Genomic DNA, 71,850 nt, shown 5'->3' on the forward strand with positions numbered 1-71,850 from the left:
AATCTCACAGCAAAGGATACTATTCAACTCAGCCACTTAAAAATACACTAATGCAAAGAAAATCATCCTGGCTTGGAAGCTCGACATGCTACACAATCATGTCCACTTGTTTTTACTTGTTTACTGCATTTACAGGGTAAGTCTTTACTTCTGTTATTTATAACATTCATTATTTCTCAGCTGGAGTAAATTACTGCGATAAGTCTAGTCCTCTTCAGTTTTTTAAGAAACTCCAGTTAGACCAGGATTTAGGAAACTGCTAACACATCAGACTCACTGTGTGGCCTGCCACAAATCATGCAACCCAGTTCAGTGTTTTAATCCTTACCTTTGAGATGGCTCATGGTCTGATCCAAGTTATCGAAGAGACATAGGCAATACTTCACAACTTCACTCTTCTGGTACAGGTCTACATAATGACACTTTAAAGGACAAACCCACCAGATAGCTCACCACCCCGAGCTCAAGGGGCAAAGAGTGTTTCTTGGATCTTAGATTTAATCTGGTGTGACTGTTTACATGGAAATGGGTATATTTTTATAAAACAGAAATTACTGAAGAAGCTACTGAATGTTATTTTGCCTGAACTGGTGAGAAAACAGACAACCAGGGATAAACATATAACTATCTGGCACAGGCACTGCAAGATGAATCAGAATAGGATAGGACAGGACAGGACAGAACTGGAATCAGATGAGGACCAAAAAGCTAACTGGCTTCCCAGCCGCACAGCCTTCTTCATCTTACATCCATTAATCCTTCACTAACCTCAAAAAACTGAGTTTATTAAACCAGGCTGAAGTCAAACCACCCATGGATTTTCAGCATGCTTGTGATTCAGTTCAGCCTTTTCACACAGCTATGAAAAATGTAAAAATCCCACAATGTCTGTGCAGAAAAGTTGGGAAGAACTAGCATTTGCCACTCCCTTGAAAACATAAAATTAATTTCATACAAATCAAGGGTCAGCATTTCAGTCTGCTCAAGGTGGAATGATGGACTTCTATAATTTAAAAAAAAAACACTTAAACTAGGTTGGCTGATTGGCTTTCAAGGACTTGAGGCCAAATTTGTCATTGTTTCAATACTAAATATTCATTTAAACTCATGAGCAAAATTCCCACTGGATTTGTACTTGGTTATTGATACAATTCTTATCAATGCTAGGACACTGCAGGAGTTAGCCTTTCCTGACTTATTTATGTACTCTAAATATAGCAGTCATACATCAAATTAGAAGTACATTTATAAATAATGTATAAAGGATGAATAATGGATTCTTAGATGTCTTAATAAATAGCTAATCAATTGTTATAGAATCCGGCAGGTCAGAGGTTACTTCTAAACATGGCAAATAAACCACATGAATAATAAGCTGTCTAGAAACTATCATCCTGGAAGGTACTTGTAACTATGCAGACGACCATTCATATCAATAATATTCATATAACTAGGCTTGGTGAATAATACAATAAAAAACGAGATTCAAAACGGAGACATTCATTGTGTATGCTCCTACAAACATTTCATCTTATTTTTCAGTGAATTCTAAAGCTGGCAAAAACAGTCAGAGCTTCAAAATTCTAAATGAAAATAGGAATACAGGTCTCCTCAAAAGCATATTCCTATTTTTCAACTGACTTATGGAAGACACTAATAATTTACCAATCCTTGACAAGCTATTTCTCGGTATTTGATCAGTATGACAAGTGATACAGGTTATTTTTGCACAGTTATTATTCAGGATTCCTTCAGAGACCTATATCCTTATGTAAATAAGGAAGTACAATTTGCTTGTCAGCAATTTCTCGCACTATACGGAGGTTACTCCAGGATATATGGTTGGTTTATGCACACAGGTAGCACTGATGATCAGCATGAAAGACCATAGAGCACCAAAAACATCTGGTAAAGAGCACTATAGGATTGCAGTCTGATCCTAGATTTTATGACACCTAACTTTTTGAGTATCTGAGCAATACCCTACACTCCCACCCTACAGAAATGTATGGTCTTCAATGTGTCCCTGTTGGGGGGTGGAACAGCATGGCCTGTGGTGCTGCAGGGAAATGGACCAATAATACACTCTTCGGTGACCTTCAAAGGCCTGGATAGCAGGTCATGTGTACTGCACTGTGTTCAGTAACCATTCTTAAAGATCTCAAAAGACCAAAATAATGAAAAATAGACATAGGCAGCAGCCTACATGGTTTTCAAGAAACTGAAAAGTCCCAAACAGCTTCAAAATTAGGGTTGGTTGATCATTTTTCTGCCGCAAAACTAAAGCATCTATAAGAACCAATGACTTTCATCATGTTCTTTAATATGATGGGGGGAACTAATTCATTGTACTTTTTTGTTTCATTATTCTTAAACCCTGAACAGTTTCTGAGAGCCTTTAAAAGTTGAGAAATCTTTAAGAGTGTTTCAGCACATTAAATACTCAGAAGAAAAAAACCTGAAAGACAACTGAATGTGTCAGCTAAACAGTTTAAGCTCTCCAGCTTCAGTCTCTATAGGCAGCAATTACATTTCGAAGGAAAATGTTTTACAATTGTAATTACACATAATAGGAGGAATGTATTTTTTCCCTTTATCCTACTCCCATGGTGAGTCAATTTAATTTTTAAATACAAGAGACATAATTGATTTTAGCCCTAGATTAGTACTGAAAATGATCTATATGTGCTCTCACTAATGGAACAAGAGAATTGGCATTCCTCGGGGACTTTAGCCCAACCCCGTTCATGGCAACAATTATTAGACCCTGACAGGTTAGCTACTAGGAAGAGGGGGGCATAGAATACCCTGCTGATTAACAATCTAGTAAAATAATTAATGTTATGCTCTTCTCATTTAATTATGGATTATTCACAAATATATTTTTATTAGAGTCCACAAAGGGAAGTGGCTGTGCAGAGTTTTGACTTCATCTACGCTGCTCAGAAGACCTTTTGTAAAGGGTTTAGAAAAATCTCTCTCTTGACTTGTTTCTGAGCATTTTTTAAACAAATGGAGAGCTTTAACAATTTCATTAGGGCCTGGTTCAACAGCCCCAGAAACAGAAAGATTTACATTTACTTCAGTAGCATTATATCAGGCTCAATTACATAAAACTATATCGCAATATTAGAGCTACATTTTCACTAGAGTAATGAGTGAACAATAAAAAACAATGCACCTTGTTTGGTTTCTAACATGTTTTCCTTCTTCTGTGTCATAATAATTTACATCAATCAAAACATGTCGTTTTACAGGGTGCTATGAGAAACAGGAATAGAGAAAGGACTTTACACTTCATGGGTTTTTTTCTCCAGCTGGAATAACCCCAGTCATTTTAGATGTCAAATGGTTTATTTCAAACAAAGTGGAAGTGAAGTGAATGGGAAGATGTTTGTGGTATCTGGGAAATGCCAGCCCCTGTGGTTCACTGACCAGCCAGATTATTTATGGGTAATTTGACCAACCTTTAATTTTAAGTGACACACACATGGGCATATAGAATAAACCACCTCTCTTTAATAACGGAAATATGCTTAGCTCTGCTGAAAATTTGTCTGTTTGCTGGAAAATGGATTTTCCCAAATCTCACCTGAGTTGCAATTCTGCGTTAGCTTCCAGCTGGATAATTCTTGGACTTCACATTTATTTTATACTCTTCACACGGTTTGCACTAAGATTGAGATATGTCAGGACTAGTGAAAAAAAATAGCCCTGATTTTCAAGAATGGGAGTTGAGAGTCAGACTGATTGCTAATAAGACTCAGTATTTGTAGTGACATGTAATTATATTGTAGATCTTCAGCCCTTCCCACCCTCCAGAAAATAAGGCAGAAAAGGTATAAAGAAAGGGCACAAGAGCCTTCCCACTTCAGCTGCAAATTTAGGATGTTCTTGTCACTCATTTGTCTTCTCTTTGATGCTGCGTTGATTTTTGCATAGATGGATTCACGCAGAGTCCTGCTGGCTTCAGGCTAAACAGGGCATTAGCACTCTACTCCAAGTGAAACTCATAGGCTATATCCCAACTTCTTTCCCTCTACACTTCTTCCATTGTTTTTATACTTGCTGTCACTATTAGACATTTTAATGGAGAATATTGTTCTTACAGGCACTTGCTGAACAGTGCATGTGGCTGTAATGTTGCAAATCTTCCTTCTTTGAGACTGATGAAGTCTGTTCTTTCAGAAGGAGCATGCTGTTGACTACAGCAACTCTAGAGAGAGCAATCTCACATAAGCCTGCTGGTGACGCATGAGAACCAGTACATCTGGGAACAAACAAAGCAGTCAGTAAATCCTTCAGAGGCTTTCTGCATTGTCAGCATGTCATACACATACAAAGGAAGTGCAATATGCTGGTGGAGCGGTAAATGAAAGTCCTCTACACCAAAGACAGCATCTAAGATCTGATCATCTTTGCTTTGTCCTCAAGAGAAAATAACTCTGTAAGCACAGGAAGAGGCACTGCAAGCATGTGTGCAGCTACCTGGCAGTCAAAGGGCTATACATGGCATTTTCAGTCAGCAATATTTTGTACTTCTTCTAAGACTTTGCAATGCCAGTATTTGTGCAGTGTCTAGTAAAGCTCGCTCCCTGCTTTAGAGATTGTAAAGGGGGTCCTGTATTCCTTTGAGGCCTGACATGAAAAACATGCTCTGATCTAGTCTGGTCTGAAAAAAACTGTTTCAAGTCAAAAAAGCCAAAGCACTGTTCTGACATGTGGGCAGCAGCAGTTTGGGGATAAAAACAGCAGCACAAAGCTAGTCCCAATATAAAGATCTAAAATAGCTTAGACGAACTGCCCTCTTTGGTGTCTGTCCATATACTTTGTCTCTGAGTTGTCATTAACACCTCAGACTTACTACAGGACTAGAGCAGCTTTGCAGGTTTTGTGCTGGATTAGATCCTATCTGACATTCTTGGTGCACAGGTAAAATAGACACAGGCAAAAACCTCTTCTCCAAATGAGCGATCAGTGTAGACAGTGGACCCACAGATGTTTTATATCACTTTTCAAGGCTATGCAATACTGGCAAATGATAGCTCAATGGTGCAGTATTACAATTGCTCAGTATTTTGAAATCTGCTGTGGAATAGCCACTCATGACCTACCGTATTCAAACCTTGTCCTCTCAACATGCGTTTGCGTTTTAATTGGTGGCAAGCAGCTCCCCAGCATATGTAGCAGCCAACATGTTCAGCACAGCAGGAGGCTATAGACATAGCAAATGTTACTTGATAGCACTGTGTCAGCTATTGTTAAAACTCAGCATCAGTCAACTGTAGCCTGGTCACAAGTAACAGAAAGACAGTGTGTGCAATGGACATTTCCTGGTCTGAGCTGGAAAGAAGAGAAGAGGTAAGGTATGGAAACAACCCAGAGGAGAAATTTCCAAACATTCAAACATCACCTAAATGAATGTGGAAGTTTTTAAGTCAGCTGATTTCAAAGACTATATTCATATTAGGAAATGAGGAGAGGGATGAGATGTTTGTTTTTGATTTGCTTCCTCCCACCACCAATGCAGTTTCCATCTGCTGGTTATGTAAGCATGGAGGCAGGTTCCTCCTGCATCAGCTCTGCTGAGTCCTATGGGTTTCCCCAAAGAGTCGCTTACTAAATGTGGTTCTCCTTGTCACTCACTTGTTTGTGAACTTGGTGACTTTGTCTTGGATGGATGCAGTGCCATGCCTGAAGCGTTACACAGTGGAGCAATCTTTCTGTGGTCATGGGACATGGAGAACCTGCCTTTGCGGCTGGATTTACAGCTTCAGCCCCAAACCCTCTTAGTAAATTTTCTTTCTCCAGAAAAGCAAATGGATTACTAATACTATACCTAGGGAAGAACCAGTGCTGCTTACTCTATCCCACCTGTGTATTTGCACACATATCCTTACTGCCTTGCCCTCTAAGGAAAGGCAAGTTTCCTGTGGCATGTCAAAGCTGACCAGCAGAGTGCAGCAACCATTTGAGAAGACGCACTTGCACATTACTTTTCCTACCCCTTGCCTGGACAAAGAGGGGGCCCTGAAGGCAGATTTCAAGCTCAGATGCACACATATGCCAGTTACTAGGACTAGAAATCTCTTAGTGAAGCACTTCCAAAATGTTGCAATAGCAAAGAAATGTAGTGCTCTTCATATCTAATTGTGTGTTAAGCAATCTAAAAGAGAGAAAAGGTAATCAGCTGATTGTGCAGAACCTGAGAAAATAGATAATGATTGTGCTTTTGTATATACAAATAACAATGAAATGACCTCTCTAACCATCTCATTGAGTAGCTGTGCACTGCCTGGGCATTTTTTTATCCACAGGTCCCAGAAAACCATTATTATTATTATTGTTATTATTATTACCAATGTCTTTTTATGATTATAATATGTAACAAGATGAAGGAGGCCAGGCTGCAGGGCTGATGGCAGGCGATAGCTGCTGGTTTAAGGCTGTGGCATACCAAGTCTGTTAGACACGCCAAGGGCAGAGGAAAGAGGCATTTGAAGTATAAAGTGATACTAGGCCATTGATTCCAGCTGATGTACTGTAAACAGCGAGGATGAAGTAACTTAAAAATAAGTGGGCTACTGACTCCTTTTTATGTACCTGAAAATGGCCCTGTAAATAATTTATCCAAGCTCACAAAGGCTATATTAAAAATGATAGCAGGCCTCATATTTTCTCTTTCCTCACCACAAAAGAAACCATCCTACCTTTTAAGAAATTGTCTTGTGCAGTTTCTAAGTGGAAGCACAAAGCTTAGCTGTGCCAAAGTGACTGGTTTAAAGGGTGATTCAGATGAACACACCCAAAATGATTTCCCAGAATGGCTGCATGCAGTGTGTGTGAAATGGGAGTCCCCCAGCTCACTTCCACAGTGTTACCTAGAGCATTCCCCACACTGGAGAGGGCACACAGTAACGTGGGCAGGACAAATAATTAAAAACACCATCTTCGCAAATGTTTGTTTAACAAGTGAATTTGATGCATGCTTAACAGCCAGGAGAAATATAGATTTGAGCCTTTCAACATATTATGACAAAGTTGAAGCAATTTAGGATTCCCCAGTGCATCCTATAAAACCACTCTGTGTGGAACTGGATGAGAGGGTGGAGAATATTCAGATCTTCCAGCTCTGAAAGTGCAGCCTCTAAAGTGCATAAAATAAGCATAGCTGTTTGGTATAAAAGGTCTAGTACCCTTTGTGGTGCCCAGGATATATCCCACCAAATGTAGATACTTACCATGGACAAAGTTAATGGAAAGATATAGAAGCCCCAAATCATGTATCTGCGGGAGTGAGAAAGAGGGCTCAAGTGTCTAGACTCTTCATCTCGAGCCCTTTTCATTAAACTAGGTTGCCTCTGTTTATTTAGTGGAGTAAATATCAGTTCTCCTTATGAACTAAATTTACAGCTGAATTTGGTCACAGCACATCTGGAGGTGTTCATGTTCCAAATCCAAATACTCAGATCTATGCTTATTCTCGTCCTGCTTTTGACCTACACTTTTTCTTCCTACTTCCACCCTGCTTGATCCTAGCTCTCCACTGGCGAGTTTCACAGGAGTCACTTCATGCTGTATTTTCTGGGAATTAACTGTTAGTTGAATAAAATGAGCAGCTGGATACAACTAATAGGTGAATGGTGGATTGATGTCCATGCTCCTTGCACACTACCAGGAACTGTTAAAGGGAAAGGGAAGCTACTGGGGTTTTTTGCCTCTTTTGTCTATTCTTTACACTCACTTGTTATATTATCAGATCTAGGCTTGCATTTTTTGAATGAATCATGGAAGGGAATGTTGCCACCTTCAGGCCAAAAAACTCAAAATTTGATCCACCATGGTAGTCAGGAACAGTGACTGTGAAAGCGTTTGATTTAGGCCAGTAGCACTGGCTATATGCTTAGGACACAAAAGCTTTTATCTAGGATTCTGCACAGTCCTACTGAATTGTAACCCATCAAGTAGGTTTAAATTATTCTCTACCTCGCACTATTGGAAATATTTTGTGGTCACATCACCTAACCTAGTGATTATCCATTCAGTTTATTGCTAAGTAGGACCACTTTCTGTTTGCCCATTGATGATTTTTAATTATAATCAGAAGTCTGTCACAAGCTCTAATCAATAAAGTGCCAGGAAACTTCAGAGGCTAAAAGAGGGAGAAATAATCATTAGATGTCATTAAAGTGATGGCCAATAGAAGCACAATTCTTTGTACAATGGCCAATGTTTCAAGTGCTTATTGATTTGCTTTTATAACAATTATACTGCACTCAGGAAAGCTGAGGAGAAAAAGGAAGGAGGAAAGTCAAAAGAAAAAGATACAGCAAATCTGCAGCCGCTATTCATGCCTCAGAAGGCAAAGGTGCAGAATATGCTCACTTAGATGATAATCTGTTCTTCTAGAGATTTAAAAGGGAGCCATGCTTTCTGAATATGTTTTGTTTAATCGTTCATGTTAAATATTTTATTTTAATACTCCCTTAATGCCTACTCCAACCATAGGCATAGGGAACATAATGCTGGCCATGCCATGATATTCCCATTCCATGCAAAGTGATAATTCTTCAGACAGCTTTGCTGTGGAAAAAAATGTTCCCCATGCATGATTTATAATAATTTTATAAGGTGAAGTAATTACATTATCAGATATCCCTGATGTGTTTGAGCAATAAGGCACCTTCATAATAACATACGACATCTTATAATTACCGCAAGGCAATTGCACTCCTGGGGAAAGGAGGAGGCCAAGATACATGTCTTGCCTATACAATGCCCCCAAGGATGCTATTATCAGGATATAAATAAATAAATACAATGAAAAGAAGGAGAAGAAGAGAAAAAAAAGCCGATACTGAATAATGTTGAGCTGCGTAATAATGTAATTCAAGATTTATAAGAAAGGGCAAAAGTGTACTTTCATGCTAGGATATGATGTGACAGTTCAGAATATCTAAACAGCAGTTTCAAATGAGCAGAGCTATTCACAGAAGTTAACCCAGCTCTTCAGAAATCTCTTTGGCCAATCAAAGCCATTTTGTAAAAAAATCAGACTGGACTGAGAAATGCATTAAAATTGTAACGTGCTTTTATTGCTCCAAATACTGTTGCAGTATACATTTCTAGGTGATTTAGCACATGCATGAATCTTATCTCAGGGTTTCTCCCTCCTTGCAAATGTTCTTATAGGCCTGTTACTGGAATCCTGAGCACCTGATAAACCTGCTACTGCTTTTTTTCCTAGAGAGAAACAGAAAATAAGGGTCACTTTCTACCATCAGCATCTAGCAAAATTGTGCGTCTCTGATTGACTAGTGTCAACTATATTTAGACAGATCTCTGACATCTCTATATTCAGGGTTTCCTTCCAAGCCTCTATTTTTAAGACCCTTTTTTTCATGTGAGACCTCCAAAAATTAAGCCCATGATTGAATTGAAGGGTAACTGGAGTATTGTGTCTAGTTTTGGGTTCCTCCACTCAAGAAGGATGCCAGAAACTAGAGAAGGTCCAGTGGAGAGCTACCAAGATGCTCAGGGGCCTGTGTTACATGACCTGCAAGAAGAGGCTGAGTACCTGGGCTTCTCAGGTTTGGGGAAGGGGAGGCTGAGAGGGGCTCCAGTAACAGCCTGTTTACAGGGAGTTACATAAATATTATCAGTATTTTTGGTAGTGACAGATGGAAAGACAAGGGACAATAGCCACAGGCTGTGATGCGGGAAGTCAGTGCAGCACTGGACCAGACCTATTTAAATGCTACAAGGATTCACTTTATTGCCCTCTTCTTCTATCCATCCCACTCGAAAGCATAGCACACGGAAATCAATTTTTGTGCCCTCTCTCACTTAAAAGTTATTTGGTGTTTTCTCTCAGCTCCAGTGAATTGTGTGTCTTATGTTTCTGTTTCCATTTTACAATTAAGCTCGAGTAGTTAATCAAAGAAAATCATGTTTCAGCAGGAAGCCAGAAGTGGGTAAATAGGCTGAAGGTGGGGAGGGAGAATCCACAGTGTTACCTAGCAGTGTATGTGGTTTGAAAATCACCCAGATAATCAGTAAATCAGAGAGGCTTGTCTGCTGCTGTGCATCAGGCAGACCAGGCCATTAACTTACTCACAATGATAAATGGAGAGAGATGGATTTCTGTTTCAGGTTTCATTCCTGAGGTACATTTCATGGCTCTCTCTGGAGCCTCAAAATGTGCTTTGTTTCCCATCAGAACTTTCTTGACAAACAGTGCTGGAGCTATTTGGACTTCAGAAATCTTAATGTGGAGGCAGTTTTGCCTAGTTCCTTCATGGCATCGGAGACATAACTTAATACATGACCAGTTATGGGTGCTACAGAAACCTCCTGGAGATTTGTATGAGAACACACAAAACCTGTATTTGTATGTCCAAGTGGAAAATTGAGTAATATGTATTTATTCATTTCTCCTTCCTTCTAGCTCCTTCTTTTGTCCTTCCCTTTTCCTTTGCTCTTTTTTTTCATTCCTCATCTTCTTTTCTCTTTCGGTGTTTCAATTCCATCCCTTTTATTTTTTTTATATTCCGTCCCTTGCCTCAAAAGGCATCCCTACACTTTTCCCTAAGCAAATGCCTTCCCCCAAACAAAGTTCTTTTTAGAAATGTCAGCAAAATCCACTCGATGGCTGCTGAGTGCAAACCACAGTATGAAAGCATATATTTCCTCTCTATTCTGATTTTAATTACTGGCCCCAGCCTGAGGGTAGGATTCAACTTGCTGGTAAAGGCACCTAAATTTAGACATCTGTACATAGATATCTAAATGTGATCTAAGTGCAAAAGCATAAGCTGCCAGGGGCATGAGGCAGTAGCATTAATGTAAGTGTTGAGCACCCTTTGACATGACCTAAGGCACCTGCATGGACTCCAGTTGGCCACAAGTCTCCTGCAGACATAGTGTTGCATCTGCCACAGATGATTTGGATCCCCAAGGCATTTCAAATGGCTGTAGGTGCTAAGTGTGGAGGAGAGAATCAAGCCACAAGATATTTCGTGGAGTCCAGAGAGCTGCTCAGCCCGCCCTGAGGTAGACACCTGCATTTGGTCAGCTGAATCACTCCAGGCTCTGCTGACCACACTGATTAGGTTTCCAATGACTACAGTGGGAATTGATACAAGTAGCATGTTTGTAAACACCAGGCATATGCTAAGCATTCATAACTATTTACTTATCAAACATTTTCCAAAACCTAGCCCTCTCTGTGCCTTTCATTTAATAGGTCCCTACTCAAGCCAAAACAAAATTAAAATAAAAGTTAAAATCTGTGTTTACCTTAAAACGCGTTCTTTTTTTGTCATTGTAGGGCCATAAGTTGGCATCTTAAAAGTAGCATCTGCTTTTTCAGCTTACCTGAAAGGTGATGGTCTTCCACATACACTTACACACTTGGTCTTAATTAGACCTGGAGTCTGTCCCCCATAAATTGTTATTTTTGAACTTGACACATATTGAATTAAAATAAATTTTGTTCTATTTTTATTTTTCTTCCTGATTTTTCTGCTTCAAATTATTAGTCCTAGTCCTCTTTCTCAAAATAAGTGGACCTCAACACGAGTTCAGTAAAATGTATTTCACATTAACTTCCAGTTTCCTGCAAATCACTACAAGAACACACATCAGTGGAAAGTATAATTCAATCATTGAGCCGAATACATCCATTAATGGGTTTATCTGAGAAAGCATTTAGTTCTTTCAAATGACAAAGGTTGGGGGAGGTAGAAATAGTTGATACAAAGACTGGTGATATAACAGAAGAAAAACTGCAAGGAAGCTCATCAGAATTAAAATGCTTCATCATTAAAGATAACAAATAGAGGTTCTCACAGTACACTCATAAAGAAGACAGATGCTGGATTCAATATATGGTCAAGGAGTTATTTATCAAATCAAAGCCAAGATCTTAACAGCTAAAATGTTCTCATTAAACTCTAATAAAAGTCTCAACACAATCATACTATAAAAATCCATGAGACTTTTTTTTATCCTACTATATCCTATGAGGAAGTTTTGTTAATAGTATCACATACCTTTCACTTAACTATTCCAAAAGGGGCCTGAAGTTTCCATGCTCTGCATCATATTTTTGTTAAAATTTATTTGTAGTATAAGAAAATAAGGTTACACAAATAAAATATCCAATAAAAAATCCTTTTAAGAATGTTATGTTACTATTAAACATTGCATAAAATTAGTATCAATTATATTCTATTAAGTTTAATAGGTTTTGAGTTATTGAGTTTAATTCAATTTCAATAAATTTCAATTAAGCCCAATTTGTTTCCATTTTTTATTAATTCCAGTCACTATCAATTATCTTCAATTAGTTTCATCTACTTGTGCTACATTTTCAGGTAATTCTCCATTACTTTCAATTAGTTTCTATTAATTTCAAGTGATTTCTGTGACTGTTAACTAATTTCATAAGAAACAAACGTCCTGCTTTAATGTGGGTCTGTACTGTCACACTTGCCCTCTTGCCACAAGCAGCTACTAATTCAGGGTCAGATCCTCATCTGATGCATATTGACATGGTCCCAATAGTGTCAGCACAGCACAATTGAGCGAGAGCAGCCAGAAATCACCAAAATCTGGGAGATGAACCAAGGCTGACTGAAGTCATTGGAGGTTCCATATTTTACATCAACAAGCTTTTGTAGAAGGTCCTGCAGCACTTGCAGTTGAGCATTTTGATGCTCATCTTTTCATGTTTATGGTAGCCCAATATGCTACTAGGAAGCAGAAACTCAAAAAGGCCTCCTCAAGGGCAGCGTGGCTGATTATATTATATAGACTCAGTAACACTTAGGCACGGAGGATTCCCTATTTATTCTGCCCAGAAACACAAGCCAAACAACAGCATCTGGAGCTAGGAAGAAATTTTTCTATGCTGGCATAAAATTACCTAGCTTTTTCATTACTGAAATCAGCTCTCACCTCCTCCAAAATTACCATCAGGTATAGATTTCTTGGTTTGGTGAACCACACCAAAACAGTTTAATCTGAATTTTTTTCATCTAGTAGCAGAGCCTACAAGGGATGCACTAATAGGTCTACCTTTTCAGCATCTAAAGATGAGAATGATAAAAGCACTTTTCTGAATTAAGATATTCAACTGAGATAATAAGATTTTTGTTTATGAAAATCACTGATGAAAATAAGTTACCCTATTTAGACCAGCTGAGGTAGATTTGGCTCAGTGCCTCCTTTCTGAAAACTATTCCTCTGGGAGGTTCAAATCTATGGTTATTTTGGGCTGCACAGGCCTAAGGATGGGACTAACAACAAAATAATTGTATATATTGGAAATTTGTCTTTCTTTCCAGATCATGTTATGACACTGGACTGATACTGAGAAATAGAGGAGTGAACTTGGAATCAATGGGAAGAATTCTACTTTCAAAGATGTTTCTGCCAAAAACGAAATAAACCAAACCGAACAAGTTTAGACAGAAATCCATTAAGCACGAAAATGAAAGGAGAAAAGATAGCATGTTATCCACTGCTATATCAGCTGACACTCAGGAAGCTAGTGCGTTTTATTGAATATACACTGGTTTGGAAAAACATGTATCCATTTACATTATAAAAGCCCATATACAAATGTACTTTGGGTTAAAACTCCCATATGTTGGCTGCAGGACTAATATTGGTTCAAGCAAATTATACCCTGGCTTCACTAAATGCACATATCCATTTCACTTGGACTGTTCTAATTTGGCAACAGATACTATATTATTTATTCTGTGGCATAGATCAGGTTATATAAAATTAATGGTTGAACTTCATTCATATGGACTGAATTAAAAAGCATTGGTCAGATGGAGAAGAGAGACAGGGAAAAAGAGAAAGACCTGGCTTTGATTATATTTATGTCTGTTCCAGTATCAGCACAGCACAGTGATGAACAAGTGCTGGCTGTAGTTAATACGGATTAATTCAAAAAAAAAAAAAAAAAAAAAAAGCATTGGCATATTTTTTCTCTTATGAAGGCTTTCATTTGCAACATATTGGTTTCTGTAGATACCGGTTTAAGTTCAATTTGTTTTAAAATGTCCAATAATATTTACGGCCTTTTAATATCACTGGTTTGCTCTGTTGCTAAGAATGCTGGATTCAGGGAAATACTCTGAATGACCTGGTCCTGACGTTCCTATTTTTACAAAATGGCCATGAAAGTCATGGGGAATTTTGTACTATGTCATCCTGTTCATGTCTGTAGTATAGAAACCTCCTGTAGAGCTGTACTAACAAGTACTATCTAGTAGTGAAGTTCTTTCCCTAAAGACATCCCAATCCACCCTCACCACCGCAGCAGAAAATGTACCAGCCAAAACTCTGGTAGGTTTGGAGGATAGAGAGGAAGATCTGAAGAAATTAGTTGTATTGCTGATAAGTGTTGTTTTCCTCTCCTTTCCTTTCAGATTACATCCAGGCAAACTTCTACCCTGGCCCTGCTTTCGGATCCATCTTGTCCCCCCTCTCTGTAAAGTGAGGAGTGTGAGATATCATGGACTAGGACACCAGAACTGCATGAGCAAGTCTTCCCTCTGGATCCCCTCATTCAAATATTACTATTCCCAGAATATACTCAAGCTATTCGGTCATTTGGCTTCAGAGCTGAAGGAAGAACAGTTTGTTCTGGCCAAAGCTGAAAAAAGTTGAGGCAATGCTCCCCTTCCAGTGGTGTCTCACTCCATTGAAAGTTGTTGCTATTATTCATGTGACTAAAGAGAAGGCACTTTCTCAGACTCCCCATATGCACTATGGGCATGCAAATCATCCTGCGTGCCTCAGACTCAACTAGGATCCCATTGCGCTCCATCTTGTGAGCTCTGTAGCTTCAGAGAGTGACACATCTGTTTACCCACCCCCACACCTCCTGGCTTTAGTGGCTATATCAAGCTGTAGTTAGGCAAGCAACTGCCAAGCTTAAAAAAACCCAAAAAACAAAAAACAAAACACACCCTCCAGCTGATTGAGAACACAACAGCCCATCTGCTGAACAAGCGGGCTGCTGAAAGCACACCGGTGTTCGAGCTGACATGGGTGGCTTCTCAGATAAAGTCAAGAATCTGCTCCTCAGCATCCAAGAATCCTGGTTCGATTTGTCCACGTTATCAGAGACACCTCACAGGGCAGCTACATTCCTCATGAATGACTGCTAGAGTGAAGCTCGTGAAAGCAGGAGACAGAGGTTTCTTGGCTACTGGTCCACGCTGAGACAGTTGCTTCTGGAACACATCAGAGTGACTGTAAACCTCAGCACTTTCAGAACAAAATGTAAAACATTCTTCCATTGACCTAGCTTTCCCACAATAACACCACATAAAATAACAGAACAAGAAAAAAAAATACAGAGAGCTTTATGAGTGCACTTTAATAAATCAATAGGGGGTTTAGATACCACAGTGGTAGCTGCTGTATAAATACCCAGACAGGAAGATCCTGTCCTGGAAAATTAGAATAGGCAATTCCTGAGCGTGTTATTGTCCAGTTTCACTTGAAGTAGGGGAAAGTCTGTATTATTTTTTCCCTACTGGCAAAGGAACGCCTGGTGTCTAATTTGCAACTGATATAAATAAATATATCTCTGTATCACTGGTGCTAGCATGACCTGAGACGCTTGCCTGTATGATCCAACCAAGCGAAGAGTCACGGCTTGCTTGTATTTCTGATTATAAACAGATTTAGAATGAGTACAGTTGCAGGGAAGAAGCTGAGTTTAAATTATCTTTCATGTCTGTATATAAGCAGAGAAAATAGAGAAAAATAGGCAGATGATGTGAAAGATAGCTAAGTTTCACAGAAACACTTGGACATATTTTTCACTGTTGATGGTTTCCTTTCTTTTAATGGTACTCTTAACACATTACAGTGATCTTCTTCATTATCCTCATCTGCAAGAATACTGTGCATATGGCTAAATTAACTGGTTATGGCCTAAGGGCTAAGGACTGAGTATCACGTGAAGTCTGTAGAACCCATCTCTTAAAGCATAACAAACATGCTGCATTTCTAATGCATCTGCTTAATGCCATATGATGCCCTCTTTTAACTTTGCAAAGGAGAGGTGAAATGAATGCCGTCTCTATATACAGATCCAGAAAAACAGCTTTTGCTTCAAAAGAAGGGTTAATAAAATAAGACTTGGTTAAGCTGAAGAGCGAGGATTCCAACAAGACAATATAGTAAGGAAGACAACAAATGGAGAGAGGGAAATGCAGAATGTGAAACCTGGAGCATAGGGAAGTGTGCATAAGATCAAGGTTACACGCTGGCAAGCCAGACAAGTATGGGAAGGTCAAAAGCCAACAACCAGAGTATCAAAGAGTAAGGGATAGAGTTCTTGCAACAAAGTGGGTGATAATTTCAGGAAGTTACTGTGAGAGGCTCACATTGGCAAAAAACAGCAATAATGGTATGCGGTTGGGAAAGGAAGCTGTGAAGAATCGAATGTAATTGAAAGTAGGAATAGAACTGCAATGAATGAAAGGGGGGAAGAGAAATGAAAAATAGACAGAAGATCTCTAGGAATGGATTAGCAAAAGTCCATCTTTGCAGGCTGAAAGATGAAAGGACAGAGAAAGCTAGTCTGGGACTTAATTGCCACTGTCACAGCTAATGAATTATTAACAAGTAAATTAAGAAATTGAGTAAATCCTTTCTCTTTCTCAGCCAGCTCCTGCTTCTGACAGTCACCAGTGTAATGTAAAGCTCTTTTTACAATTTCTTTCCACTCCCTTATGTAATGGCTGGCAGCATACTGTGGTTTGATGGTTTCCTTCAGATTTGTTAGGACCTGTCCCAGTGCTCTTTTTTGGGTGAAATTCTCCCACCACAAGCTTCCACACTATGGAAGACTCTTGATAAAGCTGTCCTAAAGACTTATAACTACAGCAGTCGCTCCAGTTCTTCCACATGCCAGCACAGGCTTAAAGATCGTATTATTGCCATTATATTTATCCAAAGCCAGTGCTCCCAAAGCCCAGCATAACGATGTCAAGAAGTGGGCACTACCCACAGACCACAAAGTTGAATTTCATTTCCTTACTTGGAGAACTTCCCATCCAGAACACTATGTGCTTTTCAAAACTTTCACCATGAGCTCACCTATAGCTGCCAAAATAATGGCAAACACAATACCCATTGTCAATACCCATTGTCAAGTCTTGAAACAGCTCTTCCAGGAGCTGTTGTCCTAATCTCAGCTATGGGCTATGGGCATCACCTGAAGCTCTGTCTTTTGAGTGACGCTTCTACATTGTTTTCCAGACAGATGAGACAAATATCCCTTTCCCTATACCCCAAAAAGGGGAAGTAGGTGGGCATTTGCAAGGGTGTGAGGGGAGGAGAGGGAAGGAGTTTGCAGTTTCCTTCTCACTTGTTGCTACCACACCATGAACAAACAAAGTCTCAGTCACACAACGTAAGAACTTCTACAAGACTGAGAAATCCTGTCCCATCTCCTGTTTCTCTACACACAGTTTAGCTATTGATCCTTCAGTAGATTCAGAAGGAGATTATTTGTTTTAAAAGGGGAAAGAGACATTAAAAAAACAAAACCAATCTTTTTAGAACTTTCAAAAAAAAGAACTTTTTAAAATCTAAAACAAAAAATGTTCAATCAAAATGAACATTTTTTTTTGTCTACTGGTCATTTTGATCAGAAACGGTTTTCATTGGTAGGAGTTTTCAACAAACATTTACTGATTAGTTTTGGCTTAGCTGTAGGGCTGTATATCCCTGCTAACATAAGTGCAGTGTATAGATTATTTGCTTGGCAAAAGTTCTGTGAAGAAAGAATGCACAGAAGACATCATTCAACTGGTCCATGAGGTAATGCAGAGAGTAAAGACAAATCTGTGGAGTCCACTACACAAAGGCAACTAGAATAGACCACAAAAAAGATGCACAGCCAGACTTAGAGAACGTGTTAAACATGAGAAAATTCTGGCTGATGCATAAATATGGGCATAATTAACCCAGAGTAAGATCAGCAGTCATGGATCAGCAAACACCAAAGGGAAAAATCAGAGAATCCTCTGCTGTTCTTTTCAGCCTGCTGGGATATGTTGCAGTTCATGAATGCTATATGTTTTCTTCAAAAGGGGAGAACAGAGCCCTGAAGCAGTCACTATCTTATTATGCTGACCAGAAACAAAGCATTGCTGTTACCAGCTCCAACTGTTTTATATTTTACTTTCCTCCTTGCCAGCTTTGCAAGCAGCTGTTGCTCTCTTCCCTGGTGTAAATCAGGAGTAGCTTCAGTCGACACAGTGCCACTTCTCTGTCCATCATGTGGTAAAGATCTAATACATTCTTGCTGCTGGGAGAGCAAAATGCAGCCAAGAGTATATGTTGGCCTTGTTTTCCTTGCTCTTACACCAGCGTGTGACTATTAGCATGAGTGAATTATTCTTTCTATGAGTAGCAATGCCCTTTTATATGAGAATAGAGAAGAATCAGCCCTGCTTGGTGCATCTTCTGTGTAAGCACAGTAATGTCAAAGTAATGGGAGAAATAGAGTAGGCAGACATGGATGTAGGAATTCAGCCATTTCTTAGGAATCAGTGAGAATATTCATATTGGTCATGGCTACGGGTGTTGGTTTACGCAAGGGCTGAGGAGGACAGTGCCTAGAGAAGAGAAGTGCATGACACTGCATGCAACCAGCATGAGCTCAGTGTTCCAACATGCAGAGCTGTCACATCCCCCATCACCAGACCAAAGCTGAATCCTGGAGGACCCCGCGAATGTCTCTACATTGTGTCTTACAGAGCTTGTGGTGAGGGCAGAACTCTGCTGAGTGCAGCGCTGAGTTGAGCTGACTGCATGCTCTCAGGCCATCCTGGAAATGAGCTGCTCAGTGGGATCTGCCAACAGCCAGCTCGAGCGCCTGCATTCTACAGCCCACGTAGCGCTCCCACAGATAGCTGACAGTTGTCTGCAGTTCTGGTATAAAGTTAGAGTCATATTAAGCACCTCTACATACTGCCATATAATGTGAAAATGTGTCTTCCGGCTGGAAGACTTGGAAAAAACTAAAGCTTCAAATTCATTCTCTCATCTGGTTTCTTATTGAGCTATAAATTTGAGCCTAAACTTTATTGGCTGGAAGACAGCAGAGCCTCAGAAACGTTGTAAGGATAAACAATTTCTGTCCAAGTTCATAACTCATTTACAGCAATGTGGGGGAGATAATGTTATCTCCCATCAATAACACTCACATTAAGCATATTTAAAATATATTCAACTAGTGGTAAGGTTATAGGACAAAAAGGTGGTCGTTGTCCCGTTCAGCACTGAGCTAACATCTCCACCATCCTTCCTAGAGCAGGAGTACCCGGCACACGCTGGCAGAACTAGCTGCAGTAGACAAAAAATTTCTTCTGCTCTATCACAAACGAAATAGCATATTCCCACGCCTATCCCTGCCGAGATGCGGCGAGAGCTCTGCATCCTGACAGGGAGCCATGCTATGTGTTGGCATCGCTATCGATCGGGTTCGCCCTGCGTCGGCATCGAGAGACATTGCTAAGCCTCGCTGGCCATTGTAGAGGACCCGTTCTCTACATGCGGTTTTGTCTCGACATTGCTGCTGCTGCTGCAAAGCCGCTGCTGCCAAGGCGTGTCAGGCAATGCCGCACCGGCGCCCCCGGGGGGGAGCCGTCTGTGAGGTAAAAAACCTCATGCTCCTGCACGAGGTAAAAAGGGCGCGAAAAGGGCAGAAGGTCATCTCCAGGGCACGAACCGCACGTAGTCATTTGCAATCTGTGCATGAGCAGGAGACCCCCAGATGCCCCAGCCCGTTTCTGGAAGGTTCCGAGAGGGCGGACTGCGCGTGACAGTTTATCTGCATGGGAAGCGAGGAAGCACCTCCCAGAGGTGGGGCAAGAACCTATAAAAACTGCAGACTGTGTGACTGGGGGGGGCTTGCTTGCGACGACTGAGGAACTCGAGCGGAGTCAGCGGAACCAGACGGGAGCTTCCCGCCGCTGCCCCCACCGCCACCGAGACTCCCAAGAGAAGAGGACCAACGGGACGCCGCTGGATCCACGGGTGGTGATATCTGTCTTTCTCTCTCTCTCTCTCTCTCTCTCTCTGTCTTCCCCTTTTCCTCTTTTTTTTTCCCCTAAACATGTGACGCGGGACGTGTCTAGTTAGTTGATTCCATTTTGCCTTAATAAATCTTAAAACTGGTTGGTGGGTGTCGTTTCACCTTAATTCAGTCCAAGGGCATCACAAACGTGGTCGTTTGGCCCCAAGGGGAGGGAGCTCGTCCTGAATGACTCCCTTTGGGCCACGACAGCTATCGCTGCCGAGATGCGGCGAGAGCTCTCAAAGCCCACGGGCCTCGCGAGCGATAGGGCTCTTGCTGTCGAGGGTGCTGTGTCTGGGGAGGCATGGATGGCGCTTGATTTGCCTAAGCTTGGGTAGGGGTGGATAGGGATGGGCACGGGGAAGTGTCGATGCCTCGCCATAGCCATGCCTCGCGATGCCTTTCGATAGCTGTGGATCTGGGCGGGCATTTTAGCTTTTGGGCTGGGGCCGCTGTTCTTCTTGTTGCGCATGGAAGGAGTGGTGACATCGCTAGGTCTCGAGAGCGAGGGCCGTGGATGCCTGTGCAATTCCCTACCTATCGATAGGCGTCGATATCGATCGTCACCCATAGATATCGATGCCGATCGATATCGACGCCTATCGATAGGCCTCGATAGGTGCGGTTCTGGCGAGGCATGCAGAGCTTTTAGTCTGTGCGCTGTGTTGGTGTTGGTAGGCCCCGGGGCCTGTCGACATTGACCGTTGTTGGTGTCGAGGGCCCTTCCCGAGGACGGATTTCCCTACGTGTCGCTGGGGAACGACATCCAGAGACTTGGAGCCCTCGGGGTGTGCCTGGATAGCTCTGCATCCTGACAGGGAGCCATGCTATGTGTTGGCATCGCTATCGATGGGGTTCGCCCTGCGTCGGCATCGAGAGACATCGCTAACTCTCGCTGGCCATCGCTGCCGAGATGCGGCGAGAGCTCTCAAAGCCCACGGGCCTCGCGAGCGATAGGGCTCTTGCTGTCGAGGGTGCTGTGTCTGGGGAGGCATGGATGCCGCTTGATTTGCCTAAGCTTGGGTAGGGGTGGATAGGGATGGGCACGGGGAAGTGTCGATGCCTCGCCATAGCCATGCCTCGCGATGCCTTTCGATAGCTGTGGATCTGGGTGGGCATTTTAGCTTTTGGGCTGGGGCCGCTGTTGTTCTTGTTGCGCATGGAAGGAGTGGTGACATCGCTAGGTCTCGAGAGCGAGGGCCGTGGATGCCTGTGCAATTCCCTACCTATCGATAGGCGTCGATATCGATTATCATCGATAGATATCGATGCCGATCGATATCGAGGCCTATCGATAGGCTTCGATAGGTGCGGTTCTGGCGAGGCATGCAGAGCTTTTAGTCTGTGCGCCGTGTTGGTGTTGGTAGGCCCCGGGGCCTGTCGACATTGACCGTTGTTGGTGTCGAGGGCCCTTCCCGAGGACGGATTTCCCTACGTGTCGCTGGGGAACGACATCCAGAGACTTGGAGCCCTCGGGGTGTGCCTGGATAGCTCTGCATCCTGACAGGGAGCCATGCTATGTGTTGGCATCGCTATCGATGGGGTTCGCCCTGCGTCGGCATCGAGAGACATGGCTAACTCTCGCTGGCCATCGCTGCTGAGATGCGGCGAGAGCTCTCAAAGCCCACGGGCCTCGCGAGCGATAGGGCTCTTGCTGTCGAGGGTGCTGTGTCTGGGGAGGCATGGATGGCGCTTGATTTGCCTAAGCTTGGGTAGGGGTGGATAGGGATGGGCACGGGGAAGTGTCGATGCCTCGCCATAGCCATGCCTCGCGATGCCTTTCGATAGCTGTGGATGTGGGCGGGCATTTTAGCTTTTGGGCTGGGGCCGCTGTTCTTCTTGTTGCGCATGGAAGGAGTGGTGACATCGCTAGGTCTCGAGAGCGAGGGCCGTGGATGCCTGTGCAATTCCCTACCTATCGATAGGCGTCGATATCGATTATCATCGATAGATATCGATGCCGATCGATATCGAGGCCTATCGATAGGCTTCGATAGGTGCGGTTCTGGCGAGGCATGCAGAGCTTTTAGTCTGTGCGCCGTGTTGGTGTTGGTAGGCCCCGGGGCCTGTCGACATTGACCGTTGTTGGGGTCGAGGGCCCTTCCGGAGGACGGATTTCCCTACGTGTCGCTGGGGAACGACATCCAGAGACTTGGAGCCCTCGGGGTGTGCATGGATAGCTCTGCATCCTGACAGGGAGCCATGCTATGTGTTGGCATCGCTATCGATGGGGTTCGCCCTGCGTCGGCATCGAGAGACATGGCTAACTCTCGCTGGCCATCGCTGCCGAGATGCGGCGAGAGCTCTCAAAGCCCACGGGCCTCGCGAGCAATAGGGCTCTTGCTGTCGAGGGTGCTGTGTCTGGGGAGGCGTGAATGGCGCTTGATTTGCCTAAGCTTGGGTAGGGGTGGATAGGGATGGGCACGGGGAAGTGTCGATGCCTCGCCATAGCCATGCCTCGCGATGCCTTTCGATAGCTGTGGATCTGGGCGGGCATTTTAGCTTTTGGGCTGGGACCGCTGTTCTTGTTGCGCATGGAAGGAGTGGTGACATCGCTAGGTCTCGAGAGCGAGGCCCATGGATGCTTGTGCAATTCCCTACCTATCGATAGGCCTCGATAGGTGCGGTTCTGGCGAGGCATGCAGAGCTTTTAGTCTGTGCGCCGTGTTGGTGTTGGTAGGCCCCGGGGCCTGTCGACATTGACCGTTGTTGGGGTCAAGGGCCCTTCCCGAGGATGGATTTCCCTACGTGTTACTCGGGAATAACATCCAGAGACTTGGAGCCCTCAGGGTGTGCATGGATAGCTCTGCATCCTGACAGGGAGCCATGCTATGTGTTGGCATCGCTATCGATGGGGTTCACCCTGTGTCGGCATCGAGAGACATCGCTAACTCTCGCTGGCCATCGCTGCCGAGATGCGGCGAGAGCTCTCAAAGCCCACGGGCCTCGCGAGCGATAGGGCTCTTGCTGTCGAGGGTGCTGTGTCTGGGGAGGCATGGATGGCGCTTGATTTGCCTAAGCTTGGGTAGGGGTGGATAGGGATGGGCACGGGGAAGTGTCGATGCCTCGCCATAGCCATGCCTCGCGATGCCTTTCGATAGCTGTGGATGTGGGCGGGCATTTTAGCTTTTGGGCTGGGGCCGCTGTTCTTCTTGTTGCGCATGGAAGGAGTGGTGACATCGCTAGGTCTCGAGAGCGAGGGCCGTGGATGCCTGTGCAATTCCCTACCTATCGATAGGCGTCGATATCGATCGTCATCGATAGATATCGATGCCGATCGATATCGAGGCCTATCGATAGGCCTCGATAGGTGCGGTTCTGGCGAGGCATGCAGAGCTTTTAGTCTGTGCGCTGTGTTGGTGTTGGTAGGACCCGGGGCCTGTCGACATTGACCGTTGTTGGTGTCGAGGGCCCTTCCCGAGGACGGATTTCCCTACGTGTCGCTGGGGAACGACATCCAGAGACTTGGAGCCCTCGGGGTGTTCTTGGATAGCTCTGCATCCTGACAGGGAGCCATGCTATGTGTTGGCATCGCTATCGATGGGGTTCGCCCTGCGTCGGCATCGAGAGACATGGCTAACTCTCGCTGGCCATCGCTGCCGAGATGCGGCGAGAGCTCTCAAAGCCCACGGGCCTCGCGAGCGATAGGGCTCTTGCTGTCGAGGGTGCTGTGTCTGGGGAGGCATGGATGGCGCTTGATTTGCCTAAGCTTGGGTAGGGGTGGATAGGGATGGGCACGGGGAAGTGTCGATGCCTCGCCATAGCCATGCCTCGCGATGCCTTTCGATAGCTGTGGATGTGGGCGGGCATTTTAGCTTTTGGGCTGGGGCCGCTGTTGTTCTTGTTGCGCATGGAAGGAGTGGTGACATCGCTAGGTCTCGAGAGCGAGGGCCGTGGATGCCTGTGCAATTCCCTACCTATCGATAGGCGTCGATATCGATCGTCATCGATAGATATCGATGCCGATCGATATCGAGGCCTATCGATAGGCCTCGATAGGTGCGGTTCTGGCGAGGCATGCAGAGCTTTTAGTCTGTGCGCTGTGTTGGTGTTGGTAGGCCCCGGGGCCTGTCGACATTGACCGTTGTTGGTGTCGAGGGCCCTTCCCGAGGACGGATTTCCCTACGTGTCGCTGGGGAACGACATCCAGAGACTTGGAGCCCTCGGCGTGTGCCTGGATAGCTCTGCATCCTGACAGGGAGCCATGCTATGTATTGTCATCGCTATCGATGGGGTTCGCCCTGCGTCGGCATCGAGAGACATGGCTAACTCTCGCTGGCCATCGCTGCCGAGATGCGGCGAGAGCTCTCAAAGCCCACGGGCCTCGCGAGCGATAGGGCTCTTGCTGTCGAGGGTGCTGTGTCTGGGGAGGCATGGATGGCGCTTGATTTGCCTAAGCTTGGGTAGGGGTGGATAGGGATGGGCACGGGGAAGTGTCGATGCCTCGCCATAGCCATGCCTCGCGATGCCTTTCGATAGCTGTGGATCTGGGCGGGCATTTTAGCTTTTGGGCTGGGGCCGCTGTTGTTCTTGTTGCGCATGGAAGGAGTGGTGACATCGCTAGGTCTCGAGAGCGAGGGCCGTGGATGCCTGTGCAATTCCCTACCTATCGATAGGCGTCGATATCGATCGTCATCGATAGATATCGATGCCGATCGATATCGAGGCCTATCGATAGGCCTCGATAGGTGCGGTTCTGGCGAGGCATGCAGAGCTTTTAGTCTGTGCGCCGTGTTGGTGTTGGTAGGCCCCGGGGCCTGTCGACATTGACCGTTGTTGGTGTCGAGGGCCCTTCCGGAGGACGGATTTCCCTACGTGTCGCTGGGGAACGACATCCAGAGACTTGGAGCCCTCGGGGTGTGCATGGATAGCTCTGCATCCTGACAGGGAGCCATGCTATGTGTTGGCATCGCTATCGATGGGGTTCGCCCTGCGTCGGCATCGAGAGACATCGCTAACTCTCGCTGGCCATCGCTGCTGAGATGCGGCGAGAGCTCTCAAAGCCCACGGGCCTCGCGAGCGGTAGGGCTCTTGCTGTCGAGGGTGCTGTGTCTGGGGAGGCATGGATGGCGCTTGATTTGCCTAAGCTTGGGTAGGGGTGGATAGGGATGGGCACGGGGAAGTGTCGATGCCTCGCCATAGCCATGCCTCGCGATGCCTTTCGATAGCTGTGGATGTGGGCGGGCATTTTAGCTTTTGGGCTGGGACCGCTGTTCTTGTTGCGCATGGAAGGAGTGGTGACATCGATAGGTCTCGAGAGCGAGGCCCATGGATGCTTGTGCAATTCCCTACCTATCGATAGGCCTCGATAGGTGCGGTTCTGGCGAGGCATGCAGAGCTTTTAGTCTGTGCGCCGTGTTGGTGTTGGTAGGCCCCGGGGCCTGTCGACATTGACCGTTGTTGGGGTCGAGGGCCCTTCCCGAGGACGGATTTCCCTACGTGTTGCTCGGGAACGACATCCAGAGACTTGGAGCCCTCGGGGTGTGCATGGATAGCTCTGCATCCTGACAGGGAGCCATGCTATGTGTTGGCATCGCTATCGATGGGGTTCACCCTGTGTCGGCATCGAGAGACATCGCTAACTCTCGCTGGCCATCGCTGCCGAGATGCGGCGAGAGCTCTCAAAGCCCACGGGCCTCGCGAGCGATAGGGCTCTTGCTGTCGAGGGTGCTGTGTCTGGGGAGGCATGGATGGCGCTTGATTTGCCTAAGCTTGGGTAGGGGTGGATAGGGATGGGCACGGGGAAGTGTCGATGCCTCGCCATAGCCATGCCTCGCGATGCCTTTCGATAGCTGTGGATCTGGGCGGGCATTTTAGCTTTTGAGCTGGGGCCGCTGTTCTTCTTGTTGCGCATGGAAGGAGTGGTGACATCGCTAGGTCTCGAGAGCGAGGGCCGTGGATGCCTGTGCAATTCCCTACCTATCGATAGGCGTCGCTATCGATCGTCATCGATAGATATCGATGCCGATCGATATCGACGCCTATCGATAGGCCTCGATAGGTGCGGTTCTGGCGAGGCATGCAGAGCTTTTAGTCTGTGCGCCGTGTTGGTGTTGGTAGGCCCCGGGGCCTGTCGACATTGACCGTTGTTGGGGTCAAGGGCCCTTCCCGAGGACGGATTTCCCTACGTGTCGCTGGGGAACGACATCCAGAGACTTGGAGCCCTCGGGGTGTGCCTGGATAGCTCTGCATCCTGACAGGGAGCCATGCTATGTGTTGGCATCGCTATCGATGGGGTTCGCCCTGCGTCGGCATCGAGAGACATGGCTAACTCTCGCTGGCCATCGCTGCCGAGATGCGGCGAGAGCTCTCAAAGCCCATGGGCCTCGCGAGCGATAGGGCTCTTGCTGTCGAGGGTGCTGTGTCTGGGGAGGCATGGATGGCGCTTGATTTGCCTAAGCTTGGGTAGGGGTGGATAGGGATGGGCACGGGGAAGTGTCGATGCCTCGCCATAGCCATGCCTCGCGATGCCTTTCGATAGCTGTGGATCTGGGCGGGCATTTTAGCTTTTGGGCTGGGGCCGCTGTTGTTCTTGTTGCGCATGGAAGGAGTGGTGACATCGCTAGGTCTCGAGAGCGAGGGCCGTGGATGCCTGTGCAATTCCCTACCTATCGATAGGCGTCGATATCGATCGTCACCCATAGATATCGATGCCGATCGATATCGACGCCTATCGATAGGTCTCGATAGGTGCGGTTCTGGCGAGGCATGCAGAGCTTTTAGCCTGTGCGCCGTGTTGGTGTTGGTAGGCCCCGGGGCCTGTCGACATTGACCGTTGTTGGGGTCAAGGGCCCTTCCCGAGGACGGATTTCCCTACGTGTCGCTGGGGAACGACATCCAGAGACTTGGAGCCCTCGGGGTGTGCATGGATAGCTCTGCATCCTGACAGGGAGCCATGCTATGTGTTGGCATCGCTATCGATGGGGTTCGCCCTGCGTCGGCATCGAGAGACATGGCTAACTCTCGCTGGCCATCGCTGCCGAGATGCGGCGAGAGCTCTCAAAGCCCACGGGCCTCGCGAGCGATAGGGCTCTTGCTGTCGAGGGTGCTGTGTCTGGGGAGGCATGGATGGCGCTTGATTTGCCTAAGCTTGGGTAGGGGTGGATAGGGATGGGCACGGGGAAGTGTCGATGCCTCGCCATAGCCATGCCTCGCGATGCCTTTCGATAGCTGTGGATCTGGGCGGGCATTTTAGCTTTTGGGCTGGGGCCGCTGTTCTTGTTGCGCATGGAAGGAGTGGTGACATCGCTAGGTCTCGAGAGCGAGGGCCGTGGATGCCTGTGCAATTCCCTACCTATCGATAGGCCTCGATATCGATCGTCACCCATAGATATCAATGCCGATCGATATCGAGGCCTATCGATAGGTCTCGATAGCTGCGGTTCTGGCGAGGCATGCAGAGCTTTTAGTCTGTGCGCCGTGTTGGTGTTGGTAGGCCCCGGGGCCTGTCGACATTGACCGTTGTTGGGGTCGAGGGCCCTTCCCGAGGACGGATTTCCCCACATGTCGCTGGGGAACGACATCCAGAGACTTGGAGCCCTCGGGGTGTGCATGGATAGCTCTGCATCCTGACAGGGAGCCATGCTATGTGTTGGCATCGCTATCGATGGGGTTCGTCCTGCGTCGGCATCGAGAGACATGGCTAACTCTCGCTGGCCATCGCTGCCGAGATGCGGCGAGAGCTCTCAAAGCCCACGGGCCTCGCGAGCGATAGGGCTCTTGCTGTCGAGGGTGCTGTGTCTGGGGAGGCATGGATGGCGCTTGATTTGCCTAAGCTTGGGTAGGGGTGGATAGGGATGGGCACGGGGAAGTGTCGATGCCTCGCCATAGCCATGCCTCGCGATGCCTTTCGATAGCTGTGGATGTGGGCGGGCATTTTAGCTTTTGGGCTGGGGCCGCTGTTCTTCTTGTTGCGCATGGAAGGAGTGGTGACATCGCTAGGTGTCGAGAGCGAGGCCCGTGGATGCCTGTGCAATTCCCTACCTATCGATAGGCGTCGATATCGATCGTCATCGATAGATATCGATGCCGATCGATATCGAGGCCTATCGATAGGCCTCGATAGGTGCGGTTCTGGCGAGGCATGCAGAGCTTTTAGTCTGTGCGCCGTGTTGGTGTTGGTAGGCCCCGGGGCCTGTCGACATTGACTGTTGTTGGGGTCGAGGGCCCTTCCCGAGGACGGATTTCCCCACGTGTCGCTGGGGAACGACATACAGAGACTTGGAGCCCTCGGGGTGTTCCTGGATAGCTCTGCATCCTGACAGGGAGCCATGCTATGTGTTGGCATCGCTATCGATGGGGTTCGCCCTGCGTCGGCATCGAGAGACATGGCTAACTCTCGCTGGCCATCGCTGCCGAGATGCGGCGAGAGCTCTCAAAGCCCACGGGCCTCGCGAGCGATAGGGCTCTTGCTGTCGAGGGTGCTGTGTCTGGGGAGGCATGGATGGCGCTTGATTTGCCTAAGCTTGGGTAGGGGTGGATAGGGATGGGCACGGGGAAGTGTCGATGCCTCGCCATAGCCATGCCTCGCGATGCCTTTCGATAGCTGTGGATCTGGGTGGGCATTTTAGCTTTTGGGCTGGGACCGCTGTTCTTGTTGCGCATGGAAGGAGTGGTGACATCGCTAGGTCTCGAGAGCGAGGCCCATGGATGCCTGTGCAATTCCCTACCTATCGATAGGCGTCGATATCGATAGTCATCGATAGATATCGATGCCGATCGATATCGACGCCTATCGATAGGCCTCGATAGCTGTGGTTCTGGCGAGGCATGCAGAGCTTTTAGTCTGTGCGCCGTGTTGGTGTTGGTAGGCCCCGGGGCCTGTCGACATTGACCACTGTTGGGGTCGAGGGCCCTTCCCGAGGACGGATTTCCCCACGTGTCGCTGGGGAACGACATACAGAGACTTGGAGCCCTCGGGGTGTTCCTGGATAGCTCTGCATCCTGACAGGGAGCCATGCTATGTGTTGGCATCGCTATCGATGGGGTTCGCCCTGCGTCGGCATCGAGAGACATGGCTAACTCTCGCTGGCCATCGCTGCCGAGATGCGGCGAGAGCTCTCAAAGCCCACGGGCCTCGCGAGCGATAGGGCTCTTGCTGTCGAGGGTGCTGTGTCTGGGGAGGCATGGATGGCGCTTGATTTGCCTAAGCTTGGGTAGGGGTGGATAGGGATGGGCACGGGGAAGTGTCGATGCCTCGCCATAGCCATGCCTCGCGATGCCTTTCGATAGCTGTGGATGTGGGCGGGCATTTTAGCTTTTGGGCTGGGGCCGCTGTTGTTCTTGTTGCGCATGGAAGGAGTGGTGACATCGCTAGGTCTCGAGAGCGAGGGCCGTGAATGCCTGTGCAATTCCCTACCTATCGATAGGCGTCGATATCGATCGTCATCGATAGATATCGATGCCGATCGATATCGAGGCCTATCGATAGGCCTCGATAGCTGTGGTTCTGGCGAGGCATGCAGAGCTTTTAGTCTGTGCGCCGTGTTGGTGTTGGTAGGCCCCGGGGCCTGTCGACATTGACCACTGTTGGGGTCGAGGGCCCTTCCCGAGGACGGATTTCCCCACGTGTCGCTGGGGAACGACATCCAGAGACTTGGAGCCCTCGGGGTGTTCCTGGATAGCTCTGCATCCTGACAGGGAGCCATGCTATGTGTTGGCATCGCTATCGATGGGGTTCGCCCTGCGTCGGCATCGAGAGACATGGCTAACTCTCGCTGGCCATCGCTGCCGAGATGCGGCGAGAGCTCTCAAAGCCCACGGGCCTCGCGAGCGATAGGGCTCTTGCTGTCGAGGGTGCTGTGTCTGGGGAGGCATGGATGGCGCTTGATTTGCCTAAGCTTGGGTAGGGGTGGATAGGGATGGGCACGGGGAAGTGTCGATGCCTCGCGATAGCCATGCCTCGCGATGCCTTTCGATAGCTGTGGATCTGGGCGGGCATTTTAGCTCTTGGGCTGGGGCCGCTGTTGTTCTTGTTGCGCATGGAAGGAGTGGTGACATCGCTAGATCTCGAGAGCGAAGGCTGTGGATGCCTGTGCAATTCCCTACCTATCGATAGGCGTCGATATCGATCGTCATTGATAGATATCGATGCCGATCGATATCGACGCCTATCGATAGGCCTCGATAGCTGCGGTTCTGGCGAGGCATGCAGAGCTTTTAGCCTGTGCGCCGTGTTGGTGTTGGTAGGCCCCGGGGCCTGTCGACATTGACCGTTGTTGGGGTCGAGGGCCCTTCCCGAGGACGGATTTCCCTACGTGTCGCTGGGGAACAACATCCAGAGACTTGGAGCCCTCGGGGTGTGCCTGGATAGCTCTGCATCCTGACAGGGAGCCATGCTATGTGTTGGCATCGCTATCGATGGGGTTCGCCCTGCGTCGGCATCGAGAGACATGGCTAACTCTCGCTGGCCATCGCTGCCGAGATGCGGCGAGAGCTCTCAAAGCCCACGGGCCTCGCGAGCGATAGGGCTCTTGCTGTCGAGGGTGCTGTGTCTGGGGAGGCATGGATGGCGCTTGATTTGCCTAAGCTTGGGTAGGGGTGGATAGGGATGGGCACGGGGAAGTGTTGATGCCTCGCGATAGCCATGCCTCGCGATGCCTTTCGATAGCTGTGGATCTGGGCGGGCATTTTAGCTTTTGGGCTGGGGCCGCTGTTGTTCTTGTTGCACATGGAAGGAGTGGTGACATCGCTAGATCTCGAGAGCGAGGGCCGTGGATGCCTGTGCAATTCCCTACCTATCGATAGGCCTCGATATCGATCGTCATCGATAGATATCGATGCCGATCGATATCGACGCCTATCGATAGGCCTCGATAGGTGCGGTTCTGGCGAGGCATGCAGAGCTTTTAGTCTGTGCGCCGTGTTGGTGTTGGTAGGCCCCGGGGCCTGTCGACATTGACCGTTGTTGGGGTCGAAGGCCCTTCCCGAGGACGGATTTCCCCACGTGTCGCTGGGGAACGACATCCAGAGACTTGGAGCCCTCGGGGTGTTCCTGGATAGCTCTGCATCCTGACAGGGAGCCATGCTATGTGTTGGCATCGCTATCGATGGGGTTCGCCCTGCGTCGGCATCGAGAGACATGGCTAACTCTCGCTGGCCATTGCTGCCGAGATGCGGCGAGAGCTCTCAAAGCCCACGGGCCTCGCGAGCGATAGGGCTCTTGCTGTCGAGGGTGCTGTGTCTGGGGAGGCATGGATGGCGCTTGATTTGCCTAAGCTTGGGTAGGGGTGGATAGGGATGGGCACGGGGAAGTGTCGATGCCTCGCCATAGCCATGCCTCGCGATGCCTTTCGATAGCTGTGGATGTGGGCGGGCATTTTAGCTCTTGGGCTGGGGCCGCTGTTGTTCTTGTTGCGCATGGAAGGAGTGGTGACATCGCTAGGTCTCGAGAGCGAGGGCCGTGGATGCCTGTGCAATTCCCTACCTATCGATAGGCGTCGATATCGATCGTCATCGATAGATATCGATGCCGATCGATATCGAGGCCTATCGATAGGCCTCGATAGGTGCGGTTCTGGCGAGGCATGCAGAGCTTTAGTCTGTGCGCCGTGTTGGTGTTGGTAGGCCCCGGGGCCTGTCGACATTGACCGTTGTTGGGGTCGAGGGCCCTTCCCGAGGACGGATTTCCCTACGTGTCGCTGGGGAACGACATCCAGAGACTTGGAGCCCTCGGGGTGTGCCTGGATAGCTCTGCATCCTGACAGGGAGCCATGCTATGTGTTGGCATCGCTATCGATGGGGTTTGCCCTGCGTCGGCATCGAGAGACATGGCTAACTCTCGCTGGCCATCGCTGCCGAGATGCGGCGAGAGCTCTCAACGCCCACGGGCCTCGCGAGCGATAGGGCTCTTGCTGTCGAGGGTGCTGTGTCTGGGGAGGCATGGATGGCGCTTGATTTGCCTAAGCTTGGGTAGGGGTGGATAGGGATGGGCACGGGGAAGTGTCGATGCCTCGCCATAGCCATGCCTCGCGATGCCTTTCGATAGCTGTGGATCTGGGCGGGCATTTTAGCTTTTGGGCTGGGGCCGCTGTTCTTGTTGCGCATGGAAGGAGTGGTGACATCGCTAGGTCTCGAGAGCGAGGCCCGTGGATGCCTGTGCAATTCCCTACCTATCGATAGGCGTCGATATCGATCGTCATCGATAGATATCGATGCCGATCGATATCGAGGCCTATCGATAGGCCTCGATTGGTGCGGTTCTGGCAAGGCATGCAGAGCTTTTAGTCTGTGCGCCGTGTTGGTGTTGGTAGGCCCCGGGGCCTGTCGACATTGACCGTTGTTGGGGTCGAGGGCCCTTCCCGAGGACGGATTTCCCTACGTGTCGCTGGGGAACGACATCCAGAGACTTGGAGCCCTCGGGGTGTGCCTGGATAGCTCTGCATCCTGACAGGGAGCCATGCTATGTGTTGGCATCGCTATCGATGGGGTTCGCCCTGCGTCGGCATCGAGAGTCATGGCTAACTCTCGCTGGCCATCGCTGCCGAGATGCGGCGAGAGCTCTCAAAGCCCACGGGCCTCGCGAGCGATAGGGCTCTTGCTGTCGAGGGTGCTGTGTCTGGGGAGGCATGGATGGCGCTTGATTTGCCTAAGCTTGGGTAGGGGTGGATAGGGATGGGCACGGGGAAGTGTCGATGCCTCGCCATAGCCATGCCTCGCGATGCCTTTCGATAGCTGTGGATCTGGGCGGGCATTTTAGCTTTTGGGCTGGGGCCGCTGTTCTTCTTGTTGCGCATGGAAGGAGTGGTGACATCGCTAGATCTCGAGAGCGAGGGCCGTGGATGCCTGTGCAATTCCCTGCCTATCGATAGGCGTCGATATCGACCGTCATCGATAGATATCGATGCCGATCGATATCGACGCCTATCGATAGGCCTCGATAGGTGCGGTTCTGGCGAGGCATGCAGAACTTTTAGTCTGTGTGCCGTGTTGGTGTTGGTAGGCCCCGGGGCCTGTCGACATTGACCGTTGTTGGGGTCGAGGGCCCTTCCCGAGAACGGATTTCCCTACGTGTCGCTGGGGAACGACATCCAGAGACTTGGAGCCCTCGGGGTGTGCATGGATAGCTCTGCATCCTGACAGGGAGCCATGCTATGTGTTGGCATCGCTATCGATGGGGTTTGCCCTGCGTCGGCATCGAGAGACATGGCTAACTCTCGCTGGCCATCGCTGCCGAGATGCGGCGAGAGCTCTCAAAGCCCACGGGCCTCGCGAGCGATAGGGCTCTTGCTGTCGAGGGTGCTGTGTCTGGGGAGGCATGGATGGCGCTTGATTTGCCTAAGCTTGGGTAGGGGTGGATAGGGATGGGCACGGGGAAGTGTCGATGCCTCGCCATAGCCATGCCTCGCGATGCCTTTCGATAGCTGTGGATGTGGGCGGGCATTTTAGCTTTTGGGCTGGGGCCGCTGTTGTTCTTGTTGCGCATGGAAGGAGTGGTGACATCGCTAGGTGTCGAGAGCGAGGCCCGTGGATGCCTGTGCAATTCCCTACCTATCGATAGGCGTCGATATCGATCGTCATCGATAGATATTGATGCCGATCGATATCGACGCCTATCGATAGGTCTCGATAGGTGCGGTTCTGGCGAGGCATGCAGAGCTTTTAGTCTGTGCGCCGTGTTGGTGTTGGTAGGCCCCGGGGCCTGTCGACATTGACCGTTGTTGGGGTCGAGGGCCCTTCCCGAGGACGGATTTCCCCACGTGTCGCTGGGGAACGACATCCAGAGACTTGGAGGCCTCAGGGTGTGCATGGATAGCACTGCATCCTGACAGGGAGCCATGCTATGTGTTGGCATCGCTATCGTTTGGGTTCGCCCTGCGTCGGCATCGAGAGACATGGCTAACTCTCGCTGGCCATCGCTGCCGAGATGCGGCGAGAGCTCTCAAAGCCCACGGGCCTCGCGAGCGATAGGGCTCTTGCTGTCGAGGGTGCTGTGTCTGGGGAGGCATGGATGGCGCTTGATTTGCCTAAGCTTGGGTAGGGGTGGATAGGGATGGGCACGGGGAAGTGTCGATGCCTCGCGATAGCCATGCCTCGCGATGCCTTTCGATAGCTGTGGATCTGGGCGGGCATTTTAGCTTTTGGGCTGGGGCCGCTGTTGTTCTTGTTGCGCATGGAAGGAGTGGTGACATCGCTAGATCTCGAGAGTGAGGGCCGTGGATGCCTGTGCAATTCCCTGCCTATCGATAGGCGTCGATATCGACCGTCATCGATAGATATCGATGCCGATCGATATCGACGCCTATCGATAGGCCTCGATAGGTGCGGTTCTGGCGAGGCATGCAGAGCTTTTAGTCTGTGCGCCGTGTTGGTGTTGGTAGGCCCCGGGGCCTGTCGACATTGACCGTTGTTGGGGTCGAGGGCCCTTCCCGAGGACGGATTTCCCTACGTGTCGCTGGGGAAGGACATCCAGAGACTTGGAGCCCTCGGGGTGTGCATGGATAGCTCTGCATCCTGACAGGGAGCCATGCTATGTGTTGGCATCGCTATCGAAGGGGTTCGCCCTGCGTCGGCATCGAGAGACATGGCTAACTCTCGCTGGCCATCGCTGCCGAGATGCGGCGAGAGCTCTCAAAGCCCACGGGCCTCGCGAGCGATAGGGCTCTTGCTGTCGAGGGTGCTGTGTCTGGGGAGGCATGGATGGCGCTTGATTTGCCTAAGCTTGGGTAGGGGTGGATAGGGATGGGCACGGGGAAGTGTCGATGCCTCGCCATAGCCATGCCTCGCGATGCCTTTCGATAGCTGTGGATCTGGGCGGGCATTTTAGCTTTTGGGCTGGGGCCGCTGTTCTTGTTGCGCATGGAAGGAGTGGTGACATCGCTAGGTCTCGAGAGCGAGGGCCGTGGATGCCTGTGCAATTCCCTACCTATCGATAGGCGTCGATATCGATCGTCATCGATAGATATCGATGCCGATCGATATCGAGGCCTATCGATAGGCCTCGATAGGTGCGGTTCTGGCGAGGCATGCAGAGCTTTTAGTCTGTGCGCCGTGTTGGTGTTGGTAGGCCCCGGGGCCTGTCGACATTGACCGTTGTTGGGGTCGAGGGCCCTTCCCGAGGACGGATTTCCCTACGTGTCGCTGGGGAACGACATCCAGAGACTTGGAGCCCTCGGGGTGTGCCTGGATAGCTCTGCATCCTGACAGGGAGCCATGCTATGTGTTGGCATCGCTATCGTTTGGATTCGCCCTGCGTCGGCATCGAGAGACATCGCTAACTCTCGCTGGCCATCGCTGCCGAGATGCGGCGAGAGCTCTCAAAGCCCACGGGCCTCGCGAGCGATAGGGCTCTTGCTGTCGAGGGTGCTGTGTCTGGGGAGGCATGGATGGCGCTTGATTTGCCTAAGCTTGGGTAGGGGTGGATAGGGATGGGCACGGGGAAGTGTTGATGCCTCGCGATAGCCATGCCTCGCGATGCCTTTCGATAGCTGTGGATCTGGGCGGGCATTTTAGCTTTTGGGCTGGGGCCGCTGTTGTTCTTGTTGCGCATGGAAGGAGTGGTGACATCGCTAGATCTCGAGAGCGAGGGCCGTGGATGCCTGTGCAATTCCCTGCCTATCGATAGGCGTCGATATCGACCGTCATCGATAGATATCGATGCCGATCGATATCGACGCCTATCGATAGGCCTCGATAGGTGCGGTTCTGGCGAGGCATGCAGAGCTTTAGTCTGTGCGCCGTGTTGGTGTTGGTAGGCCCCGGGGCCTGTCGACATTGACCGTTGTTGGGGTCGAGGGCCCTTCCCGAGGACGGATTTCCCCACGTGTCGCTGGGGAACGACATCCAGAGACTTGGAGGCCTCAGGGTGTGCATGGATAGCACTGCATCCTGACAGGGAGCCATGCTATGTGTTGGCATCGCTATCGTTTGGGTTCGCCCTGCGTCGGCATCGAGAGACATCGCTAACTCTCGCTGGCCATCGCTGCCGAGATGCGGCGAGAGCTCTCAAAGCCCACGGGCCTCGCGAGCGATAGGGCTCTTGCTGTCGAGGGTGCTGTGTCTGGGGAGGCATGGATGGCGCTTGATTTGCCTAAGCTTGGGTAGGGGTGGATAGGGATGGGCACGGGGAAGTGTCGATGCCTCGCCATAGCCATGCCTCGCGATGCCTTTCGATAGCTGTGGATGTGGGCGGGCATTTTAGCTTTTGGGCTGGGGCCGCTGTTGTTCTTGTTGCGCATGGAAGGAGTGGTGACATCGCTAGGTGTCGAGAGCGAGGCCCGTGGATGCCTGTGCAATTCCCTACCTATCGATAGGCGTCGATATCGATCGTCATCGATAGATATCGATGCCGATCGATATCGAGGCCTATCGATAGGCCTCGATAGGTGCGGTTCTGGCGAGGCATGCAGAGCTTTTAGTCTGTGCGCCGTGTTGGTGTTGGTAGGCCCCGGGGCCTGTCGACATTGACTGTTGTTGGGGTCGAGGGCCCTTCCCGAGGACGGATTTCCCCACGTGTCGCTGGGGAACGACATCCAGAGACTTGGAGCCCTCGGGGTGTGCATGGATAGCTCTGCATCCTGACAGGGAGCCATGCTATGTGTTGGCATCGCTATCGATGGGGTTCGTCCTGCGTCGGCATCGAGAGACATGGCTAACTCTCGCTGGCCATCGCTGCCGAGATGCGGCGAGAGCTCTCAAAGCCCACGGGCCTCGCGAGCGATAGGGCTCTTGCTGTCGAGGGTGCTGTGTCTGGGGAGGCATGGATGGCGCTTGATTTGCCTAAGCTTGGGTAGGGGTGGATAGGGATGGGCACGGGGAAGTGTCGATGCCTCGCCATAGCCATGCCTCGCGATGCCTTTCGATAGCTGTGGATCTGGGCGGGCATTTTAGCTTTTGGGCTGGGACCGCTGTTCTTGTTGCGCATGGAAGGAGTGGTGACATCGCTAGGTCTCGAGAGCGAGGCCCATGGATGCCTGTGCAATTCCCTACCTATCGATAGGCGTCGATATCGATAGTCATCGATAGATATCGATGCCGATCGATATCGACGCCTATCGATAGGCCTCGATAGCTGTGGTTCTGGCGAGGCATGCAGAGCTTTTAGTCTGTGCGCCGTGTTGGTGTTGGTAGGCCCCGGGGCCTGTCGACATTGACCACTGTTGGGGTCGAGGGCCCTTCCCGAGGACGGATTTCCCCACGTGTCGCTGGGGAACGACATACAGAGACTTGGAGCCCTCGGGGTGTTCCTGGATAGCTCTGCATCCTGACAGGGAGCCATGCTATGTGTTGGCATCGCTATCGATGGGGTTCGCCCTGCGTCGGCATCGAGAGACATGGCTAACTCTCGCTGGCCATCGCTGCCGAGATGCGGCGAGAGCTCTCAAAGCCCACGGGCCTCGCGAGCGATAGGGCTCTTGCTGTCGAGGGTGCTGTGTCTGGGGAGGCATGGATGGCGCTTGATTTGCCTAAGCTTGGGTAGGGGTGGATAGGGATGGGCACGGGGAAGTGTCGATGCCTCGCCATAGCCATGCCTCGCGATGCCTTTCGATAGCTGTGGATGTGGGCGGGCATTTTAGCTTTTGGGCTGGGGCCGCTGTTGTTCTTGTTGCGCATGGAAGGAGTGGTGACATCGCTAGGTCTCGAGAGCGAGGGCCGTGGATGCCTGTGCAATTCCCTACCTATCGATAGGCGTCGATATCGATCGTCATCGATAGATATCGATGCCGATCGATATCGAGGCCTATCGATAGGCCTCGATAGCTGTGGATCTGGGCGAGGCATGCAGAGCTTTTAGTCTGTGCGCCGTGTTGGTGTTGGTAGGCCCCGGGGCCTGTCGACATTGACCACTGTTGGGGTCGAGGGCCCTTCCCGAGGACGGATTTCCCCACGTGTCGCTGGGGAACGACATCCAGAGACTTGGAGCCCTCGGGGTGTTCCTGGATAGCTCTGCATCCTGACAGGGAGCCATGCTATGTGTTGGCATCGCTATCGATGGGGTTCGCCCTGCGTCGGCATCGAGAGACATGGCTAACTCTCGCTGGCCATTGCTGCCGAGATGCGGCGAGAGCTCTCAAAGCCCACGGGCCTCGCGAGCGATAGGGCTCTTGCTGTCGAGGGTGCTGTGTCTGGGGAGGCATGGATGGCGCTTGATTTGCCTAAGCTTGGGTAGGGGTGGATAGGGATGGGCACGGGGAAGTGTCGATGCCTCGCCATAGCCATGCCTCGCGATGCCTTTCGATAGCTGTGGATCTGGGCGGGCATTTTAGCTCTTGGGCTGGGGCCGCTGTTGTTCTTGTTGCGCATGGAAGGAGTGGTGACATCGCTAGATCTCGAGAGCGAGGGCTGTGGATGCCTGTGCAATTCCCTACCTATCGATAGGCGTCGATATCGATCGTCATTGATAGATATCGATGCCGATCGATATCGACGCCTATCGATAGGCCTCGATAGCTGCGGTTCTGGCGAGGCATGCAGAGCTTTTAGCCTGTGCGCCGTGTTGGTGTTGGTAGGCCCCGGGGCCTGTCGACATTGACCGTTGTTGGGGTCGAGGGCCCTTCCCGAGGACGGATTTCCCTACGTGTCGCTGGGGAACAACATCCAGAGACTTGGAGCCCTCGGGGTGTGCCTGGATAGCTCTGCATCCTGACAGGGAGCCATGCTATGTGTTGGCATCGCTATCGATGGGGTTCGCCCTGCGTCGGCATCGAGAGACATGGCTAACTCTCGCTGGCCATCGCTGCCGAGATGCGGCGAGAGCTCTCAAAGCCCACGGGCCTCGCGAGCGATAGGGCTCTTGCTGTCGAGGGTGCTGTGTCTGGGGAGGCATGGATGGCGCTTGATTTGCCTAAGCTTGGGTAGGGGTGGATAGGGATGGGCACGGGGAAGTGTTGATGCCTCGCGATAGCCATGCCTCGCGATGCCTTTCGATAGCTGTGGATCTGGGCGGGCATTTTAGCTTTTGGGCTGGGGCCGCTGTTGTTCTTGTTGCGCATGGAAGGAGTGGTGACATCGCTAGGTCTCGAGAGCGAGGGCCGTGGATGCCTGTGCAATTCCCTACCTATCGATAGGCCTCGATATCGATCGTCATCGATAGATATCGATGCCGATCGATATCGAGGCCTATCGATAGGCCTCGATAGGTGCGGTTCTGGCGAGGCATGCAGAGCTTTTAGTCTGTGCGCCGTGTTGGTGTTGGTAGGCCCCGGGGCCTGTCGACATTGACCGTTGTTGGGGTCGAAGGCCCTTCCCGAGGACGGATTTCCCCACGTGTCGCTGGGGAACGACATCCAGAGACTTGGAGCCCTCAGGGTGTGCATGGATAGCTCTGCATCCTGACAGGGAGCCATGCTATGTGTTGGCATCGCTATCGATGGGGTTTGCCCTGCGTCGGCATCGAGAGACATGGCTAACTCTCGCTGGCCATCGCTGCCGAGATGCGGCGAGAGCTCTCAAAGCCCACGGGCCTCGCGAGCGATAGGGCTCTTGCTGTCGAGGGTGCTGTGTCTGGGGAGGCATGGATGGCGCCTGATTTGCCTAAGCTTGGGTAGGGGTGGATAGGGATGGGCACGGGGAAGTGTCGATGCCTCGCCATAGCCATGCCTCGCGATGCCTTTCGAGAGCTGTGGATCTGGGCGGGCATTTTAGCTCTTGGGCTGGGGCCGCTGTTGTTCTTGTTGCGCATGGAAGGAGTGGTGACATCGCTAGGTCTCGAGAGCGAGGGCCGTGGATGCCTGTGCAATTCCCTACCTATCGATAGGCGTCGATATCGATCGTCATCGATAGATATCGATGCCGATCGATATCGAGGCCTATCGATAGGCCTCGATAGGTGCGGTTCTGGCGAGGCATGCAGAGCTTTTAGTCTGTGCGCCGTGTTGGTGTTGGTAGGCCCCGGGGCCTGTCGACATTGACCGTTGTTGGGGTCGAGGGCCCTTCCCGAGGACGGATTTCCCTACGTGTCGCTGGGGAACGACATCCAGAGACTTGGAGCCCTCGGGGTGTTCCTGGATAGCTCTGCATCCTGACAGGGAGCCATGCTATGTGTTGGCATCGCTATCGTTTGGGTTCGTCCTGCGTCGGCATCGAGAGACATGGCTAACTCTCGCTGGCCATCGCTGCTGAGATGCGGCGAGAGCTCTCAAAGCCCACGGGCCTCGCGAGCGATAGGGCTCTTGCTGTCGAGGGTGCTGTGTCTGGGGAGGCATGGATGGCGCTTGATTTGCCTAAGCTTGGGTAGGAGTGGATAGGGATGGGCACGGGGAAGTGTCGATGCCTCGCCATAGCCATGCCTCGCGATGCCTTTCGATAGCTGTGGATCTGGGCGGGCATTTTAGCTTTTGGGCTGGGGCCGCTGTTGTTCTTGTTGCGCATGGAAGGAGTGGTGACATCGCTAGGTCTCCAGAGCGAGGGCCGTGGATGCCTGTGCAATTCCCTACCTATCGATAGGCGTCGATATCGATCGTCATCAATAGATATCGATGCCGATCGATATCGAGGCCTATCGATAGGCCTCGATAGGTGCGGTTCTGGCGAGGCATGCAGAGCTTTTAGTCTGTGCACCGTGTTGGTGTTGGTAGGCCCCGGGGCCTGTCGACATTGACCGTTGTTGGGGTCGAGGGCCCTTCCCGAGGACGGATTTCCCCACGTGTTGCTGGGGAACGACATCCAGAGACTTGGAGCCCTCGGGGTGTGCATGGATAGCTCTGCGTCCTGACAGGGAGCCATGCTATGTGTTGGCATCGCTATCGTTTGGGTTTGCCCTGCGTCGGCATCGAGAGACATGGCTAACTCTCGCTGGCCATCGCTGCCGAGATGCGGCGAGAGCTCTCAAAGCCCACGGGCCTCGCGAGCGATAGGGCTCTTGCTGTCGAGGGTGCTGTGTCTGGGGAGGCATGGATGGCGCTTGATTTGCCTAAGCTTGGGTAGGGGTGGATAGGGATGGGCACGGGGAAGTGTCGATGCCTCGCCATAGCCATGCCTCGCGATGCCTTTCGATAGCTGTGGATCTGGGCGGGCATTTTAGCTTTTGGGCTGGGGCCGCTGTTCTTGTTGCGCATGGAAGGAGTGGTGACATCGCTAGGTCTCGAGAGCGAGGGCCGTGGATGCCTGTGTAGTTCCCTACCTATCGATAGGCGTCGATATCGATCGTCATCGATAGATATCGATGCCGATCGATATCGACGCCTATCGATAGGCCTCGATAGGTGCGGTTCTGGCGAGGCATGCAGAGCTTTAGTCTGTGCGCCGTGTTGGTGTTGGTAGGCCCCGGGGCCTGTCGACATTGTCCGTTGTTGGGGTCGAGGGCCCTTCCCGAGGACGGATTTCCCCACGTGTCGCTGGGGAACGACATCCAGAGACTTGGAGCCCTCGGGGTGTGCATGGATAGCTCTGCATCCTGACAGGGAGCCATGCTATGTGTTGGCATCGCTATCGTTTGGGTTCGTCCTGCGTCGGCATCGAGAGACATCGCTAACTCTCGCTGGCCATCGCTGCCGAGATGCGGCGAGAGCTCTCAAAGCCCACGGGCCTCGCGAGCGATAGGGCTCTTGCTGTCGAGGGTGCTGTGTCTGGGGAGGCATGGATGGCGCTTGATTTGCCTAAGCTTGGGTAGGGGTGGATAGGGATGGGCACGGGGAAGTGTCGATGCCTCGCCATAGCCATGCCTCGCGATGCCTTTCGATAGCTGTGGATCTGGGTGGGCATTTTAGCTTTTGGGCTGGGGCCGCTGTTGTTCTTGTTGCGCATGGAAGGAGTGGTGACATCGCTAGGTCTCGAGAGCGAGGGCCGTGGATGCCTGTGCAATTCCCTACCTATCGATAGGCGTCGATATCGATCGTCATCGATAGATATCGATGCCGATCGATATCGAGGCCTATCGATAGGCCTCGATAGGTGCGGTTCTGGCGAGGCATGCAGAGCTTTAGTCTGTGCGCCGTGTTGGTGTTGGTAGGCCCCGGGGCCTGTCGACATTGACCGTTGTTGGGGTCAAGGGCCCTTCCCGAGGACGGATTTCCCCACGTGTCGCTGGGGAACGACATCCAGAGACTTGGAGCCCTCGGGGTGTTCCTGGATAGCTCTGCATCCTGACAGGGAGCCATGCTATGTGTTGGCATCGCTATCGATGGGGTTCGCCCTGCGTCGGCATCGAGAGACATGGCAAACTCTCGCTGGCCATCGCTGCTGAGATGCGGCGAGAGCTCTCAAAGCCCACGGGCCTCGCGAGCGATAGGGCTCTTGCTGTCGAGGGTGCTGTGTCTGGGGAGGCATGGATGGCGCTTGATTTGCCTAAGCTTGGGTAGGGGTGGATAGGGATGGGCACGGGGAAGTGTCGATGCCTCGCCATAGCCATGCCTCGCGATGCCTTTCGATAGCTGTGGATCTGGGCGGGCATTTTAGCTTTTGGGCTGGGGCCGCTGTTGTTCTTGTTGCGCATGGAAGGAGTGGTGACATCGCTAGGTCTCCAGAGCGAGGGCCGTGGATGCCTGTGCAATTCCCTACCTATCGATAGGCGTCGATATCGATCGTCATCGATAGATATCGATGCCGATCGATATCGAGGCCTATCGATAGGCCTCGATAGCTGCGGTTCTGGCGAGGCATGCAGAGCTTTAGTCTGTGCGCCGTGTTGGTGTTGGTAGGCCCCGGGGCCTGTCGACATTGACCGTTGTTGGGGTCGAGGGCCCTTCCCGAGGACGGATTTCCCTACGTGTCGCTGGGGAACGACATCCAGAGACTTGGAGCCCTCGGGGTGTGCATGGATAGCTCTGCATCCTGACAGGGAGCCATGCTATGTGTTGGCATCGCTATCGATGGGGTTCGCCCTGCGTCGGCATCGAGAGACATGGCTAACTCTCGCTGGCCATCGCTGCCGAGATGCGGCGAGAGCTCTCAAAGCCCACGGGCCTCGCGAGCGATAGGGCTCTTGCTGTCGAGGGTGCTGTGTCTGGGGAGGCATGGATGGCGCTTGATTTGCCTAAGCTTGGGTAGGGGTGGATAGGGATGGGCACGGGGAAGTGTCGATGCCTCGCCATAGCCATGCCTCGCGATGCCTTTCGATAGCTGTGGATGTGGGCGGGCATTTTAGCTTTTGGGCTGGGGCCGCTGTTGTTCTTGTTGCGCATGGAAGGAGTGGTGACATCGCTAGGTCTCGAGAGCGAGGGCCGTGGATGCCTGTGCAATTCCCTACCTATCGATAGGCGTCGATATCGATCGTCATCGATAGATATCGATGCCGATCGATATCGAGGCCTATCGATAGGCCTCGATAGGTGCGGTTCTGGCGAGGCATGCAGAGCTTTTAGTCTGTGCGCCGTGTTGGTGTTGGTAGGCCCCGGGGCCTGTCGACATTGACCGTTGTTGGTGTCGAGGGCCCTTCCCGAGGACGGATTTCCCTACGTGTCGCTGGGGAACGACATCCAGAGACTTGGAGCCCTCGGGGTGTGCATGGATAGCTCTGCATCCTGACAGGGAGCCATGCTATGTGTTGGCATCGCTATCGTTTGGGTTCGTCCTGCGTCGGCATCGAGAGACATGGCTAACTCTCGCTGGCCATCGCTGCCGAGATGCGGCGAGAGCTCTCAAAGCCCACGGGCCTCGCGAGCGATAGGGCTCTTGCTGTCGAGGGTGCTGTGTCTGGGGAGGCATGGATGGCGCTTGATTTGCCTAAGCTTGGGTAGGGGTGGATAGGGATGGGCACGGGGAAGTGTCGATGCCTCGCCATAGCCATGCCTCGCGATGCCTTTCGATAGCTGTGGATCTGGGCGGGCATTTTAGCTTTTGGGCTGGGGCCGCTGTTCTTCTTGTTGCGCATGGAAGGAGTGGTGACATCGCTAGGTCTCGAGAGCGAGGGCCGTGGATGCCTGTGCAATTCCCTACCTATCGATAGGCGTCGATATCGATCGTCATCAATAGATATCGATGCCGATCGATATCGAGGCCTATCGATAGGCCTCGATAGGTGCGGTTCTGGCGAGGCATGCAGAGCTTTTAGTCTGTGCGCCGTGTTGGTGTTGGTAGGCCCCGGGGCCTGTCGACATTGACCGTTGTTGGGGTCGAGGGCCCTTCCCGAGGACGGATTTCCCTACGTGTCGCTGGGGAACGACATCCAGAGACTTGGAGCCCTCGGGGTGTGCATGGATAGCTCTGCATCCTGACAGGGAGCCATGCTATGTGTTGGCATCGCTATCGATGGGGTTCGTCCTGCGTCGGCATCGAGAGACATGGCTAACTCTCGCTGGCCATCGCTGCCGAGATGCGGCGAGAGCTCTCAAAGCCCACGGGCCTCGCGAGCGATAGGGCTCTTGCTGTCGAGGGTGCTGTGTCTGGGGAGGCATGGATGGCGCTTGATTTGCCTAAGCTTGGGTAGGGGTGGATAGGGATGGGCACGGGGAAGTGTCGATGCCTCGCCATAGCCATGCCTCGCGATGCCTTTCGATAGCTGTGGATCTGGGCGGGCATTTTAGCTTTTGGGCTGGGGCCGCTGTTGCTCTTGTTGCGCATGGAAGGAGTGGTGACATCGCTAGGTCTCGAGAGCGAGGGCCGTGGATGCCTGTGCAATTCCCTACCTATCGATAGGCGTCGATATCGATCGTCATCGATAGATATCGATGCCGATCGATATCGAGGCCTATCGATAGGCCTCGATAGGTGCGGTTCTGGCGAGGCATGCAGAGCTTTTAGTCTGTGCGCCGTGTTGGTGTTGGTAGGCCCCGGGGCCTGTCGACATTGACCGTTGTTGGGGTCGAGGGCCCTTCCCGAGGACGGTTTTCCCTACGTGTCGCTGGGGAACGACATCCAGAGACTTGGAGCCCTCGGGGTGTGCATGGATAGCTCTGCATCCTGACAGGGAGCCATGCTATGTGTTGGCATCGCTATCGTTTGGGTTCGTCCTGCGTCGGCATCGAGAGACATGGCTAACTCTCGCTGGCCATCGCTGCCGAGATGCGGCGAGAGCTCTCAAAGCCCACGGGCCTCGCGAGCGATAGGGCTCTTGCTGTCGAGGGTGCTGTGTCTGGGGAGGCATGGATGGCGCTTGATTTGCCTAAGCTTGGGTAGGGGTGGATAGGGATGGGCACGGGGAAGTGTCGATGCCTCGCCATAGCCATGCCTCGCGATGCCTTTCGATAGCTGTGGATGTGGGCGGGCATTTTAGCTTTTGGGCTGGGGCCGCTGTTGTTCTTGTTGCGCATGGAAGGAGTGGTGACATCGCTAGGTCTCGAGAGCGAGGGCCGTGGATGCCTGTGCAATTCCCTACCTATCGATAGGCGTCGATATCGATCGTCATCGATAGATATCGATGCCGATCGATATCGAGGCCTATCGATAGGCCTCGATAGGTGCGGTTCTGGCGAGGCATGCAGAGCTTTTAGTCTGTGCACCGTGTTGGTGTTGGTAGGCCCCGGGGCCTGTCGACATTGACCGTTGTTGGGGTCGAGGGCCCTTCCCGAGGACGGATTTCCCCACGTGTCGCTGGGGAACGACATCCAGAGACTTGGAGCCCTCGGGGTGTGCATGGATAGCTCTGCATCCTGACAGGGAGCCATGCTATGTGTTGGCATCGCTATCGATGGGGTTCGCCCTGCGTCGGCATCGAGAGACATGGCTAACTCTCGCTGGCCATCGCTGCCGAGATGCGGCGAGAGCTCTCAAAGCCCACGGGCCTCGCGAGCGATAGGGCTCTTGCTGTCGAGGGTGCTGTGTCTGGGGAGGCATGGATGGCGCTTGATTTGCCTAAGCTTGGGTAGGGGTGGATAGGGATGGGCACGGGGAAGTGTCGATGCCTCGCCATAGCCATGCCTCGCGATGCCTTTCGATAGCTGTGGATCTGGGCGGGCATTTTAGCTTTTGGGCTGGGGCCGCTGTTGTTCTTGTTGCGCATGGAAGGAGTGGTGACATCGCTAGGTCTCGAGAGCGAGGGCCGTGGATGCCTGTGCAATTCCCTACCTATCGATAGGCGTCGATATCGATCGTCATCGATAGATATCGATGCCGATCGATATCGAGGCCTATCGATAGGCCTCGATAGGTGCGGTTCTGGCGAGGCATGCAGAGCTTTTAGTCTGTGCGCCGTGTTGGTGTTGGTAGGCCCCGGGGCCTGTCGACATTGACCGTTGTTGGTGTCGAGGGCCCTTCCCGAGGACGGATTTCCCTACGTGTCGCTGGGGAACGACATCCAGAGACTTGGAGCCCTCGGGGTGTGCATGGATAGCTCTGCATCCTGACAGGGAGCCATGCTATGTGTTGGCATCGCTATCGTTTGGGTTCGTCCTGCGTCGGCATCGAGAGACATGGCTAACTCTCGCTGGCCATCGCTGCCGAGATGCGGCGAGAGCTCTCAAAGCCCACGGGCCTCGCGAGCGATAGGGCTCTTGCTGTCGAGGGTGCTGTGTCTGGGGAGGCATGGATGGCGCTTGATTTGCCTAAGCTTGGGTAGGGGTGGATAGGGATGGGCACGGGGAAGTGTCGATGCCTCGCCATAGCCATGCCTCGCGATGCCTTTTGATAGCTGTGGATCTGGGCGGGCATTTTAGCTTTTGGGCTGGGGCCGCTGTTGTTCTTGTTGCGCATGGAAGGAGTGGTGACATCGCTAGGTCTCGAGAGCGAGGGCCGTGGATGCCTGTGCAATTCCCTACCTATCGATAGGCGTCGATATCGATCGTCATCGATAGATATCGATGCCGATCGATATCGAGGCCTATCGATAGGCCTCGATAGCTGTGGTTCTGGCGAGGCATGCAGAGCTTTTAGTCTGTGCGCCGTGTTGGTGTTGGTAGGCCCCGGGGCCTGTCGACATTGACCGTTGTTGGGGTCGAGGGCCCTTCCCGAGGACGGATTTCCCTACGTGTCGCTGGGGAACGACATCCAGAGACTTGGAGCCCTCGGGGTGTGCATGGATAGCTCTGCATCCTGACAGGGAGCCATGCTATGTGTTGGCATCGCTATCGATGGGGTTCATCCTGCGTCGGCATCGAGAGACATCGCTAACTCTCGCTGGCCATCGCTGCCGAGATGCGGCGAGAGCTCTCAAAGCCCACGGGCCTCGCGAGCGATAGGGCTCTTGCTGTCGAGGGTGCTGTGTCTGGGGAGGCATGGATGGCGCTTGATTTGCCTAAGCTTGGGTAGGGGTGGATAGGGATGGGCACGGGGAAGTGTCGATGCCTCGCCATAGCCATGCCTCGCGATGCCTTTCGATAGCTGTGGATCTGGGCGGGCATTTTAGCTTTTGGGCTGGGGCCGCTGTTGTTCTTGTTGCGCATGGAAGGAGTGGTGACATCGCTAGGTCTCGAGAGCGAGGGCCGTGGATGCCTGTGCAATTCCCTACCTATCGATAGGCGTCGATATCGATCGTCATCGATAGATATCGATGCCGATCGATATCGAGGCCTATCGATAGGCCTCGATAGGTGCGGTTCTGGCGAGGCATGCAGAGCTTTTAGTCTGTGCGCCGTGTTGGTGTTGGTAGGCCCCGGGGCCTGTCGACATTGACCGTTGTTGGGGTCGAGGGCCCTTCCCGAGGACGGATTTCCCTATGCGTCGCTGGGGAACGACATCCAGAGACTTGGAGCCCTCGGGGTGTGCCTGGATAGCTCTGCATCCTGACAGGGAGCCATGCTATGTGTTGGCATCGCTATCGATGGGGTTCGCCCTGCGTCGGCATCGAGAGACATGGCTAACTCTCGCTGGCCATCGCTGCCGAGATGCGGCGAGAGCTCTCAAAGCCCACGGGCCTCGCGAGCGATAGGGCTCTTGCTGTCGAGGGTGCTGTGTCTGGGGAGGCATGGATGGCGCTTGATTTGCCTAAGCTTGGGTAGGGGTGGATAGGGATGGGCACGGGGAAGTGTCGATGCCTCGCCATAGCCATGCCTCGCGATGCCTTTCGATAGCTGTGGATGTGGGCGGGCATTTTAGCTTTTGGGCTGGGGCCGCTGTTGTTCTTGTTGCGCATGGAAGGAGTGGTGACATCGCTAGGTCTCGAGAGCGAGGGCCGTGGATGCCTGTGCAATTCCCTACCTATCGATAGGCGTCGATATCGATCGTCATCGATAGATATCGATGCCGATCGATATCGAGGCCTATCGATAGGCCTCGATAGGTGCGGTTCTGGCGAGGCATGCAGAGCTTTTAGTCTGTGCGCCGTGTTGGTGTTGGTAGGCCCCGGGGCCTGTCGACATTGACCGTTGTTGGGGTCGAGGGCCCTTCCCGAGGACGGATTTCCCTACGTGTCGCTGGGGAACGACATCCAGAGACTTGGAGCCCTCGGGGTGTGCATGGATAGCTCTGCATCCTGACAGGGAGCCATGCTATGTGTTGGCATCGCTATCGTTTGGGTTCGTCCTGCGTCGGCATCGAGAGACATGGCTAACTCTCGCTGGCCATCGCTGCCGAGATGCGGCGAGAGCTCTCAAAGCCCACGGGCCTCGCGAGCGATAGGGCTCTTGCTGTCGAGGGTGCTGTGTCTGGGGAGGCATGGATGGCGCTTGATTTGCCTAAGCTTGGGTAGGGGTGGATAGGGATGGGCACGGGGAAGTGTCGATGCCTCGCCATAGCCATGCCTCGCGATGCCTTTCGATAGCTGTGGATCTGGGCGGGCATTTTAGCTTTTGGGCTGGGGCCGCTGTTGTTCTTGTTGCGCATGGAAGGAGTGGTGACATCGCTAGGTCTCGAGAGCGAGGGCCGTGGATGCCTGTGCAATTCCCTACCTATCGATAGGCGTCGATATCGATCGTCATCGATAGATATCGATGCCGATCGATATCGAGGCCTATCGATAGGCCTCGATAGGTGCGGTTCTGGCGAGGCATGCAGAGCTTTTAGTCTGTGCGCCGTGTTGGTGTTGGTAGGCCCCGGGGCCTGTCGACATTGACCGTTGTTGGGGTCGAGGGCCCTTCCCGAGGACGGATTTCCCTATGCGTCGCTGGGGAACGACATCCAGAGACTTGGAGCCCTCGGGGTGTGCCTGGATAGCTCTGCATCCTGACAGGGAGCCATGCTATGTGTTGGCATCGCTATCGATGGGGTTCGCCCTGCGTCGGCATCGAGAGACATGGCTAACTCTCGCTGGCCATCGCTGCCGAGATGCGGCGAGAGCTCTCAAAGCCCACGGGCCTCGCGAGCGATAGGGCTCTTGCTGTCGAGGGTGCTGTGTCTGGGGAGGCATGGATGGCGCTTGATTTGCCTAAGCTTGGGTAGGGGTGGATAGGGATGGGCACGGGGAAGTGTCGATGCCTCGCCATAGCCATGCCTCGCGATGCCTTTCGATAGCTGTGGATGTGGGCGGGCATTTTAGCTTTTGGGCTGGGGCCGCTGTTGTTCTTGTTGCGCATGGAAGGAGTGGTGACATCGCTAGGTCTCGAGAGCGAGGGCCGTGGATGCCTGTGCAATTCCCTACCTATCGATAGGCGTCGATATCGATCGTCATCGATAGATATCGATGCCGATCGATATCGAGGCCTATCGATAGGCCTCGATAGGTGCGGTTCTGGCGAGGCATGCAGAGCTTTTAGTCTGTGCGCCGTGTTGGTGTTGGTAGGCCCCGGGGCCTGTCGACATTGACCGTTGTTGGGGTCGAGGGCCCTTCCCGAGGACGGATTTCCCTACGTGTCGCTGGGGAACGACATCCAGAGACTTGGAGCCCTCGGGGTGTGCATGGATAGCTCTGCATCCTGACAGGGAGCCATGCTATGTGTTGGCATCGCTATCGTTTGGGTTCGTCCTGCGTCGGCATCGAGAGACATGGCTAACTCTCGCTGGCCATCGCTGCCGAGATGCGGCGAGAGCTCTCAAAGCCCACGGGCCTCGCGAGCGATAGGGCTCTTGCTGTCGAGGGTGCTGTGTCTGGGGAGGCATGGATGGCGCTTGATTTGCCTAAGCTTGGGTAGGGGTGGATAGGGATGGGCACGGGGAAGTGTCGATGCCTCGCCATAGCCATGCCTCGCGATGCCTTTCGATAGCTGTGGATCTGGGCGGGCATTTTAGCTTTTGGGCTGGGGCCGCTGTTGTTCTTGTTGCGCATGGAAGGAGTGGTGACATCGCTAGGTCTCGAGAGCGAGGGCCGTGGATGCCTGTGCAATTCCCTACCTATCGATAGGCGTCGATATCGATCGTCATCGATAGATATCGATGCCGATCGATATCGAGGCCTATCGATAGGCCTCGATAGCTGTGGTTCTGGCGAGGCATGCAGAGCTTTTAGTCTGTGCGCCGTGTTGGTGTTGGTAGGCCCCGGGGCCTGTCGACATTGACCGTTGTTGGGGTCGAGGGCCCTTCCCGAGGACGGATTTCCCTACGTGTCGCTGGGGAACGACATCCAGAGACTTGGAGCCCTCGGGGTGTGCATGGATAGCTCTGCATCCTGACAGGGAGCCATGCTATGTGTTGGCATCGCTATCGATGGGGTTCATCCTGCGTCGGCATCGAGAGACATCGCTAACTCTCGCTGGCCATCGCTGCCGAGATGCGGCGAGAGCTCTCAAAGCCCACGGGCCTCGCGAGCGATAGGGCTCTTGCTGTCGAGGGTGCTGTGTCTGGGGAGGCATGGATGGCGCTTGATTTGCCTAAGCTTGGGTAGGGGTGGATAGGGATGGGCACGGGGAAGTGTCGATGCCTCGCCATAGCCATGCCTCGCGATGCCTTTCGATAGCTGTGGATGTGGGCGGGCATTTTAGCTTTTGGGCTGGGGCCGCTGTTCTTCTTGTTGCGCATGGAAGGAGTGGTGACATCGCTAGGTCTCGAGAGCGAGGGCCGTGGATGCCTGTGCAATTCCCTACCTATCGATAGGCATCGATATCGATCGTCATCGATAGATATCGATGCCGATCGATATCGAGGCCTATCGATAGGCCTCGATAGGTGCGGTTCTGGCGAGGCATGCAGAGCTTTTAGTCTGTGCGCCGTGTTGGTGTTGGTAGGCCCCGGGGCCTGTCGACATTGACCGTTGTTGGGGTCGAGGGCCCTTCCCGAGGACGGATTTCCCTACGTGTCGCTGGGGAACGACATCCAGAGACTTGGAGCCCTCGGGGTGTGCATGGATAGCTCTGCATCCTGACAGGGAGCCATGCTATGTGTTGGCATCGCTATCGTTTGGGTTCGTCCTGCGTCGGCATCGAGAGACATGGCTAACTCTCGCTGGCCATCGCTGCCGAGATGCGGCGAGAGCTCTCAAAGCCCACGGGCCTCGCGAGCGATAGGGCTCTTGCTGTCGAGGGTGCTGTGTCTGGGGAGGCATGGATGGCGCTTGATTTGCCTAAGCTTGGGTAGGGGTGGATAGGGATGGGCACGGGGAAGTGTCGATGCCTCGCGATAGCCATGCCTCGCGATGCCTTTCGATAGCTGTGGATCTGGGCGGGCATTTTAGCTTTTGGGCTGGGGCCGCTGTTGTTCTTGTTGCGCATGGAAGGAGTGGTGACATCGCTAGGTCTCGAGAGCGAGGGCCGTGGATGCCTGTGCAATTCCCTACCTATCGATAGGCGTCGATATCGATCGTCATCGATAGATATCGATGCCGATCGATATCGAGGCCTATCGATAGGCCTCGATAGGTGCGGTTCTGGCGAGGCATGCAGAGCTTTTAGTCTGTGCGCCGTGTTGGTGTTGGTAGGCCCCGGGGCCTGTCGACATTGACCGTTGTTGGGGTCGAGGGCCCTTCCCGAGGACGGATTTCCCTACGTGTCGCTGGGGAACGACATCCAGAGACTTGGAGCCCTCGGGGTGTGCATGGATAGCTCTGCATCCTGACAGGGAGCCATGCTATGTGTTGGCATCGCTATCGATGGGGTTCGCCCTGCGTCGGCATCGAGAGACATGGCTAACTCTCGCTGGCCATCGCTGCCGAGATGCGGCGAGAGCTCTCAAAGCCCACGGGCCTCGCGAGCGATAGGGCTCTTGCTGTCGAGGGTGCTGTGTCTGGGGAGGCATGGATGGCGCTTGATTTGCCTAAGCTTGGGTAGGGGTGGATAGGGATGGGCACGGGGAAGTGTCGATGCCTCGCCATAGCCATGCCTCGCGATGCCTTTCGATAGCTGTGGATCTGGGCGGGCATTTTAGCTTTTGGGCTGGGGCCGCTGTTGTTCTTGTTGCGCATGGAAGGAGTGGTGACATCGCTAGGTCTCGAGAGCGAGGGCCGTGGATGCCTGTGTAGTTCCCTACCTATCGATAGGCGTCGATATCGATCGTCATCGATAGATATCGATGCCGATCGATATCGAGGCCTATCGATAGGCCTCGATAGGTGCGGTTCTGGCGAGGCATGCAGAGCTTTAGTCTGTGCGCCGTGTTGGTGTTGGTAGGCCCCGGGGCCTGTCGACATTGACCGTTGTTGGGGTCGAGGGCCCTTCCCGAGGACGGATTTCCCTACGTGTCGCTGGGGAACGACATCCAGAGACTTGGAGCCCTCGGGGTGTGCATGGATAGCTCTGCATCCTGACAGGGAGCCATGCTATGTGTTGGCATCGCTATCGATGGGGTTCGCCCTGCGTCGGCATCGAGAGACATGGCTAACTCTCGCTGGCCATCGCTGCCGAGATGCGGCGAGAGCTCTCAAAGCCCACGGGCCTCGCGAGCGATAGGGCTCTTGCTGTCGAGGGTGCTGTGTCTGGGGAGGCATGGATGGCGCTTGATTTGCCTAAGCTTGGGTAGGGGTGGATAGGGATGGGCACGGGGAAGTGTCGATGCCTCGCCATAGCCATGCCTCGCGATGCCTTTCGATAGCTGTGGATCTGGGCGGGCATTTTAACTTTTGGGCTGGGGCCGCTGTTCTTCTTGTTGCGCATGGAAGGAGTGGTGACATCGCTAGGTCTCGAGAGCGAGGGCCGTGGATGCCTGTGCAATTCCCTACCTATCGATAGGCGTCGATATCGATCGTCATCGATAGATATCGATGCCAATCGATATCGAGGCCTATCGATAGGCCTCGATAGGTGCGGTTCTGGCGAGGCATGCAGAGCTTTTAGTCTGTGCGCCGTGTTGGTGTTGGTAGGCCCCGGGGCCTGTCGACATTGACCGTTGTTGGGGTCGAGGGCCCTTCCCGAGGACGGATTTCCCCACGTGTTGCTGGGGAACGACATCCAGAGACTTGGAGCCCTCGGGGTGTGCATGGATAGCTCTGCATCCTGACAGGGAGCCATGCTATGTGTTGGCATCGCTATCGTTTGGGTTCGTCCTGCGTCGGCATCGAGAGACATCGCTAACTCTCGCTGGCCATCGCTGCCGAGATGCGGCGAGAGCTCTCAAAGCCCACGGGCCTCGCGAGCGATAGGGCTCTTGCTGTCGAGGGTGCTGTGTCTGGGGAGGCATGGATGGCGCTTGATTTGCCTAAGCTTGGGTAGGGGTGGATAGGGATGGGCACGGGGAAGTGTCGATGCCTCGCCATAGCCATGCCTCGCGATGCCTTTCGATAGCTGTGGATCTGGGTGGGCATTTTAGCTTTTGGGCTGGGGCCGCTGTTGTTCTTGTTGCGCATGGAAGGAGTGGTGACATCGCTAGGTCTCGAGAGCGAGGGCCGTGGATGCCTGTGCAATTCCCTACCTATCGATAGGCGTCGATATCGATCGTCATCGATAGATATCGATGCCGATCGATATCGAGGCCTATCGATAGGCCTCGATAGGTGCGGTTCTGGCGAGGCATGCAGAGCTTTTAGTCTGTGCGCCGTGTTGGTGTTGGTAGGCCCCGGGGCCTGTCGACATTGACCGTTGTTGGGGTCGAGGGCCCTTCCCGAGGACGGATTTCCCCACGTGTCGCTGGGGAACGACATCCAGAGACTTGGAGCCCTCGGGGTGTGCATGGATAGCTCTGCATCCTGACAGGGAGCCATGCTATGTGTTGGCATCGCTATCGATGGGGTTCGCCCTGCGTCGGCATCGAGAGACATCGCTAACTCTCGCTGGCCATCGCTGCCGAGATGCGGCGAGAGCTCTCAAAGCCCACGGGCCTCGCGAGCGATAGGGCTCTTGCTGTCGAGGGTGCTGTGTCTGGGGAGGCATGGATGGCGCTTGATTTGCCTAAGCTTGGGTAGGGGTGGATAGGGATGGGCACGGGGAAGTGTCGATGCCTCGCCATAGCCATGCCTCGCGATGCCTTTTGATAGCTGTGGATCTGGGCGGGCATTTTAGCTTTTGGGCTGGGGCCGCTGTTCTTGTTGCGCATGGAAGGAGTGGTGACATCGCTAGGTCTCGAGGGCGAGGGCCGTGGATGCCTGTGCAATTCCCTACCTATCGATAGGCGTCGATATCGATCGTCATCGATAGATATCGATGCCGATCGATATCGACGCCTATCGATAGTCCTCAATAGCTGCGATTCTGGCGAGGCATGCAGAGCTTTTAGTCTGTGCGCCGTGTTGGTGTTGGTAGGCCCCGGGGCCTGTCGACATTGACCGTTGTTGGGGTCGAGGGCCCTTCCGGAGGACGGATTTCCCTACGTGTCGCTGGGGAACGACATCCAGAGACTTGGAGCCCTCGGGGTGTGCATGGATAGCTCTGCATCCTGACAGGGAGCCATGCTATGTGTTGGCATCGCTATCGATGGGGTTCGCCCTGCGTCGGCATCGAGTGACATGGCTAACTCTCGCTGGCCATCGCTGCCGAGATGCGGCGAGAGCTCTCAAAGCCCACGGGCCTCGCGAGCGATAGGGCTCTTGCTGTCGAGCGTGCTGTGTCTGGGGAGGCATGGATGGCGCTTGATTTGCCTAAGCTTGGGTAGGGGTGGATAGGGATGGGCACGGGGAAGTGTCGATGCCTCGCCATAGCCATGCCTCGCGATGCCTTTCGATAGCTGTGGATCTGGGCGGGCATTTTAGCTTTTGGGCTGGGGCCGCTGTTGTTCTTGTTGCGCATGGAAGGAGTGGTGACATCGCTAGGTCTCGAGGGCGAGGGCCGTGGATGCCTGTGCAATTCCCTACCTATCGATAGGCGTCGATATCGATCGTCATCGATAGATATCGACGCCGATCGATATCGACGCCTATCGATAGTCCTCGATAGCTGAGATTCTGGCGAGGCATGCAGAGCTTTTAGTCTGTGCGCCGTGTTGGTGTTGGTAGGCCCCGGGGCCTGTCGACATTGACCGTTGTTGGGGTCGAGGGCCCTTCCCAAGGACGGATTTCCCCACGTGTCGCTGGGGAACGACATCCAGAGACTTGGAGCCCTCGGGGTGTGCATGGATAGCTCTGCATCCTGACAGGGAGCCATGCTATGTGTTGGCATCGCTATCGATGGGGTTCGCCCTGCGTCGGCATCGAGAGACATGGCTAACTCTCGCTGGCCATCGCTGCCGAGATGCGGCGAGAGCTCTCAAAGCCCACGGGCCTCGCGAGCGATAGGGCTCTTGCTGTCGAGGGTGCTGTGTCTGGGGAGGCATGGATGGCGCTTGATTTGCCTAAGCTTGGGTAGGGGTGGATAGGGATGGGCACGGGGAAGTGTCGATGCCTCGCCATAGCCATGCCTCGCGATGCCTTTCGATAGCTGTGGATCTGGGCGGGCATTTTAGCTTTTGGGCTGGGGCCGCTGTTGTTCTTGTTGCGCATGGAAGGAGTGGTGACATCGCTAGGTCTCGAGAGCGAGGGCCGTGGATGCCTGTGCAATTCCCTACCTATCGATAGGCGTCGATATCGACCGTCATCAATAGATAGCGATGCCGATCGATATCGACGCCTATCGATAGGCCTCGATAGCTGCGGTTCTGGCGAGGCATGCAGAGCTTTTAGTCTGTGCGCCGTGTTGGTGTTGGTAGGCCCCGGGGCCTGTCGACATTGACCGTTGTTGGGGTCGAGGGCCCTTCCCGAGGACGGATTTCCCTATGCGTCGCTGGGGAACGACATCCAGAGACTTGGAGCCCTCGGGGTGTGCCTGGATAGCTCTGCATCCTGACAGGGAGCCATGCTATGTGTTGGCATCGCTATCGATGGGGTTCGCCCTGCGTCGGCATCGAGAGACATGGCTAACTCTCGCTGGCCATCGCTGCCGAGATGCGGCGAGAGCTCTCAAAGCCCACGGGCCTCGCGAGCGATAGGGCTCTTGCTGTCGAGGGTGCTGTGTCTGGGGAGGCATGGATGGCGCTTGATTTGCCTAAGCTTGGGTAGGGGTGGATAGGGATGGGCACGGGGAAGTGTCGATGCCTCGCCATAGCCATGCCTCGCGATGCCTTTCGATAGCTGTGGATCTGGGCGGGCATTTTAGCTTTTGGGCTGGGGCCGCTGTTCTTCTTGTTGCGCATGGAAGGAGTGGTGACATCGCTAGGTCTCGAGAGCGAGGGCCGTGGATGCCTGTGCAATTCCCTACCTATCGATAGGCGTCGATATCGATCGTCATCAATAGATATCGATGCCGATCGATATCGAGGCCTATCGATAGGCCTCGATAGGTGCGGTTCTGGCGAGGCATGCAGAGCTTTTAGTCTGTGCGCCGTGTTGGTGTTGGTAGGCCCCGGGGCCTGTCGACATTGACCGTTGTTGGGGTCGAGGGCCCTTCCCGAGGACGGATTTCCCCACGTGTCGCTGGGGAACGACATCCAGAGACTTGGAGCCCTCGGGGTGTGCATGGATAGCTCTGCATCCTGACAGGGAGCCATGCTATGTGTTGGCATCGCTATCGATGGGGTTCGCCCTGCGTCGGCATCGAGAGACATGGCTAACTCTCGCTGGCCATCGCTGCCGAGATGCGGCGAGAGCTCTCAAAGCCCACGGGCCTCGCGAGCGATAGGGCTCTTGCTGTCGAGGGTGCTGTGTCTGGGGAGGCATGGATGGCGCTTGATTTGCCTAAGCTTGGGTAGGGGTGGATAGGGATGGGCACGGGGAAGTGTCGATGCCTCGCCATAGCCATGCCTCGCGATGCCTTTCGATAGCTGTGGATCTGGGCGGGCATTTTAGCTTTTGGGCTGGGGCCGCTGTTGTTCTTGTTGCGCATGGAAGGAGTGGTGACATCGCTAGGTGTCGAGAGCGAGGGCCGTGGATGCCTGTGCAATTCCCTACCTATCGATAGGCGTCGATATCGATCGTCATCGATAGATATCGATGCCGATCGATATCGAGGCCTATCGATAGGCCTCGATAGGTGCGGTTCTGGCGAGGCATGCAGAGCTTTTAGTCTGTGCGCTGTGTTGGTGTTGGTAGGCCCCGGGGCCTGTCGACATTGACCGTTGTTGGTGTCGAGGGCCCTTCCCGAGGACGGATTTCCCTACGTGTCGCTGGGGAACGACATCCAGAGACTTGGAGCCCTCGGGGTGTGCATGGATAGCTCTGCATCCTGACAGGGAGCCATGCTATGTGTTGGCATCGCTATCGTTTGGGATCGTCCTGCGTCGGCATCGAGAGACATCGCTAACTCTCGCTGGCCATCGCTGCCGAGATGCGGCGAGAGCTCTCAAAGCCCACGGGCCTCGCGAGCGATAGGGCTCTTGCTGTCGAGGGTGCTGTGTCTGGGGAGGCATGGATGGCGCTTGACTTGCCTAAGCTTGGGTAGGGGTGGATAGGGATGGGCACGGGGAAGTGTCGATGCCTCGCCATAGCCATGCCTCGCGATGCCTTTCGATAGCTGTGGATCTGGGCGGGCATTTTAGCTTTTGGGCTGGGGCCGCTGTTGTTCTTGTTGCGCATGGAAGGAGTGGTGACATCGCTAGGTCTCGAGAGCGAGGGCCCAGGATGCCTGTGCAATTCCCTACCTATCGATAGGCGTCGATATCGATCGTCATCGATAGATATCGATGCCGATCGATATCGAGGCCTATCGATAGGCCTCGATAGGTGCGGTTCTGGCGAGGCATGCAGAGCTTTAGTCTGTGCGCCGTGTTGGTGTTGGTAGGCCCCGGGGCCTGTCGACATTGACCGTTGTTGGGGTTGAGGGCCCTTCCCGAGGACGGATTTCCCTACGTGTTGCTGGGGAACGACATCCAGAGACTTGGAGCCCTCGGGGTGTTCCTGGACAGCTCAGCATCCTGACAGGGAGCCATGCTATGTGTTGGCATCGCTATCGATGGGGTTCGCCCTGCGTCGGCATCGAGAGACATGGCTAACTCTCGCTGGCCATCGCTGCCGAGATGCGGCGAGAGCTCTCAAAGCCCACGGGCCTCGCGAGCGATAGGGCTCTTGCTGTCGAGGGTGCTGTGTCTGGGGAGGCATGGATGGCGCTTGATTTGCCTAAGCTTGGGTAGGGGTGGATAGGGATGGGCACGGGGAAGTGTCGATGCCTCGCGATAGCCATGCCTCGCGATGCCTTTCGATAGCTGTGGATCTGGGCGGGCATTTTAGCTTTTGGGCTGGGGCCGCTGTTGTTCTTGTTGCGCATGGAAGGAGTGGTGACATCGCTAGGTCTCGAGAGCGAGGGCCGTGGATGCCTGTGCAATTCCCTACCTATCGATAGGCGTCGATATCGATCGTCATCGATAGATATCGATGCCGATCGATATCGAGGCCTATCGATAGGCCTCGATAGGTGCGGTTCTGGCGAGGCATGCAGAGCTTTTAGTCTGTGCGCCGTGTTGGTGTTGGTAGGCCCCGGGGCCTGTCGACATTGACCGTTGTTGGGGTCGAGGGCCCTTCCCGAGGACGGATTTCCCTACGTGTCGCTGGGGAACGACATCCAGAGACTTGGAGCCCTCGGGGTGTGCATGGATAGCTCTGCATCCTGACAGGGAGCCATGCTATGTGTTGGCATCGCTATCGATGGGGTTCGCCCTGCGTCAGCATCGAGAGACATCGCTAACTCTCGCTGGCCATCGCTGCCGAGATGCGGCGAGAGCTCTCAAAGCCCACGGGCCTCGCGAGCGATAGGGCTCTTGCTGTCGAGGGTGCTGTGTCTGGGGAGGCATGGATGGCGCTTGATTTGCCTAAGCTTGGGTAGGGGTGGATAGGGATGGGCACGGGGAAGTGTCGATGCCTCGCCATAGCCATGCCTCGCGATGCCTTTCGATAGCTGTGGATCTGGGCGGGCATTTTAGCTTTTGGGCTGGGGCCGCTGTTGTTCTTGTTGCGCATGGAAGGAGTGGTGACATCGCTAGGTCTCGAGAGCGAGGGCCGTGGATGCCTGTGTAGTTCCCTACCTATCGATAGGCGTCGATATCGATCGTCATCGATAGATATCGATGCCGATCGATATCGAGGCCTATCGATAGGCCTCGATAGGTGCGGTTCTGGCGAGGCATGCAGAGCTTTAGTCTGTGCGCCGTGTTGGTGTTGGTAGGCCCCGGGGCCTGTCGACATTGACCGTTGTTGGGGTCGAGGGCCCTTCCCGAGGACGGATTTCCCTACGTGTCGCTGGGGAACGACATCCAGAGACTTGGAGCCCTCGGGGTGTGCATGGATAGCTCTGCATCCTGACAGGGAGCCATGCTATGTGTTGGCATCGCTATCGATGGGGTTCGCCCTGCGTCGGCATCGAGAGACATGGCTAACTCTCGCTGGCCATCGCTGCCGAGATGCGGCGAGAGCTCTCAAAGCCCACGGGCCTCGCGAGCGATAGGGCTCTTGCTGTCGAGGGTGCTGTGTCTGGGGAGGCATGGATGGCGCTTGATTTGCCTAAGCTTGGGTAGGGGTGGATAGGGATGGGCACGGGGAAGTGTCGATGCCTCGCCATAGCCATGCCTCGCGATGCCTTTCGATAGCTGTGGATGTGGGCGGGCATTTTAGCTTTTGGGCTGGGGCCGCTGTTCTTCTTGTTGCGCATGGAAGGAGTGGTGACATCGCTAGGTCTCGAGAGCGAGGGCCGTGGATGCCTGTGCAATTCCCTACCTATCGATAGGCGTCGATATCGATCGTCATCGATAGATATCGATGCCGATCGATATCGAGGCCTATCGATAGGCCTCGATAGGTGCGGTTCTGGCGAGGCATGCAGAGCTTTTAGTCTGTGCGCCGTGTTGGTGTTGGTAGGCCCCGGGGCCTGTCGACATTGACCGTTGTTGGGGTCGAGGGCCCTTCCCGAGGACGGATTTCCCCACGTGTTGCTGGGGAACGACATCCAGAGACTTGGAGCCCTCGGGGTGTGCATGGATAGCTCTGCATCCTGACAGGGAGCCATGCTATGTGTTGGCATCGCTATCGTTTGGGTTCGTCCTGCGTCGGCATCGAGAGACATGGCTAACTCTCGCTGGCCATCGCTGCCGAGATGCGGCGAGAGCTCTCAAAGCCCACGGGCCTCGCGAGCGATAGGGCTCTTGCTGTCGAGGGTGCTGTGTCTGGGGAGGCATGGATGGCGCTTGATTTGCCTAAGCTTGGGTAGGGGTGGATAGGGATGGGCACGGGGAAGTGTCGATGCCTCGCCATAGCCATGCCTCGCGATGCCTTTCGATAGCTGTGGATCTGGGCGGGCATTTTAGCTTTTGGGCTGGGGCCGCTGTTGTTCTTGTTGCGCATGGAAGGAGTGGTGACATCGCTAGGTCTCGAGAGCGAGGGCCGTGGATGCCTGTGCAATTCCCTACCTATCGATAGGCGTCGATATCGATCGTCATCGATAGATATCGATGCCGATCGATATCGAGGCCTATCGATAGGCCTCGATAGGTGCGGTTCTGGCGAGGCATGCAGAGCTTTTAGTCTGTGCGCCGTGTTGGTGTTGGTAGGCCCCGGGGCCTGTCGACATTGACCGTTGTTGGGGTCGAGGGCCCTTCCCGAGGACGGATTTCCCTACGTGTCGCTGGGGAACGACATCCAGAGACTTGGAGCCCTCGGGGTGTGCATGGATAGCTCTGCATCCTGACAGGGAGCCATGCTATGTGTTGGCATCGCTATCGATGGGGTTCGCCCTGCGTCGGCATCGAGAGACATCGCTAACTCTCGCTGGCCATCGCTGCCGAGATGCGGCGAGAGCTCTCAAAGCCCACGGGCCTCGCGAGCGATAGGGCTCTTGCTGTCGAGGGTGCTGTGTCTGGGGAGGCATGGATGGCGCTTGATTTGCCTAAGCTTGGGTAGGGGTGGATAGGGATGGGCACGGGGAAGTGTCGATGCCTCGCCATAGCCATGCCTCGCGATGCCTTTCGATAGCTGTGGATCTGGGCGGGCATTTTAGCTTTTGGGCTGGGGCCGCTGTTCTTGTTGCGCATGGAAGGAGTGGTGACATCGCTAGGTCTCGAGGGCGAGGGCCGTGGATGCCTGTGCAATTCCCTACCTATCGATAGGCGTCGATATCGATCGTCATCGATAGATATCGATGCCGATCGATATCGACGCCTATCGATAGTCCTCAATAGCTGCGATTCTGGCGAGGCATGCAGAGCTTTTAGTCTGTGCGCCGTGTTGGTGTTGGTAGGCCCCGGGGCCTGTCGACATTGACCGTTGTTGGGGTCGAGGGCCCTTCCGGAGGACGGATTTCCCTACGTGTCGCTGGGGAACGACATCCAGAGACTTGGAGCCCTCGGGGTGTGCCTGGATAGCTCTGCATCCTGACAGGGAGCCATGCTATGTGTTGGCATCGCTATCGATGGGGTTCGCCCTGCGTCGGCATCGAGTGACATGGCTAACTCTCGCTGGCCATCGCTGCCGAGATGCGGCGAGAGCTCTCAAAGCCCACGGGCCTCGCGAGCGATAGGGCTCTTGCTGTCGAGCGTGCTGTGTCTGGGGAGGCATGGATGGCGCTTGATTTGCCTAAGCTTGGGTAGGGGTGGATAGGGATGGGCACGGGGAAGTGTCGATGCCTCGCCATAGCCATGCCTCGCGATGCCTTTCGATAGCTGTGGATCTGGGCGGGCATTTTAGCTTTTGGGCTGGGGCCGCTGTTGTTCTTGTTGCGCATGGAAGGAGTGGTGACATCGCTAGGTCTCGAGGGCGAGGGCCGTGGATGCCTGTGCAATTCCCTACCTATCGATAGGCGTCGATATCGATCGTCATCGATAGATATCGACGCCGATCGATATCGACGCCTATCGATAGTCCTCGATAGCTGAGATTCTGGCGAGGCATGCAGAGCTTTTAGTCTGTGCGCCGTGTTGGTGTTGGTAGGCCCCGGGGCCTGTCGACATTGACCGTTGTTGGGGTCGAGGGCCCTTCCCAAGGACGGATTTCCCCACGTGTCGCTGGGGAACGACATCCAGAGACTTGGAGCCCTCGGGGTGTGCATGGATAGCTCTGCATCCTGACAGGGAGCCATGCTATGTGTTGGCATCGCTATCGATGGGGTTCGCCCTGCGTCGGCATCGAGAGACATGGCTAACTCTCGCTGGCCATCGCTGCCGAGATGCGGCGAGAGCTCTCAAAGCCCACGGGCCTCGCGAGCGATAGGGCTCTTGCTGTCGAGGGTGCTGTGTCTGGGGAGGCATGGATGGCGCTTGATTTGCCTAAGCTTGGGTAGGGGTGGATAGGGATGGGCACGGGGAAGTGTCGATGCCTCGCCATAGCCATGCCTCGCGATGCCTTTCGATAGCTGTGGATCTGGGCGGGCATTTTAGCTTTTGGGCTGGGGCCGCTGTTCTTCTTGTTGCGCATGGAAGGAGTGGTGACATCGCTAGGTCTCGAGGGCGAGGGCCGTGGATGCCTGTGCAATTCCCTACCTATCGATAGGCGTCGATATCGATCGTCATCGATAGATATCGATGCCGATCGATATCGACGCCTATCGATAGTCCTCAATAGCTGCGATTCTGGCGAGGCATGCAGAGCTTTTAGTCTGTGCGCCGTGTTGGTGTTGGTAGGCCCCGGGGCCTGTCGACATTGACCGTTGTTGGGGTCGAGGGCCCTTCCCGAGGACGGATTTCCCTACGTGTCGCTGGGGAACGACATCCAGAGACTTGGAGCCCTCGGGGTGTGCCTGGATAGCTCTGCATCCTGACAGGGAGCCATGCTATGTGTTGGCATCGCTATCGATGGGGTTTGCCCTGCGTCGGCATCGAGAGACATGGCTAACTCTCGCTGGCCATCGCTGCCGAGATGCGGCGAGAGCTCTCAAAGCCCACGGGCCTCGCGAGCGATAGGGCTCTTGCTGTCGAGGGTGCTGTGTCTGGGGAGGCATGGATGGCGCTTGATTTGCCTAAGCTTGGGTAGGGGTGGATAGGGATGGGCACGGGGAAGTGTCGATGCCTCGCCATAGCCATGCCTCGCGATGCCTTTCGATAGCTGTGGATCTGGGCGGGCATTTTAGCTTTTGGGCTGGGGCCGCTGTTGTTCTTGTTGCGCATGGAAGGAGTGGTGACATCGCTAGGTCTCGAGGGCGAGGGCCGTGGATGCCTGTGCAATTCCCTACCTATCGATAGGCGTCGATATCGATCGTCATCGATAGATATCGACGCCGATCGATATCGACGCCTATCGATAGTCCTCGATAGCTGAGATTCTGGCGAGGCATGCAGAGCTTTTAGTCTGTGCGCCGTGTTGGTGTTGGTAGGCCCCGGGGCCTGTCGACATTGACCGTTGTTGGGGTTGAGGGCCCTTCCCGAGGACGGATTTCCCTACGTGTCGCTGGGGAACGACATCCAGAGACTTGGAGCCCTCGGGGTGTGCATGGATAGCTCTGCATCCTGACAGGGAGCCATGCTATGTGTTGGCATCGCTATCGATGGGGTTCGCCCTGCGTCGGCATCGAGAGACATCGCTAACTCTCGCTGGCCATCGCTGCCGAGATGCGGCGAGAGCTCTCAAAGCCCACGGGCCTCGCGAGCGATAGGGCTCTTGCTGTCGAGGGTGCTGTGTCTGGGGAGGCATGGATGGCGCTTGATTTGCCTAAGCTTGGGTAGGGGTGGATAGGGATGGGCACGGGGAAGTGTCGATGCCTCGCCATAGCCATGCCTCGCGATGCCTTTCGAGAGCTGTGGATCTGGGCGGGCATTTTAGCTTTTGGGCTGGGGCCGCTGTTCTTCTTGTTGCGCATGGAAGGAGTGGTGACATCGCTAGGTCTCGAGAGCGAGGGCCGTGGATGCCTGTGCAATTCCCTACCTATCGATAGGCGTTGATATCGACCGTCATCGATAGAAATCGATGCCGATCGATATCGACGCCTATCGATAGGCCTCGATAGCTGTGGTTCTGGCGAGGCATGCAGAGCTTTTAGTCTGTGCGCCATGTTGGTGTTGGTAGGCCCCGGGGCCTGTCGACATTGACCGTTGTTGGGGTCGAGGGCCCTTCCCAAGGACGGATTTCCCCACGTGTCGCTGGGGAACGACATCCAGAGACTTGGAGCCCTCGGGGTGTGCATGGATAGCTCTGCATCCTGACAGGGAGCCATGCTATGTGTTGGCATCGCTATCGATCGGGTTCGTCCTGCGTCGGCATCGAGAGACATCGCTAACTCTCACTGGCCATCGCTGCCGAGATGCGGCGAGAGCTCTCAAAGCCCACGGGCCTCGCGAGCGATAGGGCTCTTGCTGTCGAGGGTGCTGTGTCTGGGGAGGCATGGATGGCGCTTGATTTTCCTAAGCTTGGGTAGGGGTGGATAGGGATGGGCACGGGGAAGTGTCGATGCCTCGCCATAGCCATGCCTCGCGATGCCTTTCGATAGCTGTGGATCTGGGCGGGCATTTTAGCTTTTGGGCTGGGGCCGCTGTTGTTCTTGTTGCGCATGGAAGGAGTGGTGACATCGCTAGGTCTCGAGAGCGAGGGCCGTGGATGCCTGTGCAATTCCCTACCTATCGATAGGCGTCGATATCGATCGTCATCAATAGATATCGATGCCGATCGATATCGAGGCCTATCGATAGGCCTCGATAGGTGCGGTTCTGGCGAGGCATGCAGAGCTTTTAGTCTGTGCGCCGTGTTGGTGTTGGTAGGCCCCGGGGCCTGTCGACATTGACCGTTGTTGGGGTCGAGGGCCCTTCCCGAGGATGGATTTCCCTACGTGTTGCTGGGGAACGACATCCAGAGACTTGGAGCCCTCGGGGTGTGCATGGATAGCTCTGCATCCTGACAGGGAGCCATGCTATGTGTTGGCATCGCTATCGATGGGGTTCGCCCTGCGTCGGCATCGAGAGACATGGCTAACTCTCGCTGGCCATCGCTGCCGAGATGCGGCGAGAGCTCTCAAAGCCCACGGGCCTCGCGAGCGATAGGGCTCTTGCTGTCGAGGGTGCTGTGTCTGGGGAGGCATGGATGGCGCTTGATTTGCCTAAGCTTGGGTAGGGGTGGATAGGGATGGGCACGGGGAAGTGTCGATGCCTCGCCATAGCCATGCCTCGCGATGCCTTTCGATAGCTGTGGATCTGGGCGGGCATTTTAGCTTTTGGGCTGGGGCCGCTGTTCTTCTTGTTGCGCATGGAAGGAGTGGTGACATCGCTAGGTCTCGAGGGCGAGGGCCGTGGATGCCTGTGCAATTCCCTACCTATCGATAGGCGTCGATATCGATCGTCATCGATAGATATCGACGCCGATCGATATCGACGCCTATCGATAGTCCTCGATAGCTGAGATTCTGGCGAGGCATGCAGAGCTTTTAGTCTGTGCGCCGTGTTGGTGTTGGTAGGCCCCGGGGCCTGTCGACATTGACCGTTGTTGGGGTCGAGGGCCCTTCCCGAGGACGGATTTCCCTACGTGTCGCTGGGGAACGACATCCAGAGACTTGGAGCCCTCGGGGTGTGCATGGATAGCTCTGCATCCTGACAGGGAGCCATGCTATGTGTTGGCATCGCTATCGATGGGGTTCGCCCTGCGTCGGCATCGAGAGACATGGCTAACTCTCGCTGGCCATCGCTGCCGAGATGCGGCGAGAGCTCTCAAAGCCCACGGGCCTCGCGAGCGATAGGGCTCTTGCTGTCGAGGGTGCTGTGTCTGGGGAGGCATGGATGGCGCTTGATTTGCCTAAGCTTGGGTAGGGGTGGATAGGGATGGGCACGGGGAAGTGTCGATGCCTCGCCATAGCCATGCCTCGCGATGCCTTTCGAGAGCTGTGGATCTGGGCGGGCATTTTAGCTTTTGGGCTGGGGCCGCTGTTCTTCTTGTTGCGCATGGAAGGAGTGGTGACATCGCTAGGTCTCGAGAGCGAGGGCCGTGGATGCCTGTGCAATTCCCTACCTATCGATAGGCGTCGATATCGACCGTCATCGATAGAAATCGATGCCGATCGATATCGACGCCTATCGATAGGCCTCGATAGCTGTGGTTCTGGCGAGGCATGCAGAGCTTTTAGTCTGTGCGCCATGTTGGTGTTGGTAGGCCCCGGGGCCTGTCGACATTGACCGTTGTTGGGGTCGAGGGCCCTTCCCAAGGACGGATTTCCCCACGTGTCGCTGGGGAACGACATCCAGAGACTTGGAGCCCTCGGGGTGTGCATGGATAGCTCTGCATCCTGACAGGGAGCCATGCTATGTGTTGGCATCGCTATCGATCGGGTTCGTCCTGCGTCGGCATCGAGAGACATGGCTAACTCTCGCTGGCCATCGCTGCCGAGATGCGGCGAGAGCTCTCAACGCCCACGGGCCTCGCGAGCGATAGGGCTCTTGCTGTCAAGGGTGCTGTGTCTGGGGAGGCATGGATGGCGCTTGATTTGCCTAAGCTTGGGTAGGGGTGGATAGGGATGGGCACGGGGAAGTGTCGATGCCTCGCCATAGCCATGCCTCGCGATGCCTTTCGATAGCTGTGGATCTGGGCGGGCATTTTAGCTTTTGGGCTGGGGCCGCTGTTCTTCTTGTTGCGCATGGAAGGAGTGGTGACATCGCTAGGTCTCGAGGGCGAGGGCCGTGGATGCCTGTGCAATTCCCTACCTATCGATAGGCGTCGATATCGATCGTCATCGATAGATATCGACGCCGATCGATATCGACGCCTATCGATAGTCCTCGATAGCTGAGATTCTGGCGAGGCATGCAGAGCTTTTAGTCTGTGCGCCGTGTTGGTGTTGGTAGGCCCCGGGGCCTGTCGACATTGACCGTTGTTGGGGTCGAGGGCCCTTCCCGAGGACGGATTTCCCTACGTGTCGCTGGGGAACGACATCCAGAGACTTGGAGCCCTCGGGGTGTGCATGGATAGCTCTGCATCCTGACAGGGAGCCATGCTATGTGTTGGCATCGCTATCGATGGGGTTCGCCCTGCGTCGGCATCGAGAGACATCGCTAACTCTCGCTGGCCATCGCTGCCGAGATGCGGCGAGAGCTCTCAAAGCCCACGGGCCTCGCGAGCGATAGGGCTCTTGCTGTCGAGGGTGCTGTGTCTGGGGAGGCATGGATGGCGCTTGATTTGCCTAAGCTTGGGTAGGGGTGGATAGGGATGGGCACGGGGAAGTGTCGATGCCTCGCCATAGCCATGCCTCGCGATGCCTTTCGAGAGCTGTGGATCTGGGCGGGCATTTTAGCTTTTGGGCTGGGGCCGCTGTTCTTCTTGTTGCGCATGGAAGGAGTGGTGACATCGCTAGGTCTCGAGAGCGAGGGCCGTGGATGCCTGTGCAATTCCCTACCTATCGATAGGCGTCGATATCGACCGTCATCGATAGAAATCGATGCCGATCGATATCGACGCCTATCGATAGGCCTCGATAGCTGTGGTTCTGGCGAGGCATGCAGAGCTTTTAGTCTGTGCGCCATGTTGGTGTTGGTAGGCCCCGGGGCCTGTCGACATTGACCGTTGTTGGGGTCGAGGGCCCTTCCCAAGGACGGATTTCCCCACGTGTCGCTGGGGAACGACATCCAGAGACTTGGAGCCCTCGGGGTGTGCATGGATAGCTCTGCATCCTGACAGGGAGCCATGCTATGTGTTGGCATCGCTATCGATCGGGTTCGTCCTGCGTCGGCATCGAGAGACATGGCTAACTCTCGCTGGCCATCGCTGCCGAGATGCGGCGAGAGCTCTCAAAGCCCACGGGCCTCGCGAGCGATAGGGCTCTTGCTGTCAAGGGTGCTGTGTCTGGGGAGGCATGGATGGCGCTTGATTTGCCTAAGCTTGGGTAGGGGTGGATAGGGATGGGCACGGGGAAGTGTCGATGCCTCGCCATAGCCATGCCTCGCGATGCCTTTCGATAGCTGTGGATCTGGGCGGGCATTTTAGCTTTTGGGCTGGGGCCGCTGTTGTTCTTGTTGCGCATGGAAGGAGTGGTGACATCGCTAGGTCTCGAGAGCGAGGGCCGTGGATGCCTGTGCAATTCCCTACCTATCGATAGGCGTCGATATCGATCGTCATCAATAGATATCGATGCCGATCGATATCGAGGCCTATCGATAGGCCTCGATAGGTGCGGTTCTGGCGAGGCATGCAGAGCTTTTAGTCTGTGCGCCGTGTTGGTGTTGGTAGGCCCCGGGGCCTGTCGACATTGACCGTTGTTGGGGTCGAGGGCCCTTCCCGAGGACGGATTTCCCTACGTGTCGCTGGGGAACGACATCCAGAGACTTGGAGCCCTCGGGGTGTGCATGGATAGCTCTGCATCCTGACAGGGAGCCATGCTATGTGTTGGCATCGCTATCGATGGGGTTCGCCCTGCGTCGGCATCGAGAGACATGGCTAACTCTCGCTGGCCATTGCTGCCGAGATGCGGCGAGAGCTCTCAAAGCCCACGGGTCTCGCGAGCGATAGGGCTCTTGCTGTCGAGGGTGCTGTGTCTGGGGAGGCATGGATGGCGCTTGATTTTCCTAAGCTTGGGTAGGGGTGGATAGGGATGGGCACGGGGAAGTGTTGATGCCTCGCCATAGCCATGCCTCGCGATGCCTTTCGATAGCTGTGGATCTGGGCGGGCATTTTAGCTTTTGGGCTGGGGCCGCTGTTGTTCTTGTTGCGCATGGAAGGAGTGGTGACATCGCTAGGTCTCGAGAGCGAGGGCCGTGGATGCCTGTGCAATTCCCTACCTATCGATAGGCATCGATATCGATCGTCATCGATAGATATCGATGCCGATCGATATCGAGGCCTATCGATAGGCCTCGATAGCTGTGATTCTGGCGAGGCATGCAGAGCTTTTAGTCTGTGCGCCGTGTTGGTGTTGGTAGGCCCCGGGGCCTGTCGACATTGACCGTTGTTGGGGTCGAGGGCCCTTCCCGAGGACGGATTTCCCTACGTGTCGCTGGGGAACGACATCCAGAGACTTGGAGCCCTCGGGGTGTGCATGGATAGCTCTGCATCCTGACAGGGAGCCATGCTATGTGTTGGCATCGCTATCGATGGGGTTCGCCCTGCGTCGGCATCGAGAGACATGGCTAACTCTCGCTGGCCATCGCTGCCGAGATGCGGCGAGAGCTCTCAAAGCCCACGGGCCTCGCGAGCGATAGGGCTCTTGCTGTCGAGGGTGCTGTGTCTGGGGAGGCATGGATGGCGCTTGATTTGCCTAAGCTTGGGTAGGGGTGGATAGGGATGGGCACGGGGAAGTGTCGATGCCTCGCCATAGCCATGCCTCGCGATGCCTTTCGATAGCTGTGGATCTGGGTGGGCATTTTAGCTTTTGGGCTGGGGCCGCTGTTCTTCTTGTTGCGCATGGAAGGAGTGGTGACATCGCTAGGTCTCGAGAGCGAGGGCCGTGGATGCCTGTGCAATTCCCTACCTATCGATAGGCGTCGATATCGATCGTCATCGATAGATATCGATGCCGATCGATATCGAGGCCTATCGATAGGCCTCGATAGGTGCGGTTCTGGCGAGGCATGTGAGCTTTTAGTCTGTGCGCCGTGTTGGTGTTGGTAGGCCCCGGGGCCTGTCGACATTGACCGTTGTTGGGGTCGAGGGCCCTTCCCGAGGACGGATTTCCCTACGTGTCGCTGGGGAACGACATCCAGAGACTTGGAGCCCTCGGGGTGTGCATGGATAGCTCTGCATCCTGACAGGGAGCCATGCTATGTGTTGGCATCGCTATCGATGGGGTTCGCCCTGCGTCGGCATCGAGAGACATCGCTAACTCTCGCTGGCCATCGCTGCCGAGATGCGGCGAGAGCTCTCAAAGCCCACGGGCCTCGCGAGCGATAGGGCTCTTGCTGTCGAGGGTGCTGTGTCTGGGGAGGCATGGATGGCGCTTGATTTGCCTAAGCTTGGGTAGGGGTGGATAGGGATGGGCACGGGGAAGTGTCGATGCCTCGCCATAGCCATGCCTCGCGATGCCTTTCGAGAGCTGTGGATCTGGGCGGGCATTTTAGCTTTTGGGCTGGGGCCGCTGTTCTTCTTGTTGCGCATGGAAGGAGTGGTGACATCGCTAGGTCTCGAGAGCGAGGGCCGTGGATGCCTGTGCAATTCCCTACCTATCGATAGGCGTTGATATCGACCGTCATCGATAGAAATCGATGCCGATCGATATCGACGCCTATCGATAGGCCTCGATAGCTGTGGTTCTGGCGAGGCATGCAGAGCTTTTAGTCTGTGCGCCATGTTGGTGTTGGTAGGCCCCGGGGCCTGTCGACATTGACCGTTGTTGGGGTCGAGGGCCCTTCCCAAGGACGGATTTCCCCACGTGTCGCTGGGGAACGACATCCAGAGACTTGGAGCCCTCGGGGTGTGCATGGATAGCTCTGCATCCTGACAGGGAGCCATGCTATGTGTTGGCATCGCTATCGATCGGGTTCGTCCTGCGTCGGCATCGAGAGACATGGCTAACTCTCGCTGGCCATCGCTGCCGAGATGCGGCGAGAGCTCTCAAAGCCCACGGGCCTCGCGAGCGATAGGGCTCTTGCTGTCAAGGGTGCTGTGTCTGGGGAGGCATGGATGGCGCTTGATTTGCCTAAGCTTGGGTAGGGGTGGATAGGGATGGGCACGGGGAAGTGTCGATGCCTCGCCATAGCCATGCCTCGCGATGCCTTTCGATAGCTGTGGATCTGGGCGGGCATTTTAGCTTTTGGGCTGGGGCCGCTGTTGTTCTTGTTGCGCATGGAAGGAGTGGTGACATCGCTAGGTCTCGAGAGCGAGGGCCGTGGATGCCTGTGCAATTCCCTACCTATCGATAGGCGTCGATATCGATCGTCATCAATAGATATCGATGCCGATCGATATCGAGGCCTATCGATAGGCCTCGATAGGTGCGGTTCTGGCGAGGCATGCAGAGCTTTTAGTCTGTGCGCCGTGTTGGTGTTGGTAGGCCCCGGGGCCTGTCGACATTGACCGTTGTTGGGGTCGAGGGCCCTTCCCGAGGACGGATTTCCCTACGTGTCGCTGGGGAACGACATCCAGAGACTTGGAGCCCTCGGGGTGTGCATGGATAGCTCTGCATCCTGACAGGGAGCCATGCTATGTGTTGGCATCGCTATCGATGGGGTTTGCCCTGCGTCGGCATCGAGAGACATGGCTAACTCTCGCTGGCCATCGCTGCCGAGATGCGGCGAGAGCTCTCAAAGCCCACGGGCCTCGCGAGCGATAGGGCTCTTGCTGTCGAGGGTGCTGTGTCTGGGGAGGCATGGATGGCGCTTGATTTGCCTAAGCTTGGGTAGGGGTGGATAGGGATGGGCACGGGGAAGTGTCGATGCCTCGCCATAGCCATGCCTCGCGATGCCTTTCGATAGCTGTGGATCTGGGTGGGCATTTTAGCTTTTGGGCTGGGGCCGCTGTTGTTCTTGTTGCGCATGGAAGGAGTGGTGACATCGCTAGGTCTCGAGAGCGAGGGCCGTGGATGCCTGTGCAATTCCCTACCTATCGATAGGCGTCGATATCGATCGTCATCGATAGATATCGATGCCGATCGATATCGAGGCCTATCGATAGGCCTCGATAGGTGCGGTTCTGGCGAGGCATGTGAGCTTTTAGTCTGTGCGCCGTGTTGGTGTTGGTAGGCCCCGGGGCCTGTCGACATTGACCGTTGTTGGGGTCGAGGGCCCTTCCCGAGGACGGATTTCCCTACGTGTCGCTGGGGAACGACATCCAGAGACTTGGAGCCCTCGGGGTGTGCCTGGATAGCTCTGCATCCTGACAGGGAGCCATGCTATGTGTTGGCATCGCTATCGATGGGGTTCGCCCTGCGTCGGCATCGAGAGACATCGCTAACTCTCGCTGGCCA

The sequence above is a fragment of the Dromaius novaehollandiae genome, chromosome Z, assembly GCF_036370855.1.
Source record: "Dromaius novaehollandiae isolate bDroNov1 chromosome Z, bDroNov1.hap1, whole genome shotgun sequence".
NCBI lineage: Eukaryota > Metazoa > Chordata > Aves > Casuariiformes > Dromaiidae > Dromaius > Dromaius novaehollandiae.